The 72,089-nt window shown below is 39.7% G+C and overlaps 1 long non-coding RNA gene across 1 annotated transcript; it reads right to left on the reverse strand.

Annotated features, from left to right (window-relative positions):
- Nucleotides 1–2,403: 2,403 nt before the first annotated feature.
- LOC139042640 (uncharacterized) lies at nucleotides 2,404–39,178 on the reverse strand. Its single transcript, XR_011499596.1, has 4 exons — nucleotides 39,041–39,178; nucleotides 36,720–36,821; nucleotides 18,476–18,596; nucleotides 2,404–2,540 (listed from the first exon to the last, which is right to left on the reverse strand). It is a non-coding gene; the product is annotated as an uncharacterized lncRNA (long non-coding RNA).
- Between the last annotated feature and the right edge of the window lie 32,911 nt (nucleotides 39,179–72,089).

Genomic DNA, 72,089 nt, shown 5'->3' on the forward strand with positions numbered 1-72,089 from the left:
CAATTCCTGTCATCAAGTAGGGTCCAGTTGAGAGCTAAGATATTTCCACAGTAAACTTAAATTATTAAGTGACAGTTGAGTGATACTCACAACATAGGAGATCACAAAAGGCTTAGAAAGGCCAAGGAAGGCTTAAAAGGGGAAAAGGGACTTGATCTACAATCTGAATGGATGGAAAGATTTTGACTATCTTGCAGGAGGTATGGAAAAGCCTTTAGGGTGAGGCAACAACATGGAGGCATAAATGTACGCTACGGACTGAATATTTGTGTTCCTCCAAAATTCATACGCTGATGCCCTAATTCCCAATATGATGGTATTTAGAGGTGGGGCCTTTGGAAGGTAATTAGTTCATGAGGGTAGAGGCCTCTTGAGTGGGATTAGTGCCCTTGTAAGAAGAGACATGAGAGAGATGATCTCTCTTTTGGCCATGTGAGGATACAATGAGAAGGTGGCTGTCTACAAGCCAGGAAGCAGGTCCTCACCACATAGTGGGCCTGCTGGAACCTTGATCTTGGAATTCCCAGCCTCCAGAACTGTGAGAAATAAATCTTTGCTGTTTAAACCACCCGATCTATGGTAGTTTTGTTATAGCAGCCTGAACTGACTAAGCCAATGTATATGGACTTGGGAAAACTCATGTAGGAAGGAAAAGTGGGAACTTGAGTGTTGAGGGAGACTGACTGCGAAAATGGTCACAGTTCTCTGCTCCTCCCCATGTCCACATCCTTTGCAATGTGACTTTGTAGCTCTTCTCATAAGGTGATGAAATCTATTTCCTTACTCCTTGATTCGAGGCTGGCCTTATAATTGCACTGCCCAAGGGAATGAGGCAGAAGTAATTGTGTGCCAATCTTGAGTCTAGGACTCAAGAGATCTTACACCCATTTTCACCCCTGGGAACCCTGACCAGTTATCAAGTGAACAAGCCCAGCTAATAGGCTGAAGGATAAGAGACCATGTGGAAGAGAGCCCAGTTGTCCCAATCAAAGACATCTTAGACTAGCCAAGAACCAGCAATCCCCAAACATGTAAGAGAATGCTGTCTATATCGGGAGAGCTGCCTACTTGATCCTCAACTAATCTCAGACACCTGAGTGGACCCTAATGAGATAAGAAGCACCCAGCTGACCTGTAGACTTGTGAGAAATGCTTACTGTTCTAAGCCACTAAGTTTGGGGGTAGTTTGTTACCCAGCAAGAGCTAAATGATACAGGTTTCAAGCTAAGAAGCTTGAGAACTTTGTCCTATAAGTAATGTAAAGATTATTAGTAAGTATTGTGATACACTATAGAAGTTCATTAGAAGTTTCCTGTCACCATTGTAGTAGTGGAATTTAGTGATAATTTTAGTCTATTGAAAACTAATTTTTATTAAAATAATAAATGCACAAAGTTTAAAGAGTTAAATAGTACTACAAGGCTTATAAAGGAAAAATGTGGTCCCAGGTTATACATCTACTTATGCCCCAGTACTCTTTCTTAGCTTTCTCTTCTGGAATTTATCTTCATGAATGTTAATACTCTTTATATTTACCTGTTTTAGAAATTATCTGTTGATTTCCTGTTATGGCAGATGAGAATTTTTCTATGTCCCGACTTCTCTCCCTTATCCCATATTCCCTTATCCCAAAATATCAATTAAATAATTGACATTATCAATTTAATATCATTATTTTTGTTAAATGAATATTTAATGTTTATATTGTTAGATCTATGTAAATATTCTTCACAGTGAGGCAGACAGAGTAGTATGATAGTTTCTTTTTATACAAATTTTGGTTTTCTTCGTGATGCCTCATTCTTTTATTTGCTTAGTTTTCTACGTACCTATTATAATTTTCTCCAGATATAATAACAGATGCCAAAAAACTGTTTCAATTCTATTTTCCACATAGTCAAAAGCATCAGTTTATTTTATTTTATTACTTCATGTTTATTTTTTGGAGGTCTCCATCCTGGAGTCCTTTTGCTCTAATTTGGACTGGTTTTCTATAGGTAAATCCATCACTCTAGCATTTTCTGTGCTAGACACTCTTTTTCCTGATTGTCACGTCTTCCTCTCTCTTGATTTAACCTTGTACTGTGGTGGAGCATATCCTTCAGCAGCTTCTGGAGAACGGGAGTTTGCATGATTGAAATGTCTTTATTCTACCTCAAACTTAATTGTTTGACCAAGGATAGAAAATAGCTTTCTCTCAGATTTTCTAATGCATTGCTTCACTGTCTTCTGACTTTCAAAGTTACTGTTGACAAATTCCTGGAAAGACACAAACTTTCAAAGTTTACTCAAGAAGAAATAAATAACTTGAATGGTTTTATATTTATTAAATAAATTTAATTTGTAGTTAAAAAACCTCCAACGGCTGGCCCCATGGACGAGTGGTTAAGTTCGGTGCTCTGCTTCAGCGGCCTGGCGTTTTGCTGGTTCAGATCCTAGGTGCGGACATGGCACTGCTCATCAAACCATGCTGAGGTGGCATCCCATATAGCACAACCAGAAGGACCTACAACTAGAATACACAACTATGTACTGTGGGGCTTTGGGGAGATGAAGAAAAAAAAGAAGATTGACAACAGATGTTAGCTCAGGTGCCAATCTTTATAAAAAACCTACTGATAAAGAAAATACCATACCCAGATGACTTCACTGATGAAGCTCCTAAACATTTAAAGAAGAAATAATGCCAAATCTATACAAACAATTATGGGAAATTGAATTAAATAAGAGAAAATATTTTCCAATACATCCTATGAGGCCAGCACTATCCTGACGCAAAAATCAGACAGACACAAGAAAAGAAAACTATATACGAATATCCCCCCTGAACATAAATGCAATAATCCTAAGCAAAATTTTAGCAAATGAAATCCAGAAATCTATAAAAATGATAATACATTATGACCAAGTGTTATTTGGCTCGTGGAGAAACTGGAACTCTCATACATCGCTGGCAGCAATGTAAAATGGTATACCACTTTGGAACAATTTGACAGTTTCTTAAAAAGTAATTCATATACAATATTATATAATCCAGCTATTCTAGTCCTAGGTATTTACCCTAGAAAAATTAAAGCATACGTCCATGTAAAGATCTATCATGAATGTGTATAGCAGCTTTATTTATTATAGCCCAAACCTGGAAATAATCCAAATGTTCATTTTGTTACCTAGTGAATAGATAAACTGATACGTCCATACAATGGAATAGTACTTAGTAAACAAAAGGAATAAACTATTGATACAATAAGAATATAGATGAATCTAAAATTAATTATGCTTTGTGAAAGATGTCAGACAAAAGAGAGAACACTCGATGATTCCAATTACACACAATTCTAGAAAATGCAAACTAAACTGACAGAAAACAGATTAGCTGTTGCCTGGAGACAAGAAAGGGGAACAGGGAAAGATGGAAGGGATGAATTTCAAAGGGACCCAAGGAAGATTTGCAGGGTAATAGATATGTTCATTGTCTGGATAGCAGTGATGGTTTTACAGGTATATACATAGGTTGAACTCAACAAAGTGCATACTTTACTTATATATACTTGTTTGTATGTCAATTATATCTCAATGAAACTGTTAATGTGGGTCAGTTTCATTTACTTTGGCTTGCAACCATCTCTATTCTCTTTATCATGTCTTTGAAACACCTGTGTGGCATCTCCATTCTGACTCCAGCCTCTTCCTCCTTTCCACCACATAAAGGAGACAGGAATGCAACATTGCGAGGTCAAGTCTCTGAAAGACATCTTAAAGGAGTGAAAGCAGTACACACAAGGGTATTCTTACTGGTTTCTGCTGGACAAATAGAAGAGCATATTGCCTGTATCTATACTGGCAGTGGCATTTGCTGACACTAATTTCCTGGTAACTGGAGACCTGGAAATTGAGCCAGCCAGCCAGAATTGACTGAGCATGCGAATCTCTTATTGATCTTAAAAAAAAAAAAAAAAAAAAGTTCCCAGCCCTCATTCCTAGAGATTCTGATTTAGTAAGTCTGAGATGGAGCTCAGAGAATTGTACATAAACCAAGATTAGAAACAACAGCATTAGGCAACATTAGCATTTTCACCCTTGCCTCCACTAAAACCCTCCACCGTCATCAGGCTGCTGTCCTCTCTCCCTCTCATACCATGTTAAATCCTCTCCCACTTGCCTAATTTCCACTTACGCAAATCATGGTGATCCACCCATTGCAAACTGCGCCTCTTTTTTTTATGACTAACTATCTCTCTCCACTTCCTTTCTTCTCACCTGTCTCCAACCACTGCAGCCCTTCTAATCCTTGAGTCCAAACAACTCAAGGATCCCAAGCTAATCATAGAGGTATTCCTTTCTCTGGGCTCTAAGTCACTACACAGAATGAAGGCCTCAGGGTTTCAAAACAACGACTTAGGGGCCTGCCCGGTGGCATAGCAGTTAAGTTCTCATGTTCTGCTTCAGTGGCCCGGGGTTCGCCGGTTGAGATTCCAGGTGCGGACCTACGCCCCGCTAGTCAAGCCATGCTGTGGTAGGCGTCCCACATATAATGCAGAGGAAGATGAATGGGCATGGATGTTAGCTCAGGGCCAGTCTTCCTCAGCAGAAAAAGAGGAGGCTTGGTGGCAGATGTTAGCTAAGGGCTAATCTTCCTAAAAAAAAAACAAAAAGCCCAAGGATTTATTTGCAGAAAATCAGCTCTTGTGTGTATACAAGTCACTGTAGCAAGTTCTCTGTGGCGTCACCAGTGTTTCTTCACTTGCTCACTATATTGGACTCTGTCTATGGACAACTAGTACTATCTTGTTTTGGTTTTAGAGAAAATTATTAAAGCTTAGAGCAAAGCTGTTTATTTTTGCCATCCAAATTTCTGAGAAGAAGATATTTTAGATAAGCAACTCACCACTGTCTTTGATCTCAAACTATCAGCTTCAAAGTATAACATTTAAAAATAATTTTATGTGGTTTCTATTATTTTGCCTGCCTTGCATGCATTGAGGCTTATTTTAAGATGCCTCTTCTGTTTTTGAGAATTTTTGTAAGATGGTCAAGTTAGATGTTTGTCTTTTGTGATGAAACTCAGCAACTTCTTTATAGAAATATCCCAGATTTTATTATCACATCAGATAGTGGTAACATGAATACATTTCTCTTCTTTACAGACATTTACTGAGAGTACAGAGTTGACGTCCACTCAATTTTTCTGGAAGAGCATTGGCTTCTGTTTTTTCTCTTCCCTTTGTAACCGCTCTTGAAGAAAAAAAGATTCCACTTTGTACATCTAAAATATTTGTCAGGAGGGTGGGTGGTTAACACTCTTTCTTCTGCATGGTGGTGGTAAGCTTTTCTGTTCCTTTTGTCAGGTTCAAGAAAAAAGTTGTGTTAAAAGTAGAATATTTGGACAATATGTTGCAGAAGGGACATAAATATGCCTTCGAGGTCCAATCAAGGGCACGTAATTAATTTTATTCTTCCTGGTTTACTGTCTGAGAGATAGCATAATGCAGTGGGCATAGTCAAAAAGCAGTAGTAGTACTAGATTTTTAAAATTGGAGAAGCTGGTTTCTAAAGTTTGCTCTTCCACCTATGCGATCTGGGGCAAGGTTCTTCATTCTTTTGTTTATTCATTCTTTCATCCCACAACTATGTCTTGAGCATCTTCTCTGTGTTAGATAGTGGAAAGCTCTGAGAACAGAGGAGGAGGACATGGTCCTTGCTCTTACAGAGTGTGGCAGGCATGAGAATGTGCCTCATAGATCTCCAACTACAGTAGCATAGTTGACCAAGGGCCTCAGATTCTGTGCTCTGAAATCCACTGTATCGTTGGCACCAGGCCACACTTCCTATGGGCTGTTCCTCACCAGTGACTGACTGTGACAGAGATACAAAGGCAAGTCCATTCCTGGGAGACATGGTATTTATAAGATGGTCAACTACAGCTGGAGAACTCAGTGATGGTCTTGCTGAACAGTCTTTAGTCTGCACAGCAGTCTAACTCACTTCAATCCAACCTTCCTGTCCCCTCTCCTTCGCTCAGGGTCACACCTGCATCACGTTCTGAGGGCTCTCTGAAACTTGTGTTCTCTCCTCATTTTCTCTCTCAGGCATTTCCACTACTAAAAATCCTTACACATTAAATCCCATCTTGGCGTTTGCTTCTTAGAGAACCTAGACTAACATACAGAGCTATATATTCTGGTGGAAGAGACAAAAAACAAACAAGTAAATAATAAGATAATTTCAGATAGTGATAATTGTTTAAGGCAACAAAATAGCATAGTGAGATAGACTGATTGACTGGAGCAGGGGCTGGGGAGGTGCTTTGTTCTTTAGCTTAGACGGGTAGGGAAGACTTCCCTGAGGTTATATTCCAGCTGAAAGCTGAATGATTAGATGTGAAGACGCTGGAGAGGAGCAGGCTGAGCAGTGTGAAGGGCTGGAGCCCAGCAGGAGCAGCATGTTTGGGGAGTGTGAAGAAAGGGATTTTCCTAGCAGTCCTCCAGGACAGCGTGGCGGGAAGTGAGATCAGAAAGACAGATGAAAGCCTGGTTCCACAGGTCCTGAAAGGCCATGGCAAGGAGTCTACACTGTACTCTAAGTGCAATGAAAGACTTTTGGGAAGTTGAAGCAGAAGGGTGACATAATTTGATTTGCATTTTTGAAAGATCCTTTGGCTACTGAGAAAGGATGGACTGGGAGTGAGCAAGCATAGAAACAAATAGCGTAGTTGGATTACAGGAATCTAAGTGAGAGCTGCCATAGGCTTGGACTTATGATAGTGACAATGCTGGTGAGAAAAATAAAAGGATTCAAGACATGCTTTGGAGGCACATCTGATAAACTGCTTAGCTTTCTGTGCCTTATTTCCATTTTTTTAAAAATGAGGATAATAATAGTACTTGCCCTATAGTAGGTTATAGTAAGGATTAAATATGTCATATGTAAAATATTCAGCACACTCAATAAATGTTAGTTCCTCTTATTGTGGAAAGAGGACTAGATGGAAGAGAATGGATCCATGCTTTGTTATATATATAGTTCTGCCATGAACTCAAGATGTGGCCTCAGTTTCTTATGAGTACAATGTTGGGAGGGGATGGTGATTATAAAATCACAGACTATTAGAGCTGTATGGGACCTTTGGGATTGTTGATGTCATCCTACAGTGAGAGAAAAACAGGCAGCAGAGGAAGGTAAAACCATGTCCTTCAGGAAACTCTTGAACTAGGAGCATTGAACTATGTGGCGCTACGAGGCCCTTTCCATTAGAAAACTCCAGTGATTCTAAGTATTCTATAAAGTGACTGACAATTCTTCTATGACAAGCCTTCTTTGAGGACTCTCTGGGGCCTTTGTCAGACTTTCTCTTAGTGCTTGAGTCATTGCATTTCTTTTCTCATCTACTGTGAGTTCACAGGTTTCTCAGAAGCAGAACAGAGAACAGTATGTCAAATAAAAAGTTTATTTTCTTTCCTGTTGCTCCACATCTGTGTATGCAATGATTCATCCCATTGAGAGATATTCTGCTTTCAACATCCCCTTGAGATCTTGACTGCTGCTTGGACTGCTTGGCAATCTCTAATCAGGTAGAGTGATCAGTCTTAACATCATTAAAAGTAGAGCAACAAAACATTATGCTCCTCTTGTTAAGTAATAGGAAGTAATCAGCACAACTCATGAAGTAATCTTTTAATTTTCAAATTTTTTTAAGAAAAAATTCAAACATTTTCAGAAGAAGAGAGAATACTATAAATGTCTTCACCCTCCTTCAACTCATATCCAATTTCTTCAGTGAATAAACAGCATAGGGGAAGGCGGAACCATTTTAGACTAAAAGACACTTAACAGGGTGCTGCAGCTTCAGTAATAGTGGAGAATCTTCATTAGACTAACTCCCTCAGTGGCAATTATAAAATCTAGACAACACATTTTTAAAAATATTAAGGAACTGGAGAATGAACAAAATCAAAACTAAAGGAAAGTCTATCCTTGAAAGAAGAGTTTCCACAAGTGAGATTTGTAGGTTTGCAGGCTCTTGCCCACACAGCTGCAGCAGCAGAAAGCCATCATCTTACTGGTTTGAGGTATCTGACAGTTTGGGGCAGGCAGCACAGAATGTTAGAGGAATGGAGGGCCCTGACAAAGGGGAGAGCCCCAAACATATACATATAAATTCTGCCTAAAACCTAGGCTGACTGCTAAACTATACATGCCTAGGGAAGACCCCAAGGGGTCTTGAAACATAGGAGTAGCTGAGAACTGAATGAACTGAGTGGAGAGTTCATTTGCTGTCCACCATATGGAAGACAGAAGTGGGAGTTCGAGTCCATCCAAATTAATTGCCTTCTAAAATAAGAAATACTTTTCAGAAAAACATAACAGAATCCAGAGACTCTCCATTGTACAATTCACAATGTCCAGCTGCCAACCAAAAATCACTGGATGCACAAAGGAAACATAAGAATTACTCAAGAAAAAAAGCATTCAATAGAAACTGACTCTGAGGAGGTCCAGATAATGGAAGCTGCACATAAGACTTTAAAGCAGCCATGGTAGATATGTCCAAAAATTTAAGGGAAAATATACATAGAATGAATGAAAAGAAGGGCCTCCTCACCTGTCTAGGCTTGGGCATCTCTTCTAAGCATTAGGCTCTAATTTACTCTCACTAGGCATTATGTAGGCACAGTTAATATTGATCAGCATCACTTACTCCAGCTGAAGTAGGTCTGATCTCAATGGGAAAGAGAGTGGATAGTGGTATCGATGGTGTGGTGTTAGCGATGTTGGTGGTAGTGGTGGCAGACAGAGCTGAACTTCTAACTGAATATCAGGATGTAAGAGGAAAATGTTCTAAATCTTTGCTTTAATTAAATGAGATTATACATTTTAGGTATTTCCCATGAAATCTGGCATTTGACCATGACCTAAATTATGTTTCCTCTAATGTTTCTTGAGAAAAGGATGCATTTACACAACTAGCAATATCTAAGAGTGAGAAGACTCAGTTCTAGACTCTTATTACTCTAACCAATTTGGAGAAGTTAGTTAAAATCCCAAGAAAGCTAAGTTTTTTCTTCTCTAAAACAAAAGGGAGACTGGATGAAATGATCTCTTTGTAGCTATGATATTTAATGACATTTAATGAATCCAAGACCTGGATTGGGTCTTATCCAATCTCTTATCTTAGTAGTAATAATACCTATCCTGCTTACTGCATAGAACAGTTATGAAGAACAAATGAGATGATGACAACAATAACAATAACTTACATTTATTGAGGAATTACCATTTTCCAGGCACGGTTCTAAGTGCTTTTTTTCTATGTATTAACTCATCTAATACTAACAACAATGAGGTAGGTGATATTTTTATTAGCCTCATTTCACAGATAAGTAAATAGAGGTTAAATAGTTTGCCAATGTCTCTCAGTTAATAAGAAGTAATGGTGGGATTCCACCCTGGCAGTCTGTGGTGAAGATGTGGGAATCAAATACTCTTGGTCATTGTTATTAAGAATGAAAATTGGTACAAGCACTATGGAGAGCAATTTGACAACAGGCCTACAACTAGATGCTCACTCCGATGAACTGGAAATCCCACTCATGGTACTCACTATGAGAAACTGTTGTATGTGTGCAGCAGGAAACATAGACAAAAATGTTCAGTGAAACATTATTTGCAATAGGGAAAAACCTAACTGTCCATTAATAAGTAAGTGGGTAAATAATTATACATATATATATATATAGAGAGAGAGAGAGAGAGAGACTCTATAACAAAGTTAATGTGTATCGATATAAATAGATCTAGAATTGTGCTCTTCAATATGGTAGCCACTAGCTACATAAAGCTATGGAGCACTTGAAATGTGGTTAAAGATATATGTTAGAATAATATTAATATTTTGGATATATTGGGTTAAGTAAAATATATACTAAATTTAATTTTACCTGTTTCTTTTTGCTTTTTCTTGGATGTGGCCACTAGAAAAAGTTTTATTACATGTGTGGCTCACATTATATTTTTATTGGAGAGTGCTGATCTAGAAAATATAATTTGAGTTAAAATAAGCAAGCTACAAAATGATAGATACAGTATGAAAGAACTTGTAAACACCAAAAAGCACATAAAGCAATACTATCTAGTGTTCATGGAGCATGTACATGCAATTAAAATACAAAAATATGGGCTGAAATGGTATCCTCCACATTCACAATAATGGCTGCCCCTGGCGAAGAGGTAGGGGATAGAACAATTTCCTATAAGCCCATCACTAAGAGAAAGTCACTGGATATTTTGGTTTATTTTCTTTCAGTCTCTTTGAGTATTTGGATTTTGCTAATATCTGACAGATATTTCAAAACAAATTCCTGGATGAAATACGATTGTTTTGTCTTTGATCAAAATAATGGTTTGTCTTGGGGCTCCAGATTGTGCTTGTGATATTTTTCTTCTTTAAAAAGCAAAACAAAAATAAAACCAATAGCTAATATTTACTAAAGGCTGTACCCTGCATGCTAAACAGGTTACATGCCTCATATAATTTAAACTACTTTCCAATGTAGGAACTATTATAATTCCCACTTTACAAAGAGAAAAATGAGGCTTGGAGAGGTTTAGTAAGTTTCCAAGGAGGAGCTTGGAATAGATGAAGCTGGGATCCAAGCCTAGAGAGTTTATTTAAAAAAAAAGCCAACTCTACATCTCCATGGCAGGTCCCCTAAGAGTGAGTCTTTGAGTTTACATTGGATTTGTGTGTGTGGTGGAGTGGTGGCACAGAACATACTCTACTGCCATTACCTGCCCCCACTAAGCCACTTTCCAGAGGCCCCTACACTTCCATTACTCTAAACTTAGAATAAAAGCTGTACCTGGCCTGTTCCAGGGAGATCCAAAGCTCTGATGGGACTAGGCCCAAGGCCAAAGGGAGTGTACAATGGAGCTCAGGCTGTGAAATGTCCTCTTGAGGTTAGGCAGAGAGAGTCAATTCATCCACTCAGATACACCTTGTGTTCTTAGAGATTCAGAGATTCTCTCTGCAGCCATTGCCCACCCCTCAACAATCCTCAACAGGCTGCAATTGGAATGAAGAACCCCAGCACTCCAGAAGTATTAGTGTCTGAGTCTGTGTGCTTCTTCCTGTGCCTGGACATATAAACAGGGATAAGCGAGCCAGGTGAACTTTGTCAATGGGAAGGTAATTTTTTTTTTTTTAAAGATTTTATTTTTTCTTCTTTCCCCCAAAGCCCCCCAGTACATAGTTGTATATTCTTCGTTGTGGGTCCTTCTAGTTGTGGTATGTGGGATGCTGCCTCAGCGTGGTTTGATGAGCAGTGCCATGTCCGCGCCCAGGATTCGAACCAACGAAACACTGGGCCGCCTGCAGCGGAGCGCGCGAACTTAACCACTCGGCCACCGGGCCAGCCCCAATGGGAAGGTAATTTTATTTCACATTTAACATTTATTGATCCCTAGTTAAATACTTTGCCCTGGACTAAGTACTTTACATGTTTTGCAATGCATTATTTCATTTAATCTTCATAACAACAAAGTAAGGAAGGTTCTATTACTATCCCCATTTAATTGATTTTTAAAAAATGAGGCTTAGAGAAGTTGAGGAACTTGTTCAGGTCACAGATAGAGATAATAGTGATGGAGTTGTCCACACTTTGAAATTAAGGACAACAAACCCCAGAGTCTATACTCTTCCTCTACTCTTTACCACTTTTCAGCATTATGAAGGGTTTCTTATTTCCCTGCTAACCAGTGTAATATGTCAATGTTTGAGGCCAGTAGAAGGAACATATTTGATAAAGAATCCCCTAGATACTGATACAGCCAATCAGATGACCCTTATCTTCTATAAAGACATCTTTTCCTTCAGTTTCTCCTACCAGGCCTGCCAAGTTTGGGTTGAGCGCCTGTTGCCAACTCCTGGTTTTACCTAGCTTGTGATAGGAATGGTCCATAACCCAAAGAAACAGAATTTAAATGACTTGTTTTTGCATTGCACATTGCAGCCCAAGGAGGAAACCTGGATGGTTACCAGTTTATAAAAATAAGGAAATGAGAACCATGCTTAATAGGAATGAGGCCTGCCAGTGATCAGAGCCAGGGATTAACCTTTTGAAATATGATGGGAGATGGAGGTGGGGTAGGGGATGGGTTGGAGGAAGGATGAATCAGAGTGAAGGCAGCTTTAGCCAAAGAACTGACCAACAAACAGACTCTGGGCACTTCACAAACTCTAGTAACTCTATAACAGACGGAGAGGAAGATATCCTCAAGTTAATTTTTCTTTAATTCCTGTCCATTGGAGTCTGAGGAGCAGTCATCATTAGGGGCCCTCACAGTTGAGATGACATGGTAATTGGGGTGCACCAAGGGAGGGATAAAATCTAATGCATCTATTGCTGGGACCCAGCCACTCCCTTGGCCTTAAAGCAGCACCCCACGACAGATTCCTCCTCACTGTATTTTTGATCTGGGTCCCAAATGGTAGTGTCTTGGGATTTCTTCACTATCCCAGGTTCTACTAAAGGCCTGGGTCTTCATAATATTGCATACACTTTATGGGTATTAATTAGCAAGAGAACACTGTTGTTCATGATGAGATATAGAACACAGTCCCTGAGGTCAGGGAAATAGTGAATTAATGGTGGGGAAATCTTCCAAGCATGTATCTTGACCTTGATTATTGATGCAGAGATGAAATGCACAGAAAAAAGGGAAGTAAAATAAAAAGTGAAGGGAACAAGCTTCTAATTTTCCCACTCTTCAGTCCTTTAACCTAGATCAAGGAATGGGAATTAAGTGTGGTCAAAAAAATTTTGTTTCAGCTGCATGTGTCTGCATCAATTCTCTCTCCTGCCAAATGGTGGGTACAGCAGAGAGAAGAATCATGTATTTTCTGGGAAATGAAGGCAATGGACCACTTTTTGACTGAAAGAAAAAAATGACACGGCAAGGAGAAGAAAAAGGAACTGGACAGTAGTGTCTTTGAAATTCTTTGCATACTTTTCCCCAGGCTCTAAGAACAATATTCATCTGGGGAAGGCAGCCCGGTTCTTGTTCTCCATGTGCAGACTTAAAGTGGGCCTCCATCGACATCCAAACAGCATAAAAAGCTGTTCTCCTTATTCCCATCCTTCCAAGAAGAGAAGTGGGACTAAGTAGTCGATGTGAGCCAGCCCTGCCAGTCACCAGGCTGATCTCTTTCTTAATAGGAGCTGTTGGGACTTGCTGTATTTCTTCCTTTCAGACAGAGAAGCGGCACTGTACCTGTATCTCAGCCACAATGCTGTCACTGGCAAGGCCTCTAAGAATAGAAAACAAAACAACTAATGACTCAAAAGGGGCAAAAAACCTCATAAAATTGGACTATCGGCCAAATCCAAAATTGTCTCAGAGTACCTAGAGTACCAGTAGCTCCCCTCAGTGACAGTGTGAACCTCCCAGTGATCAGGCTGTGACTAGACTAAAGGGGGACATACGTTTCTGGGCTGCTGAGGCACCTCTGGCTCTTTACATTTCTAAAGATCTCATGGACCCGCTTTAGATGTCAGAATAAACGGCATTTGGGATGAGAAGGGTAGTGACTTTCCGGAGCAGTGTAAGGCTGGTAGCCCTGTAACCCTACCCAAAGCATTTTCTTGCAGAGGAGAGCAGTCGGCACTTTTAAATCAAGTGGACTTCCCACTCACAGTCTGCTGTTCAGTATTTAAGTCGTGTGCCCTTCTTTCTGCTTGTGCGCTTGGCTTTGCCACTCCTCCTGAACATCGCTGTAAGCAAACACTCCTTCAAGGTTTCAGTAACCTAGGCCCTCTGCCTTTGTTAGTAAGATACATCCTTGGAATTCAGAGGCTTTGCTTGTTTACTCATTGATTTAAAAATATAGAGAGAGATATCTTTTCATTAGACACGTGGTTTCTGTGCTCATCAGTTCTACCTGCACACTATTATAAACATGTTCTACTAGGGCCCTCATACAGTTAAGGCAAAGTCTTGCCTTCAATGTCAAACCTTTATTAAGCACCAAAAGACTTTCTCTGAGGGGAAGGTGGCAAGATGGAGAATGTGGATAAGAACTAGGCTCTGGAGTCACCCTTTGCTCTGTCACTCAAATCGCTGTGGATTTGGGGCAAGTTACCTCACCTCTCTAAGACTTTTTCCTCATCTATAAAATGAACATGACATCAATATCAATATCTAACAAGGTTTGTTGTGAGGTTTATATTATGTACCTGACACATAATAAGAGCCCAGTATTATTATTAGAAAATAAAACATGGACTTTGATTTTGTGGAGTTTATAGTGTATAGAGGAAGTCAATCCTTTAAAGAGATAATTACATCAAGACAAAAGTGCTATAATTGACACGCCAAAAAAAAAAAAGTAAGTAAAAGTACAGATGAGGTACCCATTCATTTCTGTCAGAAAAGGTCATGAGGCTCAGGGAGGAAGTACTATTTGACCTCACTTGGCCAAGAAGTGAAGGAAGATGGTTCTAGGCAGAGGAAACAGAGAAGAGGCAGAGAGCCATGAAGCAGGAGAGGATGCAATCATATGGAATTGAGAACACAGTCCACAAGGAAGGGATAGTAGGCTTTCTGAATTTTGTGAAGTATTAACTCTTATTAATTCCTAAGAGGCCTGTTGAATAATCTAGTAGAGTTGGGATGTACATTTTTCTTTAGCCTGACAATCAGTCTTACTGCAGAAGATGTATTGGCCAGGAAGGGAAGGGTGGAATGCACCAAGGAAGAACTGATATAGAGGGTACCACCCACGTAACTTGTTTACCTGTCACAATGGTTGAGTCACTCAAAATCCAATCCAATTTGGTTTTCCATTCATTGACTTCTCGTTCAAGAACACTGCATCCTACTTATGTATTGTCATTCACTAAGTCAGAGAGGGCACGTGCCAAGAAAAGAGGCTTCCTGGTCATAGTTACCTTGAATTTGTTCTTTAACTAGTTCATTTATTCACAGAACATATTATTTGTCACACCAGCCCTCTCGATTTGTTGTTTGTTCAATCTGATTCTCCAGAAGGCCAGGGGCTGGCTTGTCTATCATAACTATTGAACACAGCCTGGTTTTGTTTCCAATGCACAGGTGACTTTCTTTTGCACTTATGTACAAATGGACACTAAAAACTTACAAATACAAAACTTCCTCTAGGTAGAAATTCATAAAAATGAGGACACTTGCAGTGAAAATCAGAAGAGCATTCTCTCTATGCAGTGTAGGAGAGCACTCAGCCCTTGGAATAATGAAGCTTGACAAATGCACTAGTTGAAGCATATAGACAAATCAAGAAAAATTTCAAATGAAAAGATGGTGAATGAGCCCAGGTTTTGCACATTCTCTCAATGTTATTGAAGAACATGTTTTAGTCTACTTATTGCTAGATGTCCTTCGTAACAATTATTTTCTAGTTATTTTAGGAAAAATCTGCTTACATATTACTAGTTTATTTCCCTATGGTCAAGAAAAATACTTTATGATTTCAGTTCTTTGTCATTCACCGAAAATTGCTTTCTTGTCCAACATATGGTCAATTTTGGTAAATCTTCCATGTGCATTTGAAAATATTGTTCATTCTGTAGTTATTGAAAGTATTACTGTGGATTTGGTTATTTCTCCATTTAATTCTGTTAGTTTATTTCCTAGAAGTGTTAAGGCCACTTGATTAGGTGTATATAAATTTAGGTTATTAAATTTTTCTTTTGAATTGCTCATTTTATGACTATGAAATGTCCCTCTTTATTGCTATTAATACAAAATAATAAAGTAATTCTTTATCTCTGATTATAGTGGTTGAGTGATTGAGCCAATCCTGGTAGTGTAGTGGTTAAGATTTGGCACTCTCACCACTGCGGTCCAGATTCAATTCCCTGTCAGGGAACCACACCACCCATGTGTTGGTTGTCATACTGTGGTGGCTTCATGTTGCTGCGATGCTGAAAGCTACGCTACCAGTATTTCAAATACTAGCAGGTCACCCATGGTGGACAGGTTTCAGCAGAGCTTCCAGACTAAGACAGACTAGGAAGAAAGACCTGGCCATCCACTTTTGAAAAAGTTGGCATGAAAATCCTATGAATAGCAGTGGAGAATTTTCTGACATAGCACTGGAAGATGAAAGGATGACGCAAAAAGACTGGGCAGGGCTCTGCTCTGCTGTACACAGGGTTGCTAGGAGTGGGAATCGACTCAATGACCAAAATGATAATAATAATAATATTAAACACTGAAATATTTGGAAGTATTAAATCTTCCTTTTGAATTTGTCAAAATGAAATCTTTTTCTTTATCTCTAGAATTATTGCATACAGAAATTTTACTTTATCTCTAGCAATACTACATAAAGCATTTTTAGTTATTCAATTTCTCCCTCTATTAGTTTGTAATACTTTTTTACTTTTCATTTATTGTGTATCCCAATTATTACAACATGCGTCTTTATTAGAATTTACTTTAAATGAATATTTTCATTAACTTTCCAGACAATGCAGGGATCTTATAACACTTTTTAAAAAATATTTTTACAGTTTTATTGAGATATAATTGACATACAATATTGTATTAGTTTAAGGTGTACAATAATGATTTGATATATGTATATATTGTGAAATGATTACCACAATATGTTTAGTTAAGATCCATCACCTAATATAGTTATAAATGTTTTTTCATATGATGAGAACTTTTAAGATTTACTCTCTTAGCAACGTTCAAATGTAGAATTGTTAACTATAGTCACCATGTATACCATGCTGTACATTACATCACCAGAACTTATTTATCTTATAAATGAAACTTTGTACCTTTTGACCACCTTCACCCATTTCCTCCACTCCCTCCATCTTTGGCAACCATCAATCTGTTCTCTGTTTTATAGGTTTGTTTTTTTCAGATTCCACATATAAGGGAGATCATATAGTATTTGCCTTTCTCTGCCGTACTTATTTCACTGAACATAATGCCCTCAAGTACTTATAACACTTTAACTCCATTTCACTCTTTACCCTTTGTGCTTTTGCTACTGTGTATTTCAATTCTATACATACTTTTAAACTCACAGACATTAGTATTATTGTTTTAAATAATTAATATTTATTTATATTTTCCACTGTAGTTATTCTTTCTGTTGTTATCCCTTTTTGCATTATTGTGCTTCTATCTAGGATCATTTTCCCTAGCCGAAAGAATTCCCTTTAGTATTTCTTTTAGTTTAGGTTTAATGGTGATGAATTCTAAGTTTTTGTTTGTCTGAAAAAGCATTTATTTTGCCTTCATTTTTGAAAGATATTTTCATTAGGTATGGAATTCTCAATTTACATTTATTGTCTTTCATTATTTCAGATACGCTTTCATGGTTTCTGTTGTTTCTTTTGAGAAGTTGGCTGTCAGTTTTGCTGTCTCTTTGAAGGTAACGTATTTTTTTCCTTGCTTCTTTTAGGGTGAGGGTTAGGGATCTTGCTCTTTTTTTTTCGTTTTTAGCAGTTTTCCTATGATGTGCCTTGGTATGGTTTGCTTTGAGTTTATCTTGTTTGAGGTTTGCAGATCTTCTTCAATGTATGACTTGACGTCTCTCAGCAGTTTTAGAAAATTCTCAGTTAGTAGCTCTTCAAGTGTCGCTTCTTCCACAATCTCTCCTCCAACTACATGTGTGTTAGAACTTTACATGGAGTTTCATATCTCTCTTTTAAAAACAGTTTTTATATTTTTTCCCTCTCTGGACTTCATTCTGGACACTCTACTGACCTATCTTTCAGTTCACTAGTCCTTTTCTCTGCTGTGTCTAATATGTTATTAAATCCATTCTTTGAATTCTAAATTCAATTATTGGGTTTTTTTGCTCCAAAATTTCCCTTTAATCCTTTTTCACTATTCCAGTTTAGTGAAATATTCCCATATTTTTATTTGTTTTGTTGAACGTATTAACCATAATTATTTTAGGGTCTATATTTGATAATTTCACTATCTAAGCCACCTGTTGGTTTGTTTCTATTATCTATTCTTTCGGTCACTCTTCTTTGCTTGTTTTGTTTTCTGATATGTCTAGTAAAGTTTACTTGAATGTTGGATCCAGTATCTGAAATATTATAAGGGTTCTGAATGATTCATCATCTTCCACAGAGGATTTAATTTTTTTTGTCAGGCAGATAACATAGGGGCAGTCATCTTCATTGACTCAAGGTTGTTTATTTTAGTCTGCCCTTGTTTTCAGTGTATAGCCCTTTCAGAAATCTCAGTTGAAAACCTGGGGTGTTTCATTGGCCTTTTCTACTTGAAGGGTCCTAAACTCCAGCTTTTATATCCTTAGCAGTGTAGACTACCAAAATCCCTGCTTAGCATTTTAGCCCCTTGGTAGCTGCTTTCTGCTTTGATTCTTGGTCTCTTACCTCACACACACGCAGCTTAGGAAACATAAAATGCACCAAAACAAAAATTGCATGCAAAAAGTCAGACTCACTTTTGTTTGGTTCCCCTCAAGTCCTGGATGTTTGTCTCTCCAGCTCAGTGAGACTACCATGGCACTAGGCCACCAGTTTCTTCAGGGTTTCCAAGCTCCATGATTTGAACTGGAAAATGCCCTAGGGGAAAAAGCAGTGGCAAATATGGGAATCTCTCAATGCATGCACCTACTCTCTGGGATCTTAGCCCCTTAAATTCTGGCTGCCTTAGTAACTCTCTTATCCTTACAAACTTCTGTCTTATGGTATTTTGTCCAGCTTTTATAACTGTTCTCAATTACTCTGTCATCGTTAAAAGTAGAAATGCATATTCTCCCAGGAAGCACTAATTTAGAAGTTTTGTATTTTGTTTAGAGAGAAAATCCAATTATTTCTAAATAAAACCTGGTCGTGATGTCTGATCTGAATTCTACCTGGATGGTAACATAAATGATTCCTAGGATTATTCTTTAAAGCTTACAGATCCCTTCTTTTATCCTTTCACGTTTGAAGCTTTGAGACAGACTTGTGTACTAAATTTATCATATGATTATGTACTTAACCCTTTCTGTTACAATCCTACTTTTCCTTTATTATTATTATTTATTATTTTTCCCCCCCGAGGGAGATTAGCCCTGAGCTAACATCTGCCAATCCTTCTCTTTTTGCTGAGGAAGACTGGCCCTGAGCTGACATCCGTGCCCATCTTCCTCTACTTTCTATGTGGGACGCCTACCACAGCATGGCGTACCAAGTGGTGCCATGTCTGCACCCAGGATCCGAACCGGCGAACCCCCGGTCACCAAAGCGGAACGTGTGAACTTAACTGCTGTGCCACCGGGCCGGCCCCCTATTTTTCCTTTTAAAAAGCTTATGTTTCCACCCTTCTACATAAGGAATTGTATGATCTTCACCCTTCTTTTCATCCTTTCTCCTTCTTATCTAGCTTTAGACAATTGGATTACAACTAGCTCAGGATCAGGCACAAAATAAACACAAAATACATGTTGATGAAAGGACAAATAAATGAATAAATAAATGAAATTACTTCATTATGTGAAAATAGTTAAGATAGTTCTTTGATTCTTCCCTTTCATTGTTAACCCATGATTTATTTTAATTAAAAATCAACTAAAGTACACAATAACTTGAGGCTGCTCTCCTAGCATCTATATTTAGTCAGATACAAGGGACTGAATTTCACAAATTTTGAGGCCATATAAAGGTATGTCAACAACTTCATTTATTTACTCTGAATCATCTATTTGCTTGTCACGTAGGTGGTCACCCAGAAGTGATTTTTGACAAAAATCTCACTGTATACACTTAGCTAATCTTGACTGGTATAAACAGTTCTTGTCATGTGAATTTCTATTTGGGGACATGACATAGCTGGTGAGACATGACCAGATTGTTCATTGCCCGGTCTCATTTTTAAAAAGTATTTCTCTTAGAGTAAACTTAGAAATAGGAAGTCACTGTGTTTTGTACTGAATTTCTCTCAGGGCCTGTTCTGTCATGTTTCTAGATCTTTGAGCATTTTTTCCGATGCCTCGAATATCCTTCTCGCTTTTGGCTGTCTGGTGGACTGCTTCAATGCTCAAAAATGTTACTTCTTCTTTGAAGCTTTTCCTAATAGCCCAGCAACAATACAGCCTTCCTCCGCTGGTTTCCCTTAGTTTCCTGGTACTCAACTATAGTGCTTGCCTTGCAGTGGATCATTTACGGGTCTTCCTTTCTCACTAGACTCTCACAAGGGCACAGGATGTGCACCACTCTTCTCACGAACTTCAGCGCCCAAAATAACAACTAATACTCGTCAGATCTGCAGTACAGTTTTTTAAAAGATAAAAGTCCCACAATATCAAATTTGCCCTTTTAAAGTGTATGATTCAGTGGTTTTGAGTTTATTCACAAAGTTGTGCAACCATTACCGCTATATAATCCCATAATATTTTCATCACTCTAGAAAGAAACCCAATACAGTCACTCTCCTTTTTATCCTCCCTCTAGGCCCTAGCAACCACTAATCTGTTTTTATCCCTATGAGTTTGCCTATTTTGGATATTCAGATAAATGTGACCTTTTGTGTCTGGCTTCTTTAACTTATCATAAAACTTTCAAGGTTCTTCCATCTTGTAGCATGAATCCATACTTCATTGCTTTTATGGGTGACTAATATTCCATTGTATGGATACAGCATATTTTGTTTATCCAGTCATCAGTTGATGGACATTAGGGTTGTTTCCATCTTTTGGCTATTATGAATAACATCACTATGACCATTCATGTAAAAGTTTTTGTATGGATAGATGTTTTCCATTCTCCTGGGTATATAAGAGTAGAATTTCTGGTAACTCTATGTTTAACTTTTGGAGGAACTGCCAAACTGTTTTCCAAAGTTGCTGCACCATTTTATATTCTTACCTGCAGTGTATGAGGGTTTCAATTTCTCAAAATCCTTTCCAGTGTCTGTGTTTGTTTGTCTTATTGATTATAGCTATCCCAGCAGATGCGAAGGGGGTCTCGTTTTTTTAATTAAGGTATAATTGACATATAACATTATATTAGTTTCAGGTGTACAACCTATTGATTCAATATTTGTGTCATTATTTGTATCAACATTTGTATTATATTGTATCAATATTTGTGGATACTAGATTCTTATCACATACGTGGTTTGTAAATAGCGTGTTGTTTGCTCCAAATGTATCCGCCGCCTCAGGCAGCCACAAGTGCCTGTGTGTGTTTTTGATAAATTCCTTCAGGAAAAGGCTGTTTTCACTGGGTAAGCTCTGTCAGGTCAAATAAAGACAGCCATGAAATGGGGTCTTCCATAGAATCACCGGACAGATCAAACAGTGACACTTCTCTGGGAAGGTGGCTTTAAAGGAATTTCAATCCCCTTCCGTCTCCTTCAGTAGCTGCCAGGAGGCTGGTTTCCACCACGACTGCAGGCCTTTGGGTTTTAAGGCTGCGGCAGAGCTGGGGCAGCGGGTAGGTGAGTGGGAGGGCGTGGATTAGGGCAAGTTAAATCACCAAGAAGTTTGCCTTTCTTACTGGGATTTGGCCATTTTTCTTTGAATTAATGTTCCCCAGCTTGCTGTAAGCCTTTGATTAATTTCCAGAGTTCTAAAAATGTTGATTCTGATAAATTATTTTTGCTAATGTTCTTTTAACTCTCAAGAGGGAAGGATTTTGGAGGTCCTTCCTCCACCATTTTTACTGACATTCTCAGTACGTATTTTTGAACGAGTGAATGAATAAATAAACTAATTAAAGTATGCATGCCCAGTGAAATGCCCACATACACTGCTACAGCAGGAAGTGAGGTTAGATAGAAGTTGTTCTCACTACCATGGTGGTTCACATTGGCTGTCCGGATTTTTTGCTTGAGAATAGAGGGCACCAAGTGCTACACTTCCTCTGATGTAATTACTTCCTGTCTTCTTGCTGGGGCTTTCTATCATGGTCTTTGATATTGTATTTGGAATGATAAATTTTGTTCTTATTTTTTTGCCTAATTTGGGCAGCTATCTTACCTTGAATTCAGATTCTGGGAAACCCTTGCCTCGTTAATTATTTTTTGTATTCACTAAGTTTTTCCAATGCAAATATCTTAATGAATTTTGAAGTTGAATCATCACCTCGTTTTGGCCTTCCTGGTCCTTCTTGACCGTCAGCCTTCAGGTACATTTATCTGATCTCTTGTCTAACCAGTACTCCGTATTTTTGCCTCAGGATTGATACTAAACCTCATAGCCCTTTCTAGTGATCCTTCGCCACTAATGCACTCCCCTAGCAAGATGTAAATGTTTAGACATAAATGCTTAAGTGCTTTGGTTTAACCTGTGAAAGGTTATGGGATTAGCCTTTTGGAGACATACTAACTCTTCTTGGCCACTAGGATCTAACAAACTGAATGAGTACTTTTTAAATATGTTGTTTATAAAGCAAATATTTGTATATCAGATTATATATTTGCCTACTGAAATATGTTCTAATTCTGGAGATCATTTCCCATAGGGGGAAAAAAGTTATTCTCCTCTTAAAAGATAAACTGAGGTATACTAACATTTTGAAGAGTTTATTTGGGCAAACATAGATCTGAATTGGTCATCACCAAACCAAAAATGGTTATAAGCTCTCTAGCAGCAGGAGCTAAAGGAAAAGCTTTTATAGAGCAGATGCAGAAGCAAAGCAAGGAAGTTATTTGATGGGCTATAGCTTAAGCTATTGCCTTATTTGGGAAAGCCTAGTTGGCCATAAGTTTCAATTTCTTAGCCCTGAGGCAATTACAGGAATTGATTCTGGCCTAGGTTTCAGTTTACCTATTTAGGCTGCCATGGCATCAGAACCACCTCAGTCTAATGGGCTCTGTGTTTAATTATTTTAACAGTTACATACATTTAAAATCATTAAAATTCCCTGCTTTGGGAGCCTTGAAAATACTTTTTATTCTTATTATTTTATTGTATTAACTAAGACTGTATTCTTTATTCTTCTCTTTCTCCTCCTTCAACTTCTCTCAGCTTCTGTGCCCAGACAAAAAATGTATTCAACCTAGTCAAAAAAATAATTGCTTTGGTGTTTTTTCTTTTAATTGACTAATTGCTTTGCTTTTCAATAGCTATGAAACCATTAAGTAAACATAGTCTGTTGCATTTATTTCACCTATGCAATTCAGAGCCTAATGGAGTACTATCTATATAATTTTCATAGTCACATTTAGAGTTCACACAGATTATCTACCTGTTTCTTTATCAGATACTGTAGGGGAGGAAGACATTTCCTCTACCCACTATGGGTTCTTCTGGCTGGAGAACGAATTAAATTCACATGAGACAGAATAACAGGAGAAAATTAAACAAAGCTTTATAACATGTATACACGGGAGAGGCTCATGCAAGCTGAGCAACTCGCCAAAATGGCTGAAGCCACCACCTTAAATATCACCTTCAGCTAATGACAAAGGAGGATGTTGGGGGTGGAGGGGGAGTTGATCATGGGAGATTACCACACAAGTACAGTAAACAAAGGAAGATTTAAGTCCTTGCTTTTGGCATTAAGAGTTTCTAGAGATAAGGTCATTCCCCCATCTTCCTGGTACAGAGAGGGAGACACCTTTACAGATGGAGATTTCCTTTACAATGTAAATGTCTCTTAACAAAGGGTAAGTAAATTCTACTCCTCAGAGCCTCCTTCCCGTCTGCAGTTTTTAAAAGTAACCAGCCTAAAATAATCCTCATGCCAAAGAGACATATCTTGGGGTGGCCAATTCCCATCCCCCACAATACTCAATTCTTTCCTCAGAGTCTTTTCATTCTTCCTTTATGGGATTTAGTAGCGAAATATCTAGACAGGTAGCATTGTTTTGAGTTTTGAATGCCACTCCAAATTTTGGGAGAAAGGATTGATAACTAGAAGGAAATGCTTCTATTAGATTTGACTCAAACATTCATTAGTGAGTATCTAATATTTAAAAACACTGCTACTTCCTTGCTGAGGAAACTATTCCTGTTATTTTTTTTTTAAAGTCATCACTTGGATTCACTTCAATTAAATGTGTATTCTTGATCATTTTGGAAATTCCTTGTAGATACCAACTTATTATAATACTTTAAAAGAAGATGCTGAGACACCAGCTCTGTTTCTCTAATGATTCATTTTTATTCCAGCCAGAGACCTAGACAGAAATCTATGGAAGAAATAACTATCTTTTATATCTTAAATTTGTATATAGTCCAAACTTTGCTAAATAAGTGAACTGTAAAGCAGGATTGGTTTGTAGTGAAGATTCTCCATGCTCTTCATAAATGAACAATTTCCTCCTTTCTATGTTTTTTAATGCTATATAATCAGTAACCTTAGGGGATAAATAAGTCATATTTTCCAGATACTGATACTGAGGCATGGAGAACTGGGACCAATCTCATTCTTTACAAGATAAATTCAGCAGGATACAAAGGAACAGATGAGACAAGCATCCTGTCTATATGTTTTCTCCAAAGTTCCCACACATGTACAATTTTAGATTTGCTACAGTTCATACTATTGGTAGGAATTCATTTTAGTATTCCTCCAAATAAATAAACTTATGGCTGTGGGTGGTGGGCGGAAAAGTGACTTTTGAAAAATCAATGCGGGGCCAGTCTGGTGGCGCAGTGGGTTAAGTGCACACATTCTGCTTCAGCGGCCCAGGGTTGGTCGGTTCAGACCCAGGTGCGGACATGGCACCGCTTGGCAAGCCATGTTGTGGTAGGCGCCCCACATATAAAGTAGAGGAAGATGGGCACGGATGTTAGCTCAGGGCCAGTCTTCCTCAGCAAAAAGAGGAGGATTGGTGGCAGATGTTAGCTCAGGGCTAATCTTCCTCAAACAAACAAACAAACAAACAGATAAATAAATAAATAATAGAAAAATCAATGCATTTTATTCACTATGGTTCTTATTTGTTGAGTAAATTAAGTAAATGTCAAGTGTCTCTCAGCACTCTAGTGACAAAGAGGAATTTAAAAGCCCTAGGTGCCACCACAAGTGTTGAAACCTGTTTAGTTTGGATGCTGGCAATTGCAACATGGAAGATGGAAACTCTCCCAGCAAAGTCCTTCTCACAGATCCTCAGAATGAATTAGAACATGATGAAGAGATATCAGAATTAGTGTCTCTTCTCTTTTGACTTTATGCCTTATAAAGTCAGACCTAAATGCTAGGTAGGACCTCCCTGAGATCTGAGATTCGGACTAACATTTTTTAAGGGAATGAAGCAAAGATGCCAGTAATTGGCCTTCAATATTTGTGAAGATGTCCACAACATATTTAGAGACCAGTAATAAAATATACCAGATTTGAGGACTATCATCTAAAGAACATAAACAAAGCATGATGGATAGCTTCTTCCTTGGCTCCGATAGTTTATTAACTAAAGGAAAATATTATGAGTTTGTAATTTAATTTGACCAGTACTCCTAGAAATTTTCAAATAGTGCCAAAAAAAGTCTATAGAAGTTTAAGCAAAATAAGATGCTTATCCAAGGAAACTTTTCCTACACAGATTATTAAATCTGCACATGTCTGTCTTGTATTTTATTGGAAATGAGCTGAACAAGAAGAACCAAATATTGTTATGTGTTGGCTAAGCACTTTGAGATATCATTGCTGATTTACCTTTGAACTTTACCCAGGGCCACAGTTTTGATTAAAGACAAGATTATTTGATTATGATCCTATGGTTTTAATTAGAATCCTACCAAATATTCTCTTTTGTCAGCTATTCTGGCAAGGGCATAGAAGTATAAAGCAATGCATAATATCCTTTTGGTTCTCTTTGCCTAAGGAGTTCACTCAAATCACTTTGATATTGTTTATAAACTAAAGATGGCAACTATTCTTTCTACATTTTTAATGTCTTATTGAGCTGTTAAGTGGCTCACATCCTAGTCATGAGAATGGAGGCTTTATCTTTTGATATGGAAGCTAATCTTTAGACACAAGTTTTATCTAAGTATCTGGTGTGTGTCCAAGTTGCCTGTAGTCTCAGGATTCCAAATAATCATGTATCTCCTCCAAAGTTCTTTCTATTGTCATTGAGAGTTGATTATTTCTATAGAAAACAATCTATTTTACATAGGGTCAAAGTTGTTGGTTGAATTCTTTGAGCAGCATTGATTATCACCAGCCTGTGACACCTACTTGTTCTGAGCCCTTCTGTACTCAGAACCTAGATTTCTCATGATTCTCTCTCATGCAAACACAACCCCAGGCCTGGACTTGCTTTCCCTTCTACAAAGGAAAAATGTAAGGGGAGCTCTGGAGACAAACTGGCCTTGGAGTAGTCAGGATATTTTACTATGAGTCACAAGCCAGGGGCAGCCTCCACTCGGGGGACCAGTGATAGCTTTGTGCTCTCTGGCTTGGGGGCACTGGATTATCTGGCTACAGAACCCTTCAACCACTAAGAGCTGGATGCGTAAGGATCCCACTGCTGTTCCTGTCCCAGCCTTCCCACATAGCTCCACAGGGCTCCATGAAACCACCACCGAACCTGTCATCATTCAGAAATAGTTACAGTTTGAATCAATTCAAGTTTGGACACGATTCCAGAGTCATTTAGATCTGGATAAGGAACTCATTAAGTGAAAATCCAAATTGGTTCAAATATTGGACCAATTACAGTCTGATAAAAATTACATGCTGAAATGGTTTCAGATCTGAATCCCTTCAGACACTGAGCAGATTCAACTCAGTAAAAACATTAAGTACCATCAAAGTATTTGGGGAATAACAAGAGGTGTCCATTACCGATCTTCCCCATTGACCCCTCTCCATTCCTATCACTCACAGGTGTTCAACATGGCTATGTTGTCTCAGGACACTCTGCAGCTGGGGTTCTTGGGCTGATCTTGCCCACTCCCCAGGATACCTGCACTAACAAGGCACAAAGAGCCCCCATCATTCATTGGCTTTCACAAGCATCTCTCACTGGAAGGTACCAGATTGAAATTTCGTATTTCCTTGAATATTTGTTTGTGAATTTTCAGAGGCTGACAGAATTCCAAGGCTTAAAGGACTAAAGGAATCAAGAAGAGTCAGTCTCAGCCACTGGAAACTGAGCCACTTCAAGAAAACTTGCTCTCCATTTACATACAGGTCCAGGGTAGGGATTGCCTCATTTACCTCACATTTGGAAGATCTTTCTCATTTGAATCTGCTTTTCCTGCTCCTTTCCATTTTTAGCTTAGAAGATCAATGAGGGAGACGAGGCTAGCCTTCCAAGTGAAAAGCGTTTGTAAGGAAAAGCCATTCAGACCTCGTCAAAAACTGTGAGGAAGATGAAGGGCCTCTACAGGTGATGGTTCTTAAACTCGGTTGATCCCACCCCAGACTCACTGTGCCACAGTATCTTTGCATGGAGTCCTAGCATTTGCATTTTTTTAAAAGTTTGCCAAGTGATTCTGAGGTAGTTGTAAGAACATTTAGAGAATGCTGATGAAAGGCACACTCTCTCCCCTTTCCTTAGCTTTCTCCCCTAAAGCCTCCTCAACACCCACTACCAGGTCCCCTGTGCTGTCTCTGTTTTCCAGACTTCCAAGACTGGCATCATAGCCATAAAAGGTCTTCCTATGCCTTCCCCAGCACCTCATACATATACACACACTCAGTATTCTCAGCCCTATCTTATACGCTGTGCATAAACCAATGAAATTATACTAAATTGCAACTGAATCCTCAATAAGCTTAATGTGCTAAATCTTGCAGGAGTAACTGCATTTTGAAAGAGGATACAAAGTTTAGGGAGGACAGTGGGAGCAGTGAGGTAGTCTCTGGCAGGGCAGCCTTCTTTAAGACTTATTCATACCATGCAGAGAATATTTACTTTATCTGTAGAACTGACCCTCACCTTCCAAGTGGACGAAGTGGGCCCCAATCAATCACATTCAGGAAAGCCAGACTAGCTCACTATAGCAACATGGACAATACAGGGACAGCTGTGCTGTTGCTCCTAATTAGCTCCAGACAACACTGAGAGAGAATTCCATCTGTTAAGGCTGCCTAATGGCGCTTTGGTCAGTGGTTGTGGCATAGCCAGCTGGGATGGTGCCACCACTGGGGTGGCATCCTAAAGGATGGGCTTATTTTTCTTGCTTTGCTTGCTAGCTGCCCCTGACTGCACTCCAAAGCCGTGACTCAGGGTCCCACTGTTTGTGCGGGTTTCAAGCCTCAGTTACCCCTACACAAAAAGGTCACGCAAACAACCTTTATTTGGCCACTATGTAAGGAGTTAGGGGACCCAATAATTAATTTAAATGGAAAGAAAATGGAGTGTTCCTTGGGATCTTGAGAAGAGAGTGTATTTATATCACTGGCCACATTGAATCCCCTCTTGCTTTTTGCAACACAATGGAAAGAGCAGCTGCATAATCTATGGAAAGTGATAGGCAGACCAGAGACCCAGTGTTGAGGGGTCTTCAATCTTCATTCCTTCCAGGGATACTTCTCCTCCAAATCAGGAGCAGGAAGTCCAGTACTGTTCTCTCTTGATTTGCGCTTTCAGCTGAGCCTTCCAAGGCTCTTAGCGCTAGTTGAGATGGTCTCCCAGGAACTGGAGAGAGTCCAGGGCTGAGCTCACCATGACCACAGGAAAGTCAACTCATACTAATTTTGACTTGTGGTGCCTGCCAGCCTGAGCAAGACACAAGCCAGAGACTCAAGAAGCCAAAGGTTCCATGTCCTTCCACTGTCCTCTGGAGTAATCTCCTTTCTGCCTTGCTGTTCCACTTGATGTTTCCCAGACAGAGATAGCAGTAGAATCCAAAAATCTTCAGCTAAGCTTCAAGATGAGACTGAGCTAGAGAAGGTTGGGCGCAATCTAGTTTTCTCTTTCCTCACCTATACTCTGCTCGTTGTCCCTTCGCATTTTTAAATCTCTATTGGCATTCATTTCACTTTCAGCTTATGGTGGGTTGTTTTCTAGGAAAAGCCAGCTAGGGCTGGCCCCATGGCTGAGTGGTTAAGTTTGCACGCTCTCCTTCAGCAACCCAGGGTTTTGTCAGTTTGGATCCTGGGCGCAGACATGGTACTGCTCATCAAGCCATTTCTGAGGTGGCATCCCACATAGCAGAACTAGAAGGACCTACAACTAGAATATACAACTATGTACAGGGAGGCTTTGGGGAGAAGAAAAAAGACTGGCAACAGATGATAGCTCAGGGCCAAACTTTGAAAAAAAAAAAAAAAGCCAGCTGGAGACTTATAAGCTCCCCAGATAGACCACGCTGATTGCCTTATGTCTTAGTCCCCCACACCTGGCTGAGCATCAGAAATGTCTTGTGATTTCTAGGCTCTATCCCATGCTACTGTATCAGAATCTGTGGTGGGGCCAGGTATCAGGATTGCTTTCGGTGTCCTAGGTGATGACATGGCACCCTAGAACTACAATCCCACTAGTCTAGATTCATCTCTCTCCTGTGCCAGACTGAGAATCGGGTCTCCTGATTTTTAACCCTTGATTTGCCACTAAACTTGCTACATGACCTTGTCTAAGTCACTTAATTCTCATGGGCTCCAAGTTCCTTGTCCACAAGGAGATAGGAGTGGGGTAGGGAGCCAGATAACGTCAGTGATGATCAAATCTAACTCCCCAACATGTTCACCTTTGGAGCTTTTGAAAAATGATAGTTGAGGTTTGTTTCTCTTTGCATCCTCCTCCAGCCCCCACCACTCCACAACTTTTCTGAGGCTTGGCACATTCCGAAGCTAGGAGGACAAAAGGGGACAAAAACTCTTTTCGAGTAATGATATATGGGAGCCATTCTTGTTGGAGGTTAATCCCCACAATGTGAAAGGTCTCACAGCCTTTTAAATACTCACCCTGAAGTTAGACTAGAGAATGAATGCTTCTTCCAAGCTTATTTTCTGTCTCCCCTCCTCTCACAGAAGCCAGAGCCCTCCCAGCTCAGCTAGACAAGATAAATGATTGAATTTGATGGAAGGCAAAGGGAGGATTGGCAAAGCATATAATCCAAAAGGCCTTGGAAGAGGGAAAAAAGAAAAGAAGGCCCAAAGAAAAGAGGTTTCTATGCTGGTCACAAGGGGAGTAGCATATGGGGGTCACCAGTATTAAGACCCCAAATACATTGGAGGGGACAGAAGTAAGGATGTCCAGAATAGAGAGAGAAAATCCATTCTGGACTCTCCTCTGCTCTGTGTTGTTGCATGTGTTGGAGTGTCCCACTCAAATTCAAAGAGCCACAGCCTTCTGGATACTACGTAAGTGTGGTAAGATTTTAAGGTCTTTTGATGTTGGGATGTACAATCTACCCACAAGAGCTAGGGTACACAGGTGGCCATTCTTGGAGATTCTGATTTACTAGGTCTGGAGTGGTGCCTAGGGATCCATATGTTTTAGGATATCCACAGGTGATCTTGATACACAGCCAACGGTCAAATTTACTTTATTAAGTTAATTTTTATCTTTTCTTTTGACTTGTCCAATTTCTTATCACTCTCCCTCCCAATGCCCAAGTCTCTCCGGTCTTTGTGGGAAGAGAGATCCCTCCCCCAAGTCAGACTCCTCCCTGCTCCAAGGCACCTGGTTCAGTGAGCAGCGCACAAGCTAGATTTCAGTCCCTAATTGCCCCCTTGGCTAGGTACCTGGTGTAGGGCCACCTGTACAACTGTGACCAAAGGAGGAAAAAGAGTACTGGCTTTGGGGACAGCAGACTTGTGCTTCAGTCACAACTCCCACTTTCAAGCTGTCTGAATTTGGACAAGTTGCTTAATCTTTTTGAACCCCAGTTTGATTACATGTCAAAGAGGGATAAAGCTGCCTACTAAAATGACCAAATCCAATGGTAATAAGAAACCTACCAAATCAATTCTGAGGCCTCATTTGACCTATGAGGAGCAAGTGACCCTTGGGATCATTTCCCTTCTTGAACCACGTCCTGTGCTTAGCTTCTGGGACACGACTCCCTCTTCACTCCTTTCTTCCCTCTGTGGCCATTCTTTCCCAGCCTCTTTTGCTTAATTTTTTTACCTTGCCAACTTCTAATCATTGGAGTGCCCAGGACTCAGTCTTCAGACCTCTTTTCTCACCTGTTTACCCTGATTTTCTAGGTAACCTAACCCAATCCTTTGACTTTACACACCATTTTTTATGCCGATGACTCTCAAAAGACTGTATTTCCAGTCATAACCTTACTGCTGAATTCTAAACGCTTAAATCAAATTGCCTACTCAACAACTCCATTTGGATATATAATAGACATCCCAGACTTAACATGTCCAAACCAAACTCCTCATTTTCTTCCCCAAACTTATTCTTTCCACAACCTTCCCAACCTTAGTATGTAGTGTCTTCACTTTTCCAGTTTCTCAGGCCTAAAGCCTCTTAATCTCACTCCACACCTCCAATTCATCAGCAAATCTATTGGCTGAACCTAAACTATATCTAGTACCTGGTCTCCACTGCTGTCATCCTGGCCTCATCTTCCATGATCTTTCTCCTCCACTGTTGCAGGAAAGGAGTAAGCAGTCCCCTCCATCCACCTTGCTCCACCATAGTCAACATTTCCCACAGCATCCAAAGAGATGACTTCTCTAGTCAAAATTCTCCCATGCCATCCTCTCTCACTGAGAATAAAATCACAAGATCTTCCCATGCCCTCCCCACAAGAGTTTACATGATGTGTTCTCTTCCATTACCTCTCTAATATCATAGATCATTCAGCTCCTTGATCACTCTTCTCCAGACATACTAGCCTCCATGTTGGCCCTCAAACATGTCGCATGTGCTCCTGCCTCAGGGCCTTTGCACTGCCTAGCCCTTTTTCAGGAAGAGTCTCTTTCCAATATCTATAATTCCTCAGCTTACTTCATTCAGTTCTTTGTTTGAATGTTACCTTACCACAGAGTGCTTCCTTGGTCCTTAATCTAAAACAGAACATTATCCCAACTTCCATAACTCTTTATTTTCTTATCCAGTATTATTTTTCTTTGTAGAATATATTGCAACTTGACATTTTATATATATTCTTTTGCAAATTTGTTTGTTTGTTGTCTGTCTCCCTCGCCTTGGAATTAAGCATATAAGAGTGGCTGTGTTCCCAACATTTAGAACAGTGCCTGGCACATAGTATAAGGCTCAATAAATATCTATTAAATGAATGAATACATGAAAGCATGTCAGTGATAGAACAATTATATGAGATAATGTGTTTGAAGGGTTTGGTACATATCTGACACTTATTAGCTACTCAGTAGCTAGTCATTTCCTCTCCCCTGTAGCTTCCATCTCCCCCTAAATGTTTATTGAGCTCCTCATCTAAGCCACTCACTCTGCCAGATGATGGTGATAGGAAATGTCTCCACTACAAGGAGCTAGTTGCTATATGCTAGTGAGAGAGACAGACCTATAAAGAAATAACCACCAGACAACGTGATAAGAGCTGCCAAAGAGACAGTATACTATGAGAACACAGATAAGGGGACAGATAAGGAAGGCTTCAAAGAGCAGTGACATTTAAGCTGAGCCTTGAGGAATAGAGACTTTTGTGCAATGAGGGGGAAGGATATTCCATTCAGAGGGATCCCTAGGGGGGCACAGAGACATAAAAATGCCCCCCTCCTATTATGCTAAGTGAGATAAGCCAGACAGAGAAGGACAAACACCTGTGATTTCACTCACATGTGGAAGATAAACAAATACGTGGACAAAGAGAAGAGATAAGTGGTTACCGGAGGGGAAGGGGGCTGGGAGGTGAGCATAAAGGGTAGAGGGGCACATATATAAGGTGACTGACAAGGGGCTGGCCCGGTGGCGCAGCGGTTAAGTTTGCACATTCCACTTCTCGGCGGCCCGAGGTTGCCCGGTTTGAATCCCGGGTGCAGACATGGCACTGCTTGGCACGCCATGCTGTGGTAGGCATCCCACATATAAAGCAGAGGAAGATGGGCACGGATGTTAGCTCAGGGCCAGGCTTCCTCAGCAAAAAAGAGGAGGACTGGCAGTAGTTAGCTCAGGGCTAATCTTCCTCAAAAAAAAAAAAAAGAGCTTATAAGGTCCTGACAAATAATAATGTACAACTGAAATTTCACAATATTATAAACTATTATGACATCAATTAAAAAATTATTTTAGCAATCCAAATAAAAAACATAAATAAAAGAAAGAAAGTGTCCCCCTCCAAGAGCACACAGCTTCTTAGCTCCTTAGTTTAAGAGGAAGAATAGCAAAGTGAAATAAAGAGAAAGTGTGGAAATTAAAGCATAATTGTTGACATCACTGGCTGTCTCCTCACTTTGGTATAGAACACCATCTTTTTCAGAGTTCTTACGCCTTCTATATTTTTTAGGCCCTAACAACATATTGGTAGGTAGTGATCCCCTTATCATACAGGCAAAGAAACTAAGGCTAGAAGAAGAGAAATGGTCTGTCCAAGGCCACACAGAATGTTCACAGAGGATCTTGGCTTAGAACTCAGGACTCCTGTCTGGTTGACAATTTCTGCAATAACAAGTGAAAGGAAGATGACTGTCTTCTCCAACTAGTTAAAAAGATTTCCAGAACTGCTTTCTAGATCTAAGCATTTCATGTTGCTTTTTTTTTTTTTTGAGGAAGATTAGCCCTGCGCTAACATCTGTGCCCATCTTCTTCTATTTTATATGTGGGATGCCTGCCACAGCATGGCTTGATAGGTGATGCATGGGTCTGTGCCTGGGATCCGAACTGGCGAACTCCGGGCCATCCACGCAGAGTGTGCGAACTTAACCACTTGGTCACTAAGCAGCCCCTCTTGTTGCTTTTTTCTTAATTGGCCATATCCAGCTGCCGTTTATTGAGAACTTATCCTACTACACACTTACTAAGTTCACCACATATATTATTGCACCAGTTTTCACAACATCCCTATGATAGGTGATGTGGTTGTTACTGTTATTATTTTATAAATGAGGAAACTATCGCTTTAGTAGATTTTAAGTGCCCAATTTGTCCAAAGATACTCCATAGAAAAGAGGCAGCACCGGGTTTTAGAATCCAGCTTGTCTGACGCCAGTGTCCATGTTCTTTCAGCTCTGGGAGATTTCTGAAATGAAATCTAACCAAATGCGCAATCCAACCTCTGTTTGTGCTTCCTCTGAGTTTCTATATAGCAGGGTATGGCATTCTTGGCTTTGTACATGTTATGCAAAATTGTTTAGTCACTGGAAATTTCATCTTCCATTGTAATTTTATATTTATACATTTCCCTAGCCAAGTTATACCACAAGGATTCGTACTATTTTTCTGCTTTTGCTGTCATATAAGTGTGGTCATATGAATCACTCTCATGTATCCACTTATAACACTGCTAAATAGGAAAAAATGACCACCAATGGGCAAGTTAGTCTAGTCAATATGGTTAGTCTTCGTAAAATCATAAACAAAATCAGGAAGAAAAAATTTTCAACTGTCTTGCTGACAGCTCTTGTATAACCCAGTAATCACAAGGAGAATATGAAACATTTTTTTAATCTACACCCATATTTTCTTAGATGAAGAAAATATTAAAATCCTATTAACCATGGATTTGCCTCTCCTGTGATGAAGCCCAGCTCTGACTTTATTCTTCAAGATGTCTTTTTAGTTCTTAACTTTGGAGATGGAGATGTGGTGGTGACTTGTTTTTCTCCTGCCTCCAAAGACATTGTTTGTCAATAGATTTGTTGATGGTGTCCACAGAAAGCAATCAGATGCTCTGTCCTTCTGTGAAGGAAATATAACAAACAGATGCAGACTTCATCTATTGATCCCTTGCTATGAGAGATAAGAAAATTAACACACTTTAGTTTTATTCCAATCTGCCTCCTCTCTAGTTTCTGATTTTTGTTAAATTATTTTTACAATTTAAAGATTTTTAACAGTTGTATTTTTTCTGTAACCATATTTTCATAATTGTTTAGTCTTAATCTAAATTTAAATCTGTTTACTATGTACCACACTTGCTTTTTTTAACCACAGTTTCTTTATTTCCAAATTTTCAATTTTGATTCATATGTTAGTTGGCCTGGTTTCATTTTCAAGTTTTTTCATTTTTTCAAGAACAAATTATGCGTGCTGTAGTCGGTGGGTTTTTGCATGCTTGAGAATGCCTGTTGCCTTAATATTTGAAAAGCAACTTATCTGGGCATAAAATTCTTTGCTCATACTTCCCTTTGATTTTTTAGTGACTGTTCCACTATTTTCCGGCATCAGGAGTTGCCATGGACAAGTTTAAGGAGAACTCAATTTCCCCCTTTAACGTGACACTTCTATTTTTCTGCTTGGATGCCTATATTATTTCTTTCTCCTTATTTATTTATTTATTTTTTTATCTTTTTGTTTTTTAGGGTTCTTGGTTTACTCATTAACATCTCTTTTTTTTAAATTTCAGGTGTACATCATTAATTCTCAATTTCCGTGTAGACTACATCATGTTCACCCCTCAAAGACTAACTACCATGCATCACCATACACATGTGCCCTGATGCCCCTTTCATCGTCCTCCCTCCCCGCTTCCACTCTGGTGACCACCAATCCAATCTCTGTCTCTATGTGTTTCAAGGGACAAATTGACAAAGAAGATGTACTATACATACACGATGGAATACTACTCAGTTATAAAAAGAGATGAAACCTTGCCATTAGCGACAACATAGACGGACCTTGAGCGTATTCTGCTAAGTGAAATAAGTCAGAGGAAGAAAGTCAAATACTGTATGATCTCACTCATAAACAGAAGATAAAAACAACAACAAACAAACGTATTTCTTTATCCTTAAAGTTCAGTAACTTCTCTACGTTGTGTACTAATTTTTCTTGGCACTACGCATGGTTTGTTTTTTTTGTCTACAGATTCAAATCTTTATGTCAAGAAAGTTCCTTCTAGTATATTTTTGAATATTTTTGTTGCTTCTTTTTTTCCATGTTCTTTAAGAACATGAAGTATTCTGTATATTTTACACGTATATTGTCTTCTCTATAAATTATAGATAGCTTCATTTTTTCATTTTCTTTGTATATTTTTCTATATACTGTCTTATATTTTGTTTCATTTTATATTGTCCGTATTCTATTATTATTATTTCACTATGATTTTCCTCTATGTAATGTTTTTCTTTTCTCTTCCAACTTGCTTCATCAATTTGCTTATTATCTTCCATTGTTTTTTAATCTCTTCTTATTATCTCTCATTGAGCATTTTTAAGTTTTAAAATTTCTTTGAAATTATAACTACTTGAATTATTTATTTTTTTCTATAGTTAGTTATCTTCCTCTTTTTTGCCTTCTCTTCCTCTCCCTAGGCCCCTCTCCCCCAGACTCCCCTTGAGCCCCCTTGCCCCACTCCTCTCTTCTTTCTCTCTGGTCTGTGTTTTATGTTGGTTCTTTTCTGATGATTATATATCTCTGCTTGGGGCCAGGTATTCTTGTTTTTTAAAGCTTCAGTGCATAGTTGTGTATCTGGTTGTTAGTTTTAGTTCTCTATGTGAGCTGGCATCAGAGTATGACAACTGACAGATGGGTGGTGTGGTTCCACGACCGGAAATGAATGAATCCAGGCTGCGGTGGTGAGAGCACCGAATCTTAACCAGTAGACCACCAGGGCTGGCTCCCAGGTATTCTGAATGAATAGAATGGGAAGAGATGGGAAATGAACTTGGAAAGCTCACAGCTTCAGTTCAGTTTATTCTTCTAAAACTCCTCTCCAGATCTTATCTTCCCTTTGCTGCTGAGGCCCATCTCACCTCAATTTTAGCCATCAAGAGGTTGAAGTGGCTGGTGGGAAATCTTCCCCTTCCTCCTAGGCTCTCTGTTACCTCCTAATCTCCATCACTCAGGAAGAGAGGCTGTAGAAAAAAGTGGAAGGGCAACGTGACTTTTCCTTCAGCTTTGCCTCCCTGCTACCCGGTTGTGCCAAGCAGGATCTCTATGGCAACATCGCCCACTTCTCTTGTGCTGGCACATGGCTGTGGATTTGATTGCTCTGATCAAAGGAACACTGGACAGACCTTTTGGAACTTTGATGCTCACTTACAGGGAAACCTGTGTCTTGCTGGAAGTCCAAGGGCAAAGATGTTGGATGTCAATGCCTTCTCTCATTGCAGTTTGAATTGTAAGCTGGACTTACCATGTTTTTCATGAAATAAGGACTGACAAACTGGGTCAGTTTGGGGTTTCAGACTTGGATATTTGCCAGCATTTTTTTTCAAAAATGAATGAAGTGAGCCTGTCATATAGAGGAAAATAACTGACACTATCTGTTGACCACAAAATTCAAGCTTTCAAGAGAAAATTAGAACTTTCGAAATCTTGTATCTACCACTACGAATTTGACAGTTTCTCAACACATAGATACTTTTCTGATGAGATTGGTGGTTTTAGCAAATGTGATTTTTTGATATCACATAATACTTGTAACATGTGCATAACTGAATAAATCAATGTTTTCCAAATCACCACCAATCATGCATGCTACAAAATCATGCATGGGGCAAAATTCCATTCAAAGTGCAAGGGAAATCAATGGATTTTAATGTAACAGAGTATTAACTGAGTCATTGATATAGTTTGGCATTATACGTTGCAATTAACCTTTAAGAAACTACCACTTATTGAGTTTTGGTATAATATCAAAGAAGAATATCTAGAATTATCTGGAAATCCTTTTAAAATAACTTCCCTTTTACAACTGTAATCAGTTTGAGGCCATATTTTCTTCAGATATTTTAACCAAAACAATATAGAGTGATCGATGGAGAATCCAGCTGTCTCCTATTAAGCCAGACATCAAAGAGATCTGCAAAACTGTGAGACAGGCTACACTTCTCATTACATTTTCTTGTTTTGGAAAATACAGCTATCTTTATTAAAATGTTATTTATGTTAACGTGAAATGCAGTTATTATAGTATAATAATAATTGTATAATTTATTTTTAAATAAATTAGTAAATAATTGTTTTAAAATTTTCTTTGTTTTAATTCCCAATATAGTAAATGTTATAGATATAACTCACATAAATGAAAGATCTTTGGAGTCCTTAATAATTTTTTAAGGATGTAAAGAAATCCCTAGATTGATAAGTGTACAAGGTAGTAACGCGATGAGTGGTGCAGGAGTGCAAAAGTAAAAGAACCATTATGGGTTGGATTTGGCTCCATTGCAGAGTGGGATGCAGACCATGGATTTCTAAAATTGAGGTGGGAGAAGCAGAGGAGGAACAGTGTGAGAAAAGGTGTGGTGGCAGGAATAGTCAGGGTAGGTGTGGACGACTGTGAGTCAAGCAGTGAGAATGCTTCAAATCTCTCCTTCTTTCCCTTCATCTCTCTAGACCTTCTATTATCACATCCTCCCACCCCTACCACCACCCACCCCAACCACAGCTGGCAAAACTTCTCTACTTTTAAGGATGCATGTGATTATATTGGGTCCACCTGGATAATCCATACTAATTGCCTCATCTCAAGGTCCTTGACCCTAATCACATTCTACAAAGGCCCTTTTGCCATGTAAGGTAACATATTTGCAGGTCCTGGAGATTAGAACATGAACATCTTGGAGGGACCATTATTCTGCCTACTTGTCTTAGTCTGTTCACGCTGCTATGACAAAATGCCATAGATTGGGTGGCTTATAAATAACAGAAATTTATTTCTCACCGTTCTGAAGGCTGGGAGGTCCAAAATTATGGTGCCAGCATCACTGAGTTCTGGTGAGGGCTCACTTCCTTGTTGACAGCTAGTGCCTTCTTGCTGTGTTCTCCCATGCTGGGAATGGGCAAGAGAGCTTTCTCAGGCCTCTTTTATAAGGGAACTAATCCTATTCATGAGGGGTCGTTCCTTAAGACCTAATCACCTCATAAAGGCCTCACCTCGTAATACCATCACCTTTCAGGTTAGGATTCAACATATGAATTGTGGGGGGGGGGGGGGGGGCGGGGGGGGGGGCACAAACATCCAGACAATAGCACTACCACGCCATGGGATATTTTTGAGCAAGGAAATGGCATAATGACAGTAATATTGAAGTAAAAAAATTCCCCAATAGTTACCCAGTATGGAACTGACCTGGTGCCAACTTTGGGGCAGAGCTCTGCCTCTGTGAAAAACAACTTCCATGTGTTTTTAGTGCAATACAGATGATGCATCCAGAAGGACATCTGCTGATATTCTGGCAGGCAGATCACTTTCCCATTTCCTGTCCTACCCACATTTGTCATTCAGGTCACCAAGGGGACAAACATCCACAGCTTCTAGAAGCAGCTTCTTCTCTTCATTTCTTATCTCTGAAATGTTTCAGGAAAAGAAAGAACACAGAAATGCCACACTAGATCTTAGAAACCAACATGTCAGCAGGGTAGGGAATGTCCTCCTCTCAGGAACTGGGATCTTAGGGGTGACCTTTCACATGAAGCACTTTGTTAAATCATGTGGTGGGGTTACCAAATCTTGAAGTCAGAGGCAACATTGGAATGAGTGTTGGGTTACCACCAGTACTCTGAAGAGGGAACAATAAGCTTAAATGCTTTTGAGTAATGATTTATCAGGAAGGACAAATTATGAAAGAATGCTTGAATTAGACAAAAGAAACCCACAAGATGGATGTAGCTCAAATATTTCCCAACATAAGCTTCCTTTTGAAAGTAATTGAAATGTTTGTCTGCCTTCCCATCGCATTTATGTGTGATATGTTTAGCAGTTAACTAAGGAGGACAGAAAGGGAATCCCTGTGGTATAAATTCCAGGAACAACTTCAGACTCCTCCAAAGGTCACTTATAAATCAGAACAAGCCCAAATTCACAAGCTAGTCTTAAACAGAATCAAGTATCCTATAAAAATAAGACAAAATGACCAAAGCCATTATTTCCACCCCCTCAAACCATTTATAAAAAACAGGATGCTGTTTCTTCGGTCAGACAAATAACTTACCCGGGGCGTTCTTAACTATTGATGCTGAATATTATAGCATAAGAACCAACTTCGGCATTTTGCAACTTGTACAAAGTATATTATCTGTTCAATTCTCTTGAGTGCGTGCGGTTTACTATTTTTGCCTATGCATGTTTTCTCAGGGAAAAGATGTCTTAAAGTCAGGACTGTTCTTAAGCAGAACACCTTCTCACTTCTCCTTTGCAAAATTTTCTTCCCCAGCGGAAGCCATCCCAGCCCTTCTCCCTGCAACCTACCCCAGGTGGCCAGGGGCATTGTTACCTAGAGTTCTGTAATCTCCTATTCCTAGTCCATTGACAGTTCTCTTAATTATACCTCCTCCTTTTGGACCCAAGATGTTGTCCAGCTAATTTTAGACAGATGTAACCTAATGGACTAGAGTCCCTTCCAGGCAGCATAACATTTGTAACCACTAGACATCCCACGGTGACTTTAGCTTTTTTAGCTCACAATTTGGGTAGGTTTTTTGAATATGAGAATGAAAAGTGAAGTGGGTAGTGACACCCTAAGGGAGGGCCAGGGTAAAGTGCTAAATTTGGGGACCCTGGGCATCTAGCTGGAAGACTGCATGTACTGAGGAGCCAGAAAGTAAGTGTAAGGAGAGTGGTTTAGAGAGTTTCTAAAAGGAAAATTTTAATATATTAAAGAAAAACTATGTCTCCTTCACAGGTGTGCCTTTGCCTCCGGTCTGTCATTTGGGTGGGCCTTTTTAGTGTCCACCAATTGCACTAAGGAGGCAGTTAGGGTCAGTCACGTGTCAAAAGAGTTTGTGCCCTACCATGGGAATCACTAGTACTTGGCAATTTTATTTGGGAGTTCAAGAGGCAGAAACAAAGAGCCTTGGGAGATGTGAGTTTGCAGCATGCTACAACCAGATCAGCCAAGGGAAACCTCCTCTTATAACCCTCGGAATAGTTGGCCCAAACTTGGAATCCAGAAACGGCAGATCAGTGCCTCAAGCACTAACCTTGTGTTATAAACTGGACACTAGGTTTGCTCAACAGAGTCATCCTTCTCCACTGTTTCACACAGATCTACATGCTTTGCAGGTTTCCCTTCTTTGTTTTTTTTCCTCCCCAAAGCCCTAGTACACAGTTATATATCCTAGTCATAAATCATTCTAGTTCTTCTATGTGGGATGCTGCCACAGCATGGCTTGATGAACAGTGTGTAGGCCCGCACCCAGGATCTGAACTGACAAACCCTGGGCTGCCAAAGTGGAGCTTAACCACTCAGCCACGGGGCTGGCCCCATGGTGTCCCTTCTTAACACCCATTAATTTTGACTGTTCATGTATTAATTCTCTTAGATGACTTAGGATGTGATTTGTAAATTTATTAGGGTTTAAATTGGGGCATTATCAAATTACTTCACATGGATCTGTGGTTTGGAGGGAATAGAACTGAACTAGGTGTAGGGAAACTTGGATTCTAGTCTATATTAGTTTAGATAATGCTATCTGCTATAACAAACAATCTCCAAATCTATCTAGGCTTAAACGTAATAGAAGCTTATTCCTCGCTCAGGAAAAGTCCAAATGTGTATTCTTGATTTGTGTGCTGCTCTCTTCCAAGTGGTGATGCAGGGACCCAGGATCCTTCCATCTTGAGGCTCTGCTATCTTTAAGATGTGGCTTCCAAGGCTGTTATGTTCATATGTATCAAGGTGAAAGAAAAAGAAAAAAGAGCAATGAAGGATCTTTTAAGTTTTTAAAGTAAGTTTTTATGAGCTGGACCCAAAAGGAGTGCATATCATTTTGGCTCACCACTCCCTTGACTAGAATTCGGTAATTTGGCCACCTCTAACTGCATGGGAGGCTGAGAAATTTAATCTAACACTGTATCCAGGAAGAAAAGAAAATGGATTAGGTGACCAGCTAGACATTTTATGCGATATAATTCTAGTTCTGTCACTATTTATTTGATCTCTCCCTTTAGATAATTTTAATAGCAAGGACCATTTCTTAACCATTTTTACAACTCCCAGAATATTTAGAAAAGGGCCTTACATGTAGTACATGCTCACTACTGTATGCTTGCCTGATAGACAATAAATGAACAAATAGTGTTGAATGTTCATAATTCTGCCCTTCCTACAGCTCAGGACATTGGGTGTTGTTCTAGAGGACTGAGAAATATTGTCCCTCAAAAAGTCACAAAATATTTATCTCAGGATCACCTTGGCTGTGGAGGAGACTAATATTAATGCTGCAGGACAGGGCAGCTCAAGAAGAGAAACTGCTGGGGCTGGCCCCGTGGCCGAGTGGTTACGTTCGCGCGCTCCGCTGCAGGCGGCCCAGTGTTTCGTCGGTTCGAATCCTGGGCGCGGGCATGGCACTGCTCGTCAGACCACGCTGAGGCAGCGTCCCACATGCCACAACTAGAGGAACCCACAACTAAGAATACACAACTATGTACCGGGGGGCTTTGGGGAGAAAAAGGAAAAAATAAAAAAAAATCTTTAAAAAAAAAAAAAAAAAAGAAGAGAAACTGCTGTCAAGAGCTGAACATCAAAGAAAAGTCCAGTCAGAGAATCGGTAACTAATTAGGACAGGAGGGAGGACCTCCATCACTCGGCTCATGCTGGCCAGGTTCCCTGGGAGAACAGCAACCGCTCTGGATGGGTTGGAGAGGGCTCTGGACCAGGCTTGGAGCTTCTTCAACAAAGAAGGGCATGCATGGTGGTCACAAAAAAGAACAGACCCATAAGGATGTCACAGCCTATAGAAGAACGTGCAGCAGACTGCACAGGAATAATTAAACAATGATAGGCCCCAGCACAAAAGATCTCTTCCTCCAAAAAGTACAGGTGATGTTGTGGGGGACTGGGCTGAAATCACGCTGCTGTCTATACCTAGTACCTCTGCTTTGTGGGTAGTTTGTTAAGCCAGCATGCTTAGTAGAGAACACTAATTTGGGAGTCAAAAGATCTGGGCTGTATTTCCAGGCCCATGACTAACTAGCAGTGTGATTTTGGGCTAGTTAATCTACCTCTCTGGACCATATCTTCATCATCTTTATAGGAAGAGTTGGATTAAATGGGTGATGACAAATACACGGTTACATCTCACCCCAGTGTCCATGGCAGACACCGAGAATCAAACATCACTCTTTTTTACTGAGCCAATATATGATTTCAGGATCACTATCAACATCCCATCTAGGAAGTCTCTACCAATCAACTAGAAATGACACATTTGTGTTAACTATGTCTTTTGTTTTCTGTGTTTTGATGCTTTGATATCTGGGGCCTTCTTGACCCTGGATGTACTCTGCCTCCCAAGGTTAGCCAATTCCTAGAAAAAGGAAACAACTGGCCTGGGAGCACACTTTTCAAATGCAAACCAACCAATCCAGAGCCCATAACACAACCACCTTCTTTATCAGGCTCTCACTCTGAGCCACTATCCACCTGCCCTAATCACCCCACGGTCAGGTACTAGACAACAAGGAATAGTGCCCATGTTCCAGAATCTGCTGAAATTATCCAAATTAGCCAATCCTAAACCTACTTACTCTGCCTTGCCTGTTCCTTCCCACAGTTCTTGCCCACAGTTCTCACCTCCCTCTGCCTCCTGCCTGACCTTGGTGCTTCCCCCTGTGGCCCCCCATGGCATCGAGTGCCCCCTTCTTTTGGGATCTGCTAATATTATAAACTGTCTTTTCAATGGCAGTCATCTCTTGATCTGTTGGCCTTACCATATCTAAGTGATAATAAAACCTACATTAAAACAACATAGGATGAAACCTCCTCGCCCCTTGAAGCAGATGATCTCTGGAGTCCTTTTTAGCTCTAGCAATCTTTTATCCTCTTACTTCAAATAGCAGAGCATTGTATTGTCTTTAAAACAGATATTTCAGTTATAATAAGGTCTTGATCTTCTGGAGTTACCCAGTCTTTAAAGCCAAAGGTTTTCTGAATCAGGAGTTACATAAAGAGAAATTACACAGAAAGTCTTGTGTAAGAGTCATTGCTTAAGTGGAGGCAGGGGAAAATGTTGGTCCTCTTTTGGAAAACCCTTCATTTTTGCTCTATTATAGCTAAAGGATAAAAATCATTCTAGTGTGCCTTTTTTGGACTTATGTTAACATTTCTACTTTCCTCAGCTCTTCTCTTTTCTTTGCTTTTGGAACCAGAGTAGTAGAATGTTCCCTCCTGATAGTGTGTGACTGTGTAAGTTTGGGTTGTATGCTAAGAAGAATCAAAAAAATATTGAGGTAAAATTATCCCTTTAAAAGACATATGAGCACAGTGTTTTGCATGTAGTGAGTGCTCAATAAATACTTCTAAATTAATCAATTAATAGTAAATGAATACATGTTTTTGCTATTATATATTACATGATGTTTGGCTTGAATTGTGTCCCCCACAAAAACTCAGATGTTGAAGTCCTAACCCCAGTATCTCAGAATGTGATCTTATTTGGAGATAAGGTATTTACAGAGGTAATCAACTTAAGATGAGGTCATTATGGTGGGCGCAAATCCAATATGACTAGTGTTCTTATAAAACAGGGGAAATTTGAAGACAAACATGTATACAAGATAAACGCCAAGTGAGCGTCAAGGCAGAGATCAGGTTGAGGCCTCTACAAGCCAAGGAAATCCAAAGATTGCCAGCAAACCACCAGAAGCCAGGGGAGAGACCTGGAACAGAGTCTTCCTGAGAACTCTAAGAAGGAACCAACCCTGTTGACATCTTGATCTCAGACTTCTAGCCTCTAGAACTGTGAGATGATGAAATTTCTTTGTTTAAAAGTAAAAGGCACATGGAGTATAAGAGAAAACACAAGAAATATATTCTAGTATATGAAGAACTAGAAAAATAATGGGATTACTGAATATTTACTGAATAAATGAGCCAAGTTCTAAACTAGTACAGTGATTCATTATGTAGATTTAATCTATCACCTCATCCTTCTTTGCCTCTACTCTTTGTTTGAAAAACAATTATTCCAACCCCTCTCCAAATACACTTCATAAAGATGTTATGAGGAATCATTTGGCTTTCAAAATAAATCTGGAAATTGCTTTCAGTTACTATAAAAATTGCAGAGAAGGATTATGTGCAAGACAAAATTACGCAAGCATTTGTGTAAGAAAATAAACAAGGAAGAGCATTTCAGTTCAAGAATTAATACTTTGCTTCAAGTTGTGATAAAAGGGTATTAAGTTGTTGGAAACTGGGAAAACAGTTAATTCTTTTTTCAGGAAGTTCTGCGCGAATTTTTTACTTTTGTTACTATGTTTGGTTCTGAAAATGCACCCATTCACAAAATCTCTGTGCAGTTGCACAAAACAGATGTATAATCCTCTGAAATGGGCCAGGACTCAAGTTTGAAGTACAGTTGGCTGGACATTTAAGAACACAATGAGGAAAAGGCTCACCTTTCTCCTCCACCTGAAGCTGCCAAGTGAAACTTTCCAAATATTCTAGAGAAAGAAGATGCTTCTGATTTATATTCTGTTTTTTGCAAACGGAAATATGTTTTTTTAAAATGAAAAAAGGAAGAATGAAGGAAACAGAGTAAACATCAAGGAACTAATTTTGTGTGGATGGAAAATACAGCTGTGGAATATCTGGGCTACAACTGCATAAAAAAGAAAAAAAATGGAAAAAAACCCCCAAAACACCCTAATATTCAATGCCTTAATTTGAAGATGAAGGCGAGGTGTTAAAAGAATGGTGGGACTGAGGGACTCTGTCAAAAAGAAGCCCTTTTCTCTGTGTGTCAAAGACCTTTGAAAGATTACAAAACCTTTCTAAGGTTGGAAAAACTGCCTTCTTCTGCATACTTCGAATCTCTCTGTCCATGGAAATTTAACACCTCCTAAAAATACTAGCTCTAGATATACAAACATAAAAATTGTTCACAGAACCCTTCAGGAGTATATGAGTTTAGCTGGTTTTCTCTTGCTTTAAGGTCAACACAATTTTGAAAATTCTAAAGACCCTTCCTTCAAATAATAGGTTCAGGAGAGTGGCACACTCTCTCTCCACAAGAACTAAATTAATATCATCTGCAGGGCCAAGAATTCTGGGGCTTGAAAGAAGAGGTAAAATTAAAATATTGGGTATACCATTTAGTTCAACTCTTCCATTTTGAAGATGAGGTAGCTGAGGCTCAGAGACGCAGTGCACACCGGAACTTACCCTGAGTTCCCTCTGTAGGCAGTGTGCAACAGGCCTCACTCCAGGTCTTGCCCATCCTCTTGCTGCAGTGATCATGGAACTGTGTCTCTATAGGTCTCACTAGAATCATTGACTGAGTCTGAGGAGAAGACTTGGGGTGTCCTTATCACCAATCCTCCTCCATCCACACCTCTGCCCTATAGATTCTAAAATACCAGGGGGCTCTCGGTAAGGGTTTTGAGCAAGATATGGGGGTGCTAATTGAAAATGCAAGGTGAGGAAGCAGGGCCTGACATTCCCAAGGGCAACACTAAGTGGTATGGCCCTTGCATTTTCACCCTTTCCTTCACTTTTTCTTTCCTTCTGAAAATGTTTTATTTTGAGCAAGACTTAAAGGTGAACATAATACGAATCAGAGTCATCTTTTTTCTCTTGAGAATTTGGAAGGTTTCACTGGCATCTTCAGGTAGGGGAGAGAGGTAAGGCTTTTCTTTGTGGTATCCTTACACGGTCTAGCCAACTGTTCTTCAGCTTGAGTCCTGGCCCCTTTCAGAGGTCCCTGGTTGGACATCTATTTTGCCTGACTGTCCAGAGGTTTTATGGAGAGATGTATTATCAGAAACAAAAGGATTTGTCTATAGCATTTCCCAAATTTTAATGTGCATATAAATTACCAGGAGGACTTGTTAAAACACAGATTGCCGGGCCCCATGCCTAATTTCTAATTCAGTAGGTCTGGGGCAGAACAAGTTCCAACAAGTTCCCAGGTGATGTTACTGCTAGTCCCAGAGTTAAGGGCTAATGGGACCACTTGTCTCCTGAGATCCAACCTTAGATATGCTCCTATTCACCTTACCTGCTGCCACATCTCCGATAAGCCCTCTTTTTGCCCTGACTCAGTGAGAGGTTATTACCCATGTGAGACAGAGATGGTGACAATGATGGGCATTGTCATCTTCTCATAGGAACCTTGCTGCTTTTATTCCTATTTAGTGATTATTGTAGACTTCTTTTTAGGCTCTTTATCTTACCCCTCACACATAAATGACCACAAAATCCTACAGATTCTGTACTCTAAATCTCTACAGAGACTTTTCCTTCTCTCTCTAGCCCCTTTCTCACCTCCTTGATTCAGGTGACCATTATCTCTCACCCAGAATTCTGTAGCAGCTTCCTATTTAGTCTTCTTTTTTATTCCACTATCAGAGTAAGTTTCCTAACACAGAAATCTGATCCTAGAACTCTGCTGCTCAGAATTGCTCCAGTGTGCCCCCTTCACCTTTGGGAGAGGGGTGGAGGGGCACTGATGTCTTGGGGACATTCATTTTCCCTTTTCCTCATCCTCTTCCTTCCTCCAATCACACCAACACTCATAGCGTTCTAGACCAAACTTGGCAGAAGGAGGAGGAGGTTAAATTGGTCAACCTCCTTCTACTTAAAACTGCTACTTTTTATTTTAGTTTGATGAGCATTTATAGGTAACTACTATTTGCAATGCTTTGTACTTTTCACCAATCATCACAAAACTCAGGTAGGTTACTGGAAGAAAAACATGAGACAGAGTTAAGGAGCTACCTAATGTTATACCCAGCGAGTTAGATGATGAATCTGGAAGACAAAACATGTCTCTGGTTGCCTGTCCAGGTTTCTTGACATTGAATCTCGCAATAGTCTTCAATGTATGTCAGACAGTAGAGGCTAAGTGAATAAGCCCTAACTTCAGTCACTCCTAATTAGAAACCTGGTTCTGCCCCGAGGAAACCATGAGTAAACTTCTTACTCTTTTGAGCCTCCATTTCCTCAGCCTGAATTAACCTTAGTTAGCTTTTATTCTTCTTTTAATAATCCCTTTGTGGTAGCAGCATTCTAAGATGACCACGTGATCCCCGTTCCTGGTATCCTGCCTTGTGAAAACTTCTTCCCTGAAGGGTGGGCAGGACCTGCAACTTGCTTCTAACTAATAGGATAGCAATGTTAAGCGATATCTCTCTCACGATTATGTTGTGTTGTAGAAGGGATTTTAAAGATGAAAGTAGGGTTCCTAATGAGTTTGACTTCAGTCAATCAAAAGGAGATTATTCTAGATGGGCCTGCCCTAATCAGATAGTCCTTTAAAAGAGGGCTTAATCCTTCCCTGAGCTCAGAGACTTCAGACAGTAGAGATTCTCTTTCTCCTGTTGGCCCTGAAGAAGCAAGTTATCAGGAGTTCTACAGGTGTAAGAAAATAAATTCTTCCAACATCCACATGAACTTGCAAGAGGACCCCTGAGTCCCAGATGAGATTGCAGCCCCTTGAATGCAGTCTTGCGGGATCCTAAACAGAGGAGCCAGTTAAGCTTTGCCTGGAGTCCTGATGCATGGAAACTGTGAGATAAAAAATGCATGTTGTTTTAAGCCGCTAAATTTCCCTTAATTTGTTATACAGCAATAGCTAACTAATACATCCCTTTTCCCTGTAATTTCACCACCAATTTCCCACTTCCCCAATAAAAAGGGGGAGGGAGGGGACAAGAACCAAAGCACAGACTCTATTGACTGGGTGGAACTGGTTTGAGAGCAATCACATCTTTACCCCACCCATTCCTAACCCTAGATAGGCAGAATGGCTCTCAGCACTGTTGCTCTGAGAAACCAAAGGATGTACCCTGAAGGGATACAGCTAGCCTACCAGGGGGCAGAGGAGTGTGGGACTGGACTAGAGGATGTTCTTCTTTTTCCGCTTTTTCCATAGTTCTGCATTTTTCTGGAATTCCAGGAGGGGAGCACTGTGCCAAATGAAGAGGGTGAAGCTGGCTGTGCTTCCCAGGCTCTGGGCAGCCAGGAGAAGGCAGCCGCAATCACTCAAGTACTAAAGGCTTCCTGGATACTTAGCAGATGTAGAGTCCTGGGCTGGGTTCTACAGAGCTGAGAGACACAAAGAGTACCGTGATGTGCTCTGTTGGGACCTTTAAAGCCTACAAAAACTGGTGGGGAAAACAATATTAACATATGTGGAAGTTGAAGTAACTAAGAAGGCCACGTCAAATGGTTGGCATAGGCTGTAAACCACGGCGTGGAGAAATGGAGCTGGGTTTAAAGACACAACATCCACAGTCATAGTTTGATCCTGCCACTAATTGTCTTAGGACTATAGTCCCTCACAGAACCTCTTTGGGTTTTGGTTTCTTCAACTCTAACACAAAGGGCTTGGATGATTGGTAGTTTCTATTTCTTCAGAAGTATATTCCCTTTCTCAAGTGAAATAAAGAAAACAGATGAAAAGCAGAACTTTTCTGGTTAAAGCAGAGGACCCAGAATAAAAGATTATGAGCCTAAGTTTCCTTCTGGCTTAGCTATCTTCTGATGCTACTATGCCTCCCTGGGAGAGCTGGCAGGGAAATGGACTGGGCAGATTAAGGCAGGTTTAAGCACCTTACTACATTCACAGGGGCCTTACAAGTGTGGTGGGGCTTGTGGAGAGAGGAAGCCATACAAGAGTGTGAGCCCTCTACTCTTGCAGGGCCTCTGAGGCACATATCAAGAACAGACACAGCTGTCTCACTTCTAGCCTTTCCTCCACTAGGCTCGCAGCTGGTTGGCTAGAACTTTCTCTGATGCCCGAAAGACTGCTCTACACTGGGTCCCAGCTAGAAAAACTGAATTATGTAAGTTTCATTCTCTTATAGGAATTGTTCCAGGAAAGTCAGTTTGTCACTTGGGAGGCGCTGCATTTCAACTTCATGTGGCATCAAAGAGAAACTCCCACCCCACCCGTACTCCCAATCCCAATATTCTATTTCACAATTTGTCTGTTCACATATTACAAACATCCTCACCCCACCAACCCTCAAAGCCAGCATTATAAGCACAGACAATAGAAACAAACCTCTCCAGATCCTGTAGTTTGGGCCCTGGCCAATTCCTTGTAGAAGAGCTTTTGTACTCATGTGTCTGTAAGTCATCTCAGACAACTAGTGTGTAGTGTGTAGACAGAAGACTAATAAATGAGAAGGATGTTCATTTTTCATTCACTGCATATACTGAACACCTACCATGTGCCTGATGCTGTTCTAGCCACAGTGGAAACAGCAGTGAACTAGATAGACACCGTTTCTACTTTCTTGGAGCTTACATTCTATAAGGGGAGAGAAGAAATAGAAAATAGTCACATGTAGGAGACATAAACAAACAGGATAATTTAGAGTAAAATAAGGCCACTGAAAGAAATAAGCAAGGAGATGGGATAAATGGAAATCAAATGAGGTGGGGGAAATGCCTTTGGTGGAGGCATTCCAGAAAGTCTTCCCAGAGGATGCGGCATGAAGCTGAAACCTGGGGCTCAGGAGAAGCCAGTCAAGCCAGGAAAATGTTTCTAAGAAAGAGGTGACAGCAAAATCGAAGGCCCTGAATCAGCAGAGGGCTCAGCCTGTTTGAGGAAGTGAAAGGCCAGTCTGGCTGCAGTATGGGGAGTGCTGGGAGGGTGGCATGCCTTTCCAATGCATCCAGCTCTCTTTTGAAAAACTTAGCTGGAGCAGAAGGTGTGGGTTGAGCCCTGGCTCTGCCACTAGGTGCTCATTAATAGTCTGTAAAAGTCAGTACAGTTTTCCCAATTTCCTGAGTCGGCCACAATGGCAATAACTTGACCCCAGACAGCAGAGGCTGGTTCTTCTGGCCACTGTAATGATTGGATTGAATTGCTTCTGCGTCTTAGGTTGGGGGCCCTGGGAAACAGACTCTGAGATGGAGATTTGGATGCAGGAAGTCAATTGGGAAGCACACTTGAGAACTCCCATGAGGGAGTGAGGAAAGCGAGATTTAGTGAAGCAGTTGTAAGAAAGGCCAGAGGGAGCTCTGAAGCTGGGAAAGCCTTTCAGAATTATCTCAAATTGAGGTACAGACTCCAGGCTTTTTACCTCCATGTTGACCAGTAATTGGATGTGGGCTGTTCCTAGGTAAGGAATGTAACTTTGGGTGAGACAGCTCCCTTCACCTAAGGACAAGGCCCAGAGAGGGACGTGGCTGGGAGCCATCAGCAGGCAACACTCCCAGCACTGCGAGAATGCATGTGTCTGTCCTGCAGTGGGAACTGGACAGCAGACCACAGCATTCACTACACTCACAGATGTTCTGGCCGACCTGACAACCACCAGCCATCACTGAGACTCAGCTACCCCTGGGATTTCTCTGCAACCAAGACCATGGCTATTGAGAGGAGACCATTTTGCTATTCTCCATAGGAAAAATTTATTTTAATTTTTTTCTGAGATTGCTTAGAAGCATATTAAGGTCAAATTTTTAAGATGTTCTGTTAGATAGGCCTCCAGGCAAATAGTTTCCATGAGAGTAAAATAAACAAATTGCAAAAGATATGTGTTCCTGGCCACTGTATGCTATTCAGGATTTCTCACAACTTGCCACACCCATGGCCACTGCTTTCCTAGATGGGTTTCAGAGCAAGGACATCCTAAAGTCCCACAAAGCCCAGTTTCTGGCCCTCAGAGAGCAGATTAGGGCAGATCAAAGGGAAGGCTTCAGATTCTTGTGTTTGTGGCAGCTCATGCTCCTATGAAGGTGGTTGTACGTCTCTGTGCAAATCCATTGGCACAGTCATTGGGCAGTGTGGTCAAGTAGAGAACCAGCACTGGTGGATAGAGGATGATGGGATGCCAGGTGCTACATTAGACAGGGAAGTTCACAAAGTCCTCTGGGACAAGAAGGTGATATTTGAGTTCAAAGCTGAATAAAGTGATGGAATGAGTCATGTAGATTTCTAGAGGTAGAAACTTCCAGAGAAAGGGAAGAAAATGTGCAAATGTCCTGGGGCTGGAGAATGTTTAAGTTACAGAAGGGAGATCAGTGCAGCTGGGGCACACTGGGTGAAGGAGGAAAGTGAGAGGGTTGGTGGGAGCCAGATCATGTGGGGTCAGGAAAGCAGACCACGGGAAGGACTTGGGATTATTACTAATTTTTTGTGAGATGGGAAGTCATTAGATGGGAAGTCATTAGAGTTCTGAACAAGGAGAGATATGTCTTGACAATGTTTTAAAAGACACACTGAGAGGGGCCAGCCTGGTGGCACAGTGGTTAAGTTGACACATTCTGCTTTGGTGGCCCCGGGTTTGCCGGTTAGGATCCTGGGTGTGGAACTACGCACTACTTGCCAAGCCATGCTGTGGCAGGAGTCCCACATATAAAGTAGAGGAAGATGGGCACGGATGTTAGCTCAGGGCCAGTCTTCTTCAGCCAAAAAAGAGGAGGATTGGCGGCAGATGTTAGCTCAGGGTTAATCTTCCTCAAAAAAAAAGAAAAAAGAAAAAAAAGACACGCTGAGAGAACAGACAGTAGGAAGGAAGGGCAGGCAGAGCACAAGTAGGAAGCTACTTAGCAATCAGGATATGAGAATAAGGTGGTGGAGGTGGTGAGAATTGATTGGATCCTGGATGAACTTTGGAAGCTGAATTTGCTGATGATTTGGCTGTAGGTGTGTGAGAGAGGGGAGTCAAGGGTGACTCCAAGTCCAAGTGTTGTTCCTGTGCACAGTCACACTCTATCCCACTCCCACCCCCACTGTATTTTACCACCCTCTTCTAATCCTGATGACTCTCACATTTACTTCCCCAAGTGCTTCAGTGTGACCCCTCTCTCCCACCCCAGGCCTGCCGTCTTTGATGGTGCCTCATACTCTATTTCTAAATGCCTTTTTATATTCCCAACTTTTCTATACCATGTCCTAGCCTATGAATTCCCTGCATAGTGACTGATTAGCTAGTTTTTGAAAGTAAATGAAGACTAAGGTGTCAATTTGAAAATGTCATACACCCCTAACACCCTATACATTTCCATTATTAATGCATCACCCCTTCCTTATCTCATAGTCATGGGCAATGCAGGAATTTTAGGCACTTAAGAGTCACTGGTGAGAGACGTGGGACATGGGGGCCTTTTCCAGCAGGAGCCACTTCATTTACTTTATCCTCACAGCAATCTGATCAGTATTTTTATTCCCATATTACAGACAGAGGAACTGAGGTTCCAAGGGCCTGCGTCAAAGGTGTGGCTGGTAAGTCACAGAGCTGGGATCCAACCCAACCTGCCTGACTCCAGGGTCTGCCCTCTTCCCTCCGCCCCACACCCTGGCATTAGTTTCTGGGTAATAAGGACACCAAGAAAGGACCTGCTCTCTAGCTGTGGCACATTCCTGTTATTTCTGAGCTTCAGTCAGACAGGCAAGAGCTCAAAATGCCACCTGGTAAGTTTTTTTAGTGTTTCCAGTATTTGTTTCTAGTGTTCAAGACAGTTTTACAAACGATACTTAGAGTTACACTCTGCCAATTCTCTAAAACTCCAAATTGCCTGCTTTATTTTTTATTTTGTTTTCTAATTATTTAAAAAAAATTTCTTTATTGAGGAAACACTGGTTTATAACATTATAGAAATTTCAGGTGTACATCATTATATATCAATTTCTGTGAAGACTACGTCATGTTCACCACCCAAAGACTAATTACTATCTGTCACCATACACATGTGCCCTTTTATTCCCTTCACCCTCTGCCCTCCCCAGTCCCCTCTAGTAACCACCAATCTGTTCTCTGTGTCTATGGTTTTGTTTGTTGTTGTTTTTTTCATCTTCCACATATGAGTGAAATCATATGGTACTTGGCTTTAAACGCAATTCCTATCAAAGTCCCAATGACATTTTTCATGGAAACAGAACAAACAATCCTAAAATTTATATGGAACAATGAAAGACCCTTAATAGCCAAAGCAATCCTGAGAAAAAAGAACAAAACTGGAGGCATCACACACCCTGATTTCAAAATACACTACAAAGCTCTAGTAATCAAAACAACATGGTACTTGTACAAAGACACACAAATCAATGGAACAGAATTGAGAGCCCAGAAATAAACCCACACATCTATGATCAGCTAATTTTTAAATAGAAGCCAAGAAAATACAATAGAGAAAGGAAAGTCTAAGAAGTGATGTTGGGAAAACTGGACAGCCACATGCAAAAGAATGAAAGTAGACCATTATCTTACACCATGCACAAAAATTAACTCAAAATGGATTAAAGACTTGAATGTAAGACCTGAAACCATAAAGAAGAGCATAGGTAGTATGCTTTTTGACATGAGGCTTAGCAGTATCTTTTTGAATACCATGTCTCCCCAGGCAAGGGAGACAAAAGAAAAAATAAACAAATGGGACTACACAAAACAAATTGCCTGCTTTAGAGTCTAGAAGCCCTACGTGTGCTTATGAGCACAAGATCTGGGTCATTTTCAGTCCCCTGGAACAGTCTGATAGTAGATGTCGGTAAAGTGAAGTTAGAAGTTGAAGTTGGGAAATTTTTTTTCACATAGACCTTGAAATGTGGTGTTTACTATTTCCTGGCAAAAGCTTGGGACCTCTTACATTTGTCTCACCACTTATAATGTGAATGTACCACATTAAGTCTATTCTGAATCTCTTTACCCTTTACCTCTGTCTACGGGGTCAGGGAAAGAATGGACCATTAATGACCCCATCAGTTTAACAGACCATGCCAACTTCTCTATCTAGGCCTGTAAACAGAAAATCAGATTCATGGTTTCCTGTTGCCCATCTGGATTTCAAAACTGCCTTTCAGCCATAAACTTTATTTTCCTGATTAGAAACAGACTATAGGAAAGAGGGATAGGGAGAAAGGAAGGAAATGGTAATGAATCTTATCAATGCAACTTCCAACCCCGACATTATGTCTTTCAATTAGGATATGCTTATATAGGTAAGGATACCAATTGGTATTTGTTTCCTTTCCTTGGAAAAGCCTTTGTGTCACAGCTATTTTTCATATGTTTTAGTGAGAGTAACTTTTAAATTTATGTATGCTGCTGTTAAACTTTAGCAAGCACTCAAACAGCCATATAGGAATAGTAGCTGTAGCTTGATTGGGGATATTAGCACTCAAATTAATTGATTTTAAAAAGTAGTAATAAATAAATGTTACATAATATTTTTAAAGTAATAAATAAAATATCAACATTTATTTTTTTGTTTGCCCAGTATACTTTTTAAAAAAATCACAGATGGGCATTTAATGATCTTGGCTAATAAAGTAGAACGGCGGTCTAGCAGAAGGGAATTACCATGTATTCAACCATACCACCTGTTGTTACCACATATAACAAGACTAACTGATGTGCTAGGCACTTTACATATGTTATCATGTTTAAATATCTGAATAAGTCCAGTGCCCTGAAAAACCAATAATATCTTTGGACTACATTATATGGTAGAGGGTCTGCAACAGTGAAACTTTAAATTTTATTTTGCTCAATTTTAAAATTAGTTTGCAATTCTGAGGACAGTTAAAGCTTATAATGGGCACAAAATCTGGAAGCTTAGAATTGTCATCTTTCTTTTATTTAGTCCATAAAGTGTTTATTGAGCAACTACAATGTAATAAAGTCTGGGATGAATCAGATAAAAATTTAATTCTAATAAAACTATAATCAATGCAATTTAAATCAAAACATCTTGTGGAACAAGCTCTTTCATGGATCTTTTATAAGGCAGTTCTAAATTTTGATGGAAAAGCAAATGGCCAATTACTGCCAGGATTATTTTGCAAAAAAAGAACAAAGTAGGGAGTGTCCACTTACCAGATACTAGATTTACAATATAGACAGCGTGTATTGATGCAGGGATAAATAAACAAATGGATTACAACAGAAAGCCCAGAAAGAGACTTAGACATATATATACATATATGAAGTATATACATGTATATACTTTAAATATGTTTGAAGTCCTTTGAACTGAATCAAAACACTCAAGTTTGCTGCAGCCACATGACTGGGTTCTGACCAAGGGAATGTGTAAAGCTGGCTCCTCCAGGCCTGGCTTATGAAACCTACCTTGTAATACTCCATGATTTTTTCTCCCCAACCTGCTAGACAGATGTAGAAAATCTGGCAGAGCTTTCTAAGGACGAAAAAGATGGCAGAACCACTAGACGAAAGAAGCCTGCATGCCTGCAAGGAGCAGAAACCCCACTGTATCCTCTCTGTGTACCCTGAGTAAACAGCAACATAACCAAGAAATAAACCTTTGTTGTGTTAAACCATTGACAATTAACAGTATTTGTTATAGCAGTTAGCCTATTTTGACTAATAATTGCATTTATATCCCTGTCACTTCCTATTAAACACTGAGCTCTTTGAAAACAAAAACATATAGTTCTTCATCTAACGTTACTTAGCAAAAAGACGATCAATAAATATTTATTGAATTAATAAATATTCAACTAAGGCAGGAGAAAGGACTAAAGCATTTTAGAATGTTTTCCTTGTACCCACTTCTCCTAAAGTGATTGTTGAAACACCCATGTGCAGAAAAAAAGTTCTTAAACACCAGAAAAATAAAACAGCAAGTTCACCAGCTTTCACCATTTCTCGAGTGTTCTGGGTATCTGACATTTTGCTTCAGTAGAAAATAAGAGATTGATCTGGAGGTTCCCAAAAGGCACAATTATACATCTTTGAAAGAAATGAAGGAACGAAAACTTTCCATCCATCATTCCCATAACGAAAAGAACAAAATTCTCCACATTCTGTAAGTCCAAATTAATTTCTATCCCTCGGTTTTCATTTGAAACAAAAAAACTGTATGGAGTCACTTTCTTAAGGCTCTTCTGGCTAGAGAGGCATTTCGACACATTTACTTGAAGCAGCCATTTGGCACAGCTGAGTCAAAATGCGTTAAACTGGCATTTAATGTACAATTCCCCCCCACCCCCCACCCCTGCCCCTGCCTTTTTTTTTTAATTACCAAGAAATATTTGCAACACATTAACCCCAGGCAACCTTAGGAGACTTTCATTTTAAGGATATTAATCTAAGTTTTATTGAGCACTGAGAGACTCATTAAGGATACAATTAAGGATTCCCTATGGAGATCAAAGCTAATATTAGTGGATCAAATTACTGGCCAAATATCCTCCCTTTCCCAAATCTGAGGAAGCCCACAAAAAGCATAATGCCTATCTTCATTTTCACTTTTTTGTTTTTAAAGATTGGCACCTGAGCCAACAACTGTCGCCAAGCATCTGGGTTTTTTTCTGCTTTTTCTCCCCAAATCCCCCAAGTATATAGTTATATATAATTTTTTAGTTGTGGGTCTTTCTAGTTGTGGCATGTGGGACACTGCCTCAACATGGCCTGATGAGCGGCACAATGACTGTGCCCAGGATCTGAATCGGTGAAACCCTGGGCCCCCGAAGCAGAGCGTGCGAACTTAACCACTTGGCCACGGGGCCAGCCCCTTTATTATTAAATTTAAAAAACCAGCTACCATTATTAAGCAGATGTTCTATGTATTGATTTAATGCAAATTAGTATGGCTGTTATAACTTTAAAAAGAGAAATGAGAGTTTGACACTGGATCATTCATTCTTGTAAATTCTTAGAGAATGGACAATTGCTTTAGTAAGGATGATTGGTGGCCTTTCAGAAATGAGTTTGGTAAATCCATGCCTCTTGATTATCCGTAGTTTGTCTGCCAGGTGGTGTCTGGGTGTCTCCCCATCCTTATCCCTCCCTGACCCTTACCTCATGCCTTATGAGTTTCTTTGTCAAGGAACTGGGTGAGGATGATTACGTTACACATTTCTTGATATTAAAAGGAGCTGAAATTTTAATATGGTTTGTTTGGGGATTGTGTGAAAAATTCCACACATCAAAATGGCTGCCTGAAAAGGGCTACTGCAGAATGCCCTTCATCCTCTCTATCCTTCTCCTACCCAGCACCTACCATTTTGTCAACTTTTGTTTTGCTTAAATGACTTCATGCCAAAGCAACTTCTGGTGCTCAGTTTAGTAATTTGGGTTCCTAATTGTTCAGCACCTTCTATCTCAGCATATTAATAAACGCACACACATTTTCTTAATATACTTTCATATATATTACTCATACTGTGAATTTTGTTCATGATTTTCATCTTGGTAAAAAAAAAACCCTGCTTCACCTATAACAAAAGTTTTGAGTAAGTGTTTCGAGGAAAAAAATAGGAAAACATCTTGAATTGAAGTGCTAAGTGAGAACTGAACGGCAAGATGCACCTACAATTCTGTTCATGGACAAATTTAAATTCATGTTAAACACCCCAATGTATTAAAATATACACTTTTAATTTTCTAATAATTCAAGACTAAAACATAGATTTTAAATATTTTTTCCAGGTCAGTCAGTTTTATTGTGCAAATGCATCTGGTTTGCAAGATGCTGGGCTATAGATGTCACACACACACACACATGCACACGAAGGCACCAGTCCTGATCACAAAGGAGGTTATGAAAGCAGGGAAAGATGGTTCTATAATTAGGAACTTGAATTAGAGGCTAATGCAGGATGTAGATAGTGTGTTGAATTTAAAATGTCTGTAGAATCAAATCTGACTTTTAAAAGAAACAGCTTTACCATAGAAAGTCCAAATAGCGTCACTATCATTTGCATCAAGAAGAAAGTAATAAACCTCATAGAAAAGAAGCTGCAGTGTTTTTTCAGAGCCATTTCATGTCTGCTCTTAGAGTGCTTAGAAATGAAAAGAAGTATATGACGGTTCAGAAGAAATGAAACAACAAATGAATTATTATCTAGACACATTGCATCTCTGAAGGCTTTATGCTCTGTTGTTGTTATGAGAAGGATTACTCTGTTCTGAATACCCCTATCCAGTAATGTCCCCAAGAAAACACCCCAGGCTTTAATAAGATAGTGGAACAACCAGAATACAAAAATCGTTGGGCAGGGGGCAGGAGGCACGGGGGAGTAGAAGAGACTTCTGAGGATATTCCTTTAATGAGATGTGAAGACTGATGATAGATTGCTTTTACTATTTTCTCTCATGACTTAATTTTACAACTAAGTAATGAAAAATGGCATTTTATGAGAAAAACAATGCTGTAATGTTGATTAAGCTTAGTTATAAAAGAGAGAGGGAGCCCCCCTGAACAATTTAAGAGAGTAATTATTCAGCTCTTCTTTTATTCTCTACAATCTCTTTCTATGACCCCATCTCCACCAAAGCTTTCCCATCTTATGAAGGCTCAAACTCTTAACTCTATTTATTCAGAATAGACTCCTTTCCTGTTCTACAAACCCATATACCATATATCCCTTCCTACCTGACATTTCCTCCTGAACATCCTCTAGGCACCTCAAGCTCCACTGAACATAGCTTCATTATCCTCACTGTAATTTATGGTCATTCTGAGAAGTGTTGCAATTACTACTGCATTCTGAAATGCCTCACCCTTGACCTTCCCCATAAAGAACCCAAATCTCTGTACACCAAGAGACATAAACTACTAATGATAGTTTTAGGCTGTGTTTCTCAAAGTGGTTCTTGTCTTGCAGCAAAGAATGGTATAATCCTTTATAGCCTCTGCAGATACTAAAGAATAAGATGTTATGGACTCTTTTGATCTTGGTGGCAAAAACTCTACCTATGTGTTAAGGCTATCTTCTATTAAAGCAGCATTTCTTTTGTAGATAGGTAGGTAGGTATAGGATGGTTAGATAGACAGGCAAATAGAAGGACAAAGAAATAGAGAAAAAGACAGAGAGCTATAGACATCAGTGCTTTATAAAATGAAGAAATAAGCCATTGATTCTCAGTGGGGCAGAAAGGCATCCAGAAGGGAGTGAGCCAATCTCTCTGCTGAGGGCTCTTTCTTGGTCTACTGTAAACATGGCTTGAGTTTTTGGAGAATAATCTTATTTTCAAATATATTGGTCTATTATTATACCACCTGTATCAACTTTTGTGTTTGGAAAATTTGGTCACCAAATTTACGGTGAAAATTAATAAATGTTTGTGTCTCATATGCTTCTGTTAGGGTCTTCAAATTTTTTCTTTAAGAGAAAATATATTAAATGTTCAACTGTAGGTCAACTTCCATTTTTCAACTTTCCACTTTGGTCATTTTTTAGTCCTCATCTTTCTTCACCTAACAGTAGCATTCAATAAAGTTGACCACTTCTTCCTTCTTGAATATTTTCTTAACTTGGCTCTGGCACATCACTCTCTCTTATTTCTCCTCTTACATCACTGGCTGCTCCTTCTCCATCACCTTTGGTAACTCCTCTACATCTTCTTGACCTCTAAACATTGTCCTGCCCCAGGGTTCAATCTTTGGACATCTTTATGTATCTGCAATTTCACGTGGTTTAATGGCTTTAAATACCATCTATATGCCACCACTGTTCCAAGTTATAGTCCAGCCTGGACCTCTCATCTGAAGTCCTTTCTGTCTATTTAAAATCTCCACAAGGATGTTTAATACAAATTTAAAGTCAACGTGCTCAAAACAGACCTCCTGGGGCTGGCCCGGTGGCACAGCGGTTAAATTCACATGTTCCACTTCTCGACGGCCCAGGGTTCACCAGTTCGAATCCCGGGTGTGGACATGGCACCGCTTGGCAAAAGCCATGCTGTGGTAGGTGTCTCACGTACAAAGTAGAGGAAGACAGGCATGGATGTTGGCTCAGGGCCAGTCTTCCTCAGCAAAAAAGAGGAGGATTGGAAGCAGTTAGCTCAGGGCTAATCTTCCTCAAAAAACAAAAAAATCCAAAAAAACAGAACTCCTGATTTTCCCCTCAACTCTAATTCTCCTGCAGTCAGCCTCATCTCTACCAATAACAATTCACTCATCCAGTTGCTGGAGCCAAAAACTTTGCACTTCTGATTCCTCTCTTTTCCTCATACCCCACCAGGAATCTTTTAGGAAATATTTTTGGCTCCACCTTAAAAATATATCCATAATACTACCAATTCTCAGCATTTCTTTCTGTTCCAAATTTCTCACCCACATCCACTACTATGACCTTGGCTAAGCTATTATTATCTCTTACCTGGATTATTGCTATCTTTTCTCAACTGGCTTTCTTTCTTCCTTTCTTGTTTCCCTATAGTCTATTCTCAACACATCAGCCACTGATCCTTTTAAAAGTAGGTCAGATCATGCCTTCTTCTGTTTGAAACTCTCCAACAGTTTCTTGTCTTTCCCAGAGTAAAAGCCTATAAAGCCGTAAGTGATCTGGCTCCCCAACAGCTCAAGACCTCTCTTCCATCACTCTTCTTCTCATCTGTTGTGCTCCAACCATATTGGCTTTTTTGCTTTTCCTTGAATACATGGCTTGCACTCTGCCACCTCAGGGAACTTTGCACTGGCTGTTCCCTCTGCCTAAAATGATGATCTCTCTCCAATGCTTCCAAGTCCTATCCCTTATTTTATTCAATTATCTGCCCAATTTTCACTTTATCAAGGAGACTATCTCCAACCACACTAATATAAAATAGCAACACTTCATTTTCTTTCTTACTAGTCATGGTTAATCTTCCTATAAGTTATTTTAAAACCATCTGACATACTATATTTTGTGTTAGAAGGGAATCTCTGAACTGTATTACTAGACATAGAGAAAATCTTCTGGAATATTATAACAACGAAGAGGCAGGAGACTGGCAGGAATAAGGAGGACTGAGCAAGGGCACTGGGGAGAAGATTGTGGTTTGTGGAAAAGAGCTTTCACTCTGTGAGAAGAGCCTGGGACTGCCAGACAACCAGCTTTCAAGGGCTCCAAATTGCCTTAATGTCTCTCTAAAGGGTTAGTGGGAAGGTGGGGAGAAATTTTCTGGCTTCTATCTTTTGTATATGAGATGCCAGAGGTGGAAACTTCAGTCATTGCTAGCAATAGTTTCCGCCAGTCTTTGCCATGTTGAATTGTACCAATGTTCAAACTGCAAGGTTTCCTACTACAGAGTAGGTATCCCATTGGCCTAGGGCAATTCCCTGATTATGATGGCTCTTCACAGGGCCACACTGTTTTCTTATCCCCTTTTTCTGAGGCAATGCTTTTGATGGAGAGTGGTGAGTTGTAAATGCCATAAGACATCGCAAGTCTGGGAGCTGGCACTGGGCCCACCATGGCTTACTTCCACATCTCTGGCTTCCTTAAAGCTGAATGCCAGGTTCTAGACTTACAAAAGCAACACTCTGGCAGAGACCACTTTGAAAATCTGCACCCAAACTCAATTTAAGGGATTTGAGAAACCACAGAAATAGCTTTTTGGAGAAATGGAGGGTATTTTTAAGGGTAAAGAGATTTTCTAATTAATTGGCTTCTTAACTAAGTCCTACTAACCGTCACCAGGGCCAGTATTAACTGTCACAATCCCAAACAGGACCGTAAAGTAGGGGAAGTGAGTTCTCTGTATCTTCTCCACTGGAAACTCTCTCTCCAACTCTGTCCTCCCATCCCCAATCAAGAGGCAGTGATCTTGTGCTCTATTCTTTTCACTTGTTATCCTCTTCCTCATCAAAAGCTGCTCTCAGAAATCAATCTGATATCAGTCACTTGTTCCTCAAATTTAAGGCTGTTTGCTTCCTCTCCGTGAACTACGTTTTAGCTCTGCAGTAGTGTGAAGGTCACCATGAGCTGTCAAGAGGATGGAAGTAGAAAGTGGGGGCAAACTTAGGTCAGATGCTCAGGACAGCAAGACCTACATGCCAGAACTTTGTTAGTCAAGCAAAACCACAACAGGGGCTGCACTGGAGTCAGAGCAAGAAGCATTTGTTTGGGGAAGAGGCATACACTAAAATGATTCATGGGCAAATCCAAAATCAAAGTGGGTAAAGGGTTGAACTGATTATGTTTTGGGGTAAGGCATAGGAAATAGGGCATGTATGCAGTCGGTTTGGATGAGTTCTCAGCCTTGTGTGTGCATGCAGGAGTTCCTCTGGGGAAAACTAAAGACTCCTGGGAATTAGGTGCACTTCTACTGTGCTTACAGAGAGAACTAACATTTACTGAGCACTTTCTGTGTGATAGGCACTGTGCTAAGGGCTTTACTTGCATTATTTTATTGAATTCTTGCAACTATTCTATGGTGTAAGCACTGTGTTTGTCCTCATCACTTGCTTAAACTTATAGAATAATACGTGTTGAATCTAGACTTTGAATCCAACTCTGAGTGATTCTAGAGACAACTCCCACTCTAAACAGTCATATGGCCTCCATATGGTAGAGTGTTGGATTAACATACGGCCTGAATTTGACACACAGCAACTCCCCGGTGTCTAAGTGAATAGAGTGGGACCTCCTCAAAACCCTCCCACATGTAATTCTGTTCCCCTGAGACTTTCAATGAGTCTTACAGTTCTCTGTGTTCTGGGACAATAATTTACCTGTTTTAATATCTTAGAATTTAATGAACTACTCTTGGCCTGCAAGACCTGGTCTCTGGAAGATTAGCTCTGGGATGAATCTACTACACCTTTTAATCCAATACAGATGCGTCTAATGGGGTCAGCCTTAAATGAGTATCACCATAAAGAAAACTATTACAAAGGCATAGGTGGTGACAATTAAGTTATAAGTTTTATCATCTCCTAATAACGTGCCAGGTTGACCAAATTTTCCACTAGGATTTCTGAATCCCCCAAAACCATGGCCCAGGGGACACACTGCTCAAAGTCTCTGCAGGGATTTCTCCTAATAATAGGAGTACTATGTCTAACTCCATTTCTGATTCCCTAAACTCTATTCTGGGATGCATCAGTATTGAATCAATGTTTGCCTTGGGTCTCCTCAGCCCAAGGATTCATGCACTGTCACACCATTTATTGGCGTTCATTTATTTAACATGGAATCACCAAGCATCTACTCTGAGCCATGCCTTAGGACTAAATAGTGAACAGGACAGGATTGTTCCTCAGGAACCTTGTGGTTCAAAGTGGGAGGAAAGCCATGCTGTAATGTAGAGGACCTAACCATGAAAAAGTCCCGTTCCACCTCCTAACAAGCTGCACTTTCCAGCCGCATTTTTAATCTTAATAAAAAAATGTCAAAGGGTCCTTCACTCAGGTTGAAACTGCTCTAAGGTCTCACTTAGATGAAGACTGTTCTTGAAAGGCTTGAGCTTCCTGACCATAACGTATTCCACATCAATATGGAATAAACTTATTCCTACTTCTGTAACTTCCTGCTATATATACAATTTTCCCTTCCTGGAAAACTTTTTCCTTCTACTTTGTTTATCTAATTCTTGCCTTCCTTCAAAGCCCAGCTCAGGTTCCCTTCTTCTCTGAAACACTCTCCAACACAAGGGAGTTCTTCACCTAAACTCACTGGACATTCATTAATTGTGCCACTTGTTGTCATGACTCCTTAGATTATTTGTCTTTTCTTATATCTCCCATCAGGGTTTTTTTTTTAAATCTTTTCATCTTTGTATTCTGTTGTTTAGAAAAGTGGCGGGGCTGGCCAGGTGGTGCAGTGGTTAAGTGTGAACGTTCCACTTCGGTGGCCCGGGGTTCGTCGGTTTGGATCCCAGGTGCGGACATGGCACCACTTGGCAAGCCATGCCATGGTAGGCATCCCGCATATAAAGTAGAGGAAGATGGGCACAGATGTTAGCTCAGGGCCAGTCTCCCTCAGCAAAAAGAGGAGGATTGATAGCAAATGTTAGTTCAGGGCTAATCTTCCTCAAAAAAAAAAAAAAAAAGAAGGAAAAGTGCCTAAGACATTATAGTTACCAAAAAAATGTGTATTGATGAGAAAAACACATGCTTCTCTATGAACTTGATGATTATTGGACCTAAAGAGTAAAGCTTTCCAAGGTAAACACTTTGTGACAATTAGCTTTTGGCCAGGAAGATTCACACTTAGACTCAAGATCTGCATATTTCCTTTTAGGTATCTTTTCATGCTATGGGTTATGAGGTCAGCTTTTTCAGTACTGGTCCCATATGTGGTGGTGTATTACGGAGAGGAAGCAGGGAGCAAGAAAGAAGAAAGAAGGCTATGGTTTGCAAGACTGCTTACAGTAGCTGACATAGGGTCATAGGACATAGGGTCTGTGGGAAGCAGCTGGTTGTTTGGTATCAAGGATTTTATTGGCTCTACAAATGAGACTGAATGAAGAACTGAATGAAAATCCCAGACAGGCTGCTAGGAATTAGGAGAACAATTTAAGACAACGAGTTCAAATATTCCTTGTCAAGAAAAGTCAAGAACATAACAGAGGATAGGACAACTCGTTTGATCAAAAACCAGGGAAGTTATAAGTATCCAGACTACAGTCTAGGCAGTGAGGGAAGCTGGAGCCAAATCAAGAAAAGAGTCTGAACAGCAAGGGTCAGGAATTCAGGGCAATGATTCTACACAGTCTCTGTAGTAAGTGGTACTCAATAAATATTTGTTGAATGAATGAATGAACAAAAAGGACACACTGGCACCTGAGTGTAATCTAAATGAATCAATTTGTCCTCAGATGCATTCCTTGACCTTGCCCCACTCAACTCTGTATCACAGGAAGATTGACCACTGTGGGCAGCATTTTCTACATGACTTCCTGCTGGGTTTAGCAGCACTGACAGGCAATTGGGGTGGCAGGATAAAGCCAGGGTACTCTTCTCCTTCTATCTAGCTCCAGTTGTTATTTCAAGCAACAACTGTGTTTCCTTCCTGCCTCTAGTTCTCAACAGACTGCCTGTTGAGGATCCAGGGACCTTGAGTTTTAGTAACATCACTTCCTACATTTGTCACTCTTGCCCAGCACCATCAAACAGAAATATAATGTAAACCATGTATGTAAGTTTTAATTTTGTAGTAGCCAGATTTAAAAAGTCAAAATAAAAAGGTGAAATGAATGTATACTATATTTTATTTAACCCAAAATATTCGACATATCATTTCTCTGTGTATTCAATATAAAAACTATCAATGAGCTATTTTTCATATTAATTCTTCAAAACCTGGCATGCATTTTACACTCAGAAAACATCTCAGTTCAGACTAGCCACACTTCAAGTGCTCAACAACCAGGAGTGGCTGGTTGCCATACTGGACAGCACAGTTCTAGCCTACTGGTGAGAGTGCTTTCCTGCTACTACTAATTTATGGGTTGCTTCACCATCACTCCTTGTTTTGCTTTTCAGCTATGACATAACTTGTGTAACTAATTCTCTGAATTAAAACTGCTCCATTTTAAATACTTGAAGCAGTTTCTGGGTTTTTTTTTGTTTTTTTTTTTTTTTACAGCCTGAGTAAAACAAATCTATTAACTAACTAAAATAAATTAAAGAAGGAATATCAGAGGGTCAGCCATGGAGCAAAAAAAGGAGACTCAAAAAAATTATACGAAAACTTGTATGGAACCACAGAAGACTCTGAATAACTAAAGCAATCTTGAGCAAGAAGAACAAAATTGGAGGTATCACATTTCCCAATTTTAAATTATATTATAAAGCTATAGTAATCAAAACAATATAGTACTGGCAGAAAAACAGACACATAGACCAATGGAATAGAATTGAGAGCCCAGAAATAAACTCTCAAACACATATATGGCCAACTAATATTTGACAAGGGAGCCAAGAAGACTCAATGAGGAAAGGAAATCCTGCTATTTGCCACAACATGGATGAACATGGAGGACATTACGTTCAGTGACATAAGCCAGACAGAGAAAGACAAATACTGCATGATCTCACTTATACGTGGAATCTTAAAAAAAAAACAAACGTTAAACTCATAGTAACAGAGAGTAGTATGGTGGTTACCAGGGGTTTGGGGGTGTGGGAAATAGAGGGATGTTGGTCAAAGGGTACAAACTTTCAGTTATAACATGAATAAATTCTGGAGATCTAATGGACAGCATGGTGACTATAGATAATAATAATGTATTGTATACTAGAACTTTGCTAGGAGAATAGATCTCAAGTGTTCACAAAAATAAAGGGGGGTAACTCATGTGAGGTGATAGATGATTGTGGTAACCATTTCACAATGTATATGTATATCAAGACATCATGTTATACAATCTAAATACATACAATTTTTGTCAACCATACCTCAATAAGGCTTGGGGGAGAAAAAGGAGGGTCACAGAAGCAAACTTCAGCAGTGATGACCAAAGCACTGTCCAAAGAAAGCAATTTTTGTCAAGGAACTCTTAGAATTATCATTAAAAACATTACGAACCATACTGGAGAAGGGTGCCTCAAATTCTTTTTGCAAAAACACTTTATCGTTTAACTCTTCCACCTTTCCTTCCCCTACTCTACTGCTGCAATTCCATGCACACTTTGGTCTGCCTATGAAATAGAAAGCACTAGCTATGCAGATTCAGAAACTTGGTCTTTCTTTTTGTGACCTCACTGGGCACTTGCATTAAGGTGTCTTCACCATGCAGCATCTTGCCACACATGGCAGACCCTGGCAGGAGTCTGCTATAGTGCTTCCAATCAGAGACTTGACCTGGCAGGTCTTAACTCTTTGCACTTGGGCCTCCACCACCTTTTCCTCTGTGAAATAAGAGGAGATGGATTCTATTCAGCTTTTACAGCCATAGAGAGCTGGCAGAAACTGTAGCATCAACTGGTCCAAACCCATATTTTTACAGATGGGCATAGTGAGGTCCACAAGGATTTAAAACATTGCCCAAAATCATGCAGCAAGTTAGTAGCAGAACAGAGATTGTGACCCATGTTTTCTGCTTCTTGGAACAGTGTTCTTTTATACTGTGTCACATATTAGATTATTACCTTAGATCCTAGATAAAAATCTCAAATTTATATTTGTCTAGCATTTAGATCCCCCCATGCAGAAACTCATGTACTACTTGGCCCACCAACAAACGACAGTTTATTTGAAATTTTATGCATGGTATGAAGTTGGGAAATCAGGATAGAATCTGAGATGCTGCATTTAATATCACAGACACTTGAGCACAGTGAGCAAAGTTGGTGAAAGTCCATTGTTCTCTCTCTCTAAGCAAGTGTGATCCAACCTATCTTTTGCTGGATGATGCCAAGAATGGTAATTAGAAAATGCAATGGAATCTACCTCAAATAATAAACTGTGTTGTTTAGATTTGAAAATAATATATACAAAGATTCAAACAACAAAATGTAATAGAATTCATTTATTCGTTCATTCACTGGGTCTAGGCAATGAGGAAAAAACAATGAGCAAAAGAGTTTGAGTTTCTGCTCTCATGGAACTTAGATGCTGGTGTAGAAGCCACAAAATAAACAAGTGTCAGATAAAAAACAATTTCAGACAGTGACAAATGTAAAGAAGAAAATCAGGTTTGGCTAGGATAGCTAGGGAAGACCTCTCTAAGATGATGATAGTTAAGCTGCATCCTAAATTAAAAGACTTCAACTCCCTGGAAGGAGAGGAAGCATTCTAGGCAGAAGGCAAAGGCATAAAGGTGCTGAGGTGATAAGTTCCAGGACCTTAACTGAACACAATAAACTGCAAAAATTTGGAATGTAAGCAATTCTGTTTTGTAGTAAAATAAAATCAGTCAATTCAGATTTGACATCATCAAATGAAGAGAGTGGGCTCAGTGGCATGTATGGACACAAGGAACTGAGTCCATTTACAGCTCTGGCTCACACGTGGTTGCCAGAGGCTTCCATAGAGTGCCTGAAGGTTGTGACAGAGAACCAATAGAATAAAATAAAAATGCTCTTGAGCCAGCCTAGTGGTTAAAGTTCTGCGCTCTCACCGCTTTGGTGGCCCAGGTTCATTTCCTGGTCACAAAACCACACCACCCATCTGTCAGTTGCCATGGTGTGGCCATGGCTCACATAGAAGAACTAGAAGGACTTACAACTAGGATACACAACTATGAGCTAGGGCTTCGGGTGGGAAAAAAATGCTCTGGATAAGGGCCCTAAAAATAAAAGAGAATACTCCCTCATACTAGATAGCACTGGTTTGAGTAAAGAGTTCAAGATTATAGAGGGAAAAGGGCAATGATCATCTCCCCACCCTCTCTCTGATCCCTCAGAGGGGCTATTTTAAATAGAGAAAATGCCAACAAAAAGCAAAAAAATGTGAAAAACATGGCACTAAATAGACTGCAAAAAGGATGCTTTATACTACGAGAGCTAAAATAAGAAGGCAGAGCGTCACTTTATTCTGCCTCAGCTGGGAACATGCCCATTGGGTGACAAATTTTTCAGTGCTATACACATGTCGGTGAATGACTGCGAAAGCACCCTGAGTACTAATTTTGTGGTTATGAATAAATCTTAGCAAGAAGGCAAAATTACAGGTATACAATCCACAAATAGTGAGGGTTGACCGCATATGTATACTAAGTATGTTTCAGGCTCTGTGCCAAGCACTTTATACACGGCCATATTGAATCCTCATAGTAACTCTCTGAGATAGGTACTACTTCTATAATAGTGTGCAAATTAAGATTAAGCAAATTCCCAAAGCTCACACAATTTGTAAGCAGTAGAGCTAAGACTCCTACCCTGGGGGTCTCTGTATCCAAAGCCCATGTTCTTAACCATTATGCTGAATTTTCCCCATAAATATGATGCATGATGTCTCCCATGAGCTTTTCTTGCCTGGGTAGATGTCAATAGATGAAGGCCATGTTCCATCTTTCCAAACGGTCACGTCTTCAGAGAATGAGTGTAATCTAGAGCTGATTTATCCTGTCAATCACAGCACGCTATCTTTCACTTAACCCCTACGCCTTAAAACACTGAAACACTGACTATCCGCAAGAAGAACTGGCAAGATGTTCAGCCCAGATACTTAAGTCTGAACTGCTTCATAGGAAGGGTGATCGGTGTTAAGAAAATCTTCTGAACTTAAGGCACAGGCTCCAAAGTTGAAATCCATGTAGAGTTTGCACTTGCGGACTGGATTTTCCACCATCATTGAACCACAAATATCAATTTTAACATGACAGGGGAAGTGAAATTCTGTTTTAAAAATATCAAAACTACATAATTATAAATGGCATCACTTACTGAAATCTTAATTAATGATTGAATTAAAACACAATTGATGAGGCACTCATTGTTATGTGTAAGCGGTACTGGATAAGCAATGAATATTTTCAAGGCTTGCATCTACTTTGTTCCTTTACCAAATAAACATTATATGGCTCTACATACTCAATCCTTGACTAGCTTCCAAAGTTTTCCTCCTACTGGCTTATTGATAAAGTGTTCTGTTTTTTAATAGCTTCTGCAATAAGGATTAGTTTCATGACTGAACACAGAGCTTGTTCAACTAAGCACTTGGATTACCTGTCTCCAGCAACTCACGACTCCTGATTGTTCTGTATCAAGTATATTACATGTCAGTCCCCCAGCATATAAATAGACGACAATAATATTTAGCAATATATGAGAACAACGATTATCCATATCCCTTGCTCCCTTTCTTAGGAGGGTGTGGTGTTCATTGTTTATTGCTTAGAGGAATTTGCCAAGAACAATGGCTACTCAGGCCAGTAGCATTTATTCCAGCTGCATCTTGAATTGATTAAAAACTTTTTCTCCATGCAAAGATTATTTTCACCTTGAGCCAAAAGATGAGTTTGATTAAGAGATCTGATTAGCTCATTAGAGAAACAATGATAGAGAAAATGAGAATGAAATGATTGTTGTGCTTGTCTTCTCAACTACAACATGCATACGTAACTACTCAGGTTTGACTGAACCAAGTATCCACTTTCTGACTTAAATATACAGATATTACTTTTCATTCACTGGATTTTAATACGCAAGAAAAATATGAATAAATAAATTGATGATAAAAATTAGCAGATTCATTTGACTGGGGCAATGAAAATAATATCTGCCTAAGAGAACTAAACTCAGCCAAAATTCTGCCCAAACCCTCAGATTCAACTTCTATTGATGTCCAGTTGGAATTATTCTGAAATATTTAAAAGAGGCAAGTCAGGTCTATAATACTTCATTGTGCCAGGCCTTTTTGTCTGTTGCTTATTGTTAGTTGTGTTTTTTTTCACTTGCCAACGTTTAAAAATGGGTACAAGATAAAACGAATTTTTGAAGCAGATTTCAAATCTTTGATGGTTGTTGAATTCCATTCCTTAATATTCTTGCCTCAGGAGAGGAGGGAAATAAAACATTTCTCAACAAATAGGTAAGTCTTGATGGATTGTCCTGTCACGCAACTAGGGGATGGAACAAGGAAAGACAAGTCGTTTTATATTTGAATAAGCGTTCTTTCATGTGTAGTGGGTCCTCTGGGATTGTCTCTGAATTCATTCTGTAGCTCCTAACTCTTCAAGATGCATAAAGTTTTCTCTAATTAAATTTCCATGATGTAAGGGCTCATTCAATAGTTTGCCCATTGTCCTAGAGTGCAGCGAGTTCTCCCTTAATTTCTCCCAGAAGTTCATAAGTCAGGAAGTCAGAAAACCGCTGCAGACAAACACTCCTAAGTTTTTGGCTGAGTTTGTGGATTATATTAGGGGTGTCTCTCTCCAAGTACAGGCTGTACCCATAACAGAATGATAGGCATGCCAAGGTACTCAAAATAGTCCTTCCACTACCAACACATGGGTTTGTATTAAAATACTATATTATTATCCTTGGAGAGAGTGAAGTGATTTTTCCTTTAGATCCTACCTATGAAAGTAATGAATAGAACGAAATCTGTAGAATTGAAAAAATAGCCTATAAATTCAATTTCATCTCTCCCTCTGGACTCATGACCGATATATAGGACTGCACACAAAGCGTATTCACCAGGATGTCATAGATCCTTCAATCTCAACGTACCCAACATCTTATCTCCAAGACATATTCTTCCTCTTAAAGTTTCTACTTCAGTTAGTGGCATCATCATGTACCCAAACCAGAAATTCAAGAGGACTTTTCAACTCCTCCATTTCCCTAGTTCTCCACACCAATCAACAGCCCTGGCTCTATGTATGAGCTTCTAAACATCTCTCAAGTACATTCCCATTTTTCCAGCACCACTGCCACAAACATTGCCTTATTTCAGGACATCATCTCTCCTCTGGACAACTGCAATTACCTCCAAACTAGACTCAACTATTTCCAGTCTCTTCACCCATCCTACATATCCTCCCTCCACAAAGCCATGGAGGTGAAATCTCTAAATCACAATCTTATCATTCCCCTTCTTCACTCTCTCCCCCACCTCCTGCCTCATTGGCTTCTGAATTCTTACATAAGAAAGCCCAA

This window comes from Equus asinus, chromosome 2 (genome assembly GCF_041296235.1).
Source record: "Equus asinus isolate D_3611 breed Donkey chromosome 2, EquAss-T2T_v2, whole genome shotgun sequence".
NCBI lineage: Eukaryota > Metazoa > Chordata > Mammalia > Perissodactyla > Equidae > Equus > Equus asinus.